Source organism: Colossoma macropomum, unplaced genomic scaffold (assembly GCF_904425465.1).
Source record: "Colossoma macropomum unplaced genomic scaffold, Colossoma_macropomum, whole genome shotgun sequence".
NCBI classification, from domain to species: Eukaryota; Metazoa; Chordata; class Actinopteri; order Characiformes; family Serrasalmidae; genus Colossoma; species Colossoma macropomum.
Genome location: NW_023494804.1, coordinates 9,713,257 through 9,776,263, shown reverse-complemented (window position 1 = coordinate 9,776,263; position 63,007 = coordinate 9,713,257). Strand labels below are relative to the sequence as shown.

At 40.0% G+C, this 63,007-nt stretch overlaps 2 protein-coding genes across 4 annotated transcripts in view; both read left to right on the top strand.

Annotated features, from left to right (window-relative positions):
* The first annotated feature begins 4,345 nt into the window (after nt 1–4,345).
* arvcfa (ARVCF delta catenin family member a) lies at nt 4,346–27,410 on the top strand. 3 transcript variants are annotated; one of them, XM_036595282.1, is made up of 17 exons: nt 4,346–5,147; nt 7,772–7,930; nt 8,989–9,099; nt 9,736–10,687; nt 10,995–11,178; nt 11,361–11,478; nt 11,821–11,989; nt 12,342–12,359; nt 12,597–12,668; nt 17,357–17,484; nt 17,695–17,845; nt 21,282–21,474; nt 24,380–24,491; nt 24,638–24,725; nt 24,926–25,002; nt 26,273–26,376; nt 26,774–27,410. In XM_036595282.1, the coding sequence occupies exons 1-16, from the start codon at nt 5,127–5,129 to the stop codon at nt 26,363–26,365; spliced, it is 2,646 nt and encodes an 881-aa protein (XP_036451175.1). In that variant the 5' UTR covers nt 4,346–5,126; the 3' UTR covers nt 26,366–26,376; nt 26,774–27,410. The 3 variants fall into 3 exon arrangements, with proteins under 3 accessions (XP_036451175.1, XP_036451176.1, XP_036451177.1); XM_036595283.1 differs by lacking the exon at nt 12,342–12,359; XM_036595284.1 differs by lacking the exons at nt 12,342–12,359; nt 12,597–12,668 and having other exon boundaries at nt 4,347–5,147.
* A 31,663-nt stretch (nt 27,411–59,073) lies between these two features.
* Nucleotides 59,074–63,007, top strand: part of npffr1l3 (neuropeptide FF receptor 1 like 3) — a 9,562-nt gene continuing 5,628 nt past the window's right edge. The window contains 2 exon segments of the mRNA XM_036595154.1: nt 59,074–59,082; nt 60,603–60,837. Coding sequence (XP_036451047.1) covers nt 59,074–59,082; nt 60,603–60,837 — 244 coding nt within the window.

Sequence of the window (63,007 nt, the reverse complement as noted above, 5' to 3'; positions counted from 1 at the left end):
CTCACAGTCTTCTTTAGAAGCTGACCAAACAGGCTGTAGGTCAAATATTATTTTATAGAAGTTATCAAACGTACGCATTTTCGTATGTGAAATGCAGAAACGGTTAGCTGCATCGTATTGCTTAGTGACCGATGCTCAGAAGAAAGAGGTAGTTATTGTGAAAAAAACATTACAAAAAACAGCATGGGTGGAACGCTTCTCAGCCAATCTGGTTGTGTCGTCGGAACTAACTATTGAATAATTCAGACTTTAGAATGGCAGAGTGGAGTTTGGTATGATCCAACACGGGTTTATTAATGATGTAACGCGATGTACTGATGTACAATGAGACAACCAGATATGATGCTTTATGTTACAGTATGAATAGTTTTACTATTACAACAAGAAATTACATTCACTTGGTAGCTGCATTCTCAAATACCTTAATTTTGTGTTCCTTGATAAGCAACCCTTGTGTGGATTTAGCCTACCTTATCCACCTTTGTTCAGCTATAGACGCTTAGCTACAGAACCTCAGTCATTGGACACCACAGTATCCCCTGCCACAACACATCTAATAAAGCGTATAAGGGGCTTAGTAACTATCAGATGAGCTGGATAAAGTGTGTTGTGTCAAAGAATACTTAAAATTGTGTAGCGCAGTGGGGCCCTAAGGCCTGGAGCTGTTGAGAACCCCTGGGCTACAGCACTGTTGACATAAGTACTGTGTTTTCTTAATTGCTGGGGTTATCAGGCCACGCTGTGTTATTTCAGTCCACATGTGCCCCACATGGTTATGGAATCATGCTGGAGATTAATGACTCCATGGCATTACTTATTATGTCGGAAGTTTCCAACTAAGTCCACGAGGACGCCATGGAGGTCCACATTTCTGTTGTATTCCCAGCACGACTGAACCGGGTAAAGCTGATGATCTGGCTCTGTGGTGTTGAAAGCTGCAGCAGCACAAAAATATGGATTGGCTAGCAGTCCTTGAGGGCCGTGTTGGGAACCGCTCCGCTGTATCATGAAAACAGCGAGCGGTAGCGTAATTAGCCAGCCATACATTATACCATAAAGCACATGAGGCTCAGACCTGGCTTCTTGTGCTGTAACTATACATGCCTTGATGTCAGTAGAGATTTGCTTTGGGCTCTGAATGTGTTATTCAGTACTTGTATGTTTGTCTCCTCTACATGGATCTGCCGCTCTCCTGGCGGACATGATCCCTGCTTTTGTGATTTATATCACTTTTTTCACTTTGTTATAAACGTACATGTCTCTTCCTCTCTGCCCACCGCCCCCCTCCTCTCTCTTTCTCTTTTGCTCACACTAAACAATCCCCCTTTCCCTCTAATTAAGATGCCGGAGCATCGGGGTCATTGCTGTCCGGCTGATTTTGCGCTTGAAATGCGGTGACATTCTGCAGCATTCGCACGGTCTTCGGTCTCGCATGATGAAATGCCTCCTGCGGTGGCAGCTGACAGCAAAGAAACCGGATAAATCATCCGCCCAGATAGCTGCTCGCCAGGGAAAGTTGTCTTACATTTATTATTAATCACAATTCAGACAGAGTTGTACCACATTTATTATTCATCACAAAAGTTGCGCTGGGCCCTCACCCAACGTTGCGCTGCCCGAGGGGGAAAGTGTGCTCCACAAGTGTCTTTAGCACGTTATCCTCTGTGGCAGCATCCGCGACGCCTCAGCCAGTAATGTCATTAACGCTGCTTCGGTTCAGGAGTTAAACAGGTACCCGCATTCTGAGTCAACCGCGGCGTCTCTTCCGACTTAAGCCCTTGAAAAGGCTTACCGTATTCCCCCTCCCCGCCGCAAATAGGCTGCGTGGCCTTCCCTTCTTCTCCAAAACGAGCGCGCCGTCTCAGTCTCTCTGTCAAACGTCATTTGCAACGAAGTCTCTCAGGGCCTCGACACAGGCCGCTGTTGACTCTGATTATGAAAATGAGCCCACGGCTTCATGCAGAGAGGAACGGTACGAGCAGGGCACAGCGTTTCAAAGGGCGTCATCAAAACCGTCGCGAAGGAGACAAACAACGACGTGGTACATGTGTAAGCATTTGTCTGTGGGTTGAACATTCTCGTTGGTGGGAGTGATGGCATGTGTTGCCTGGGCCACTGTGAACTGTGCTTGTGTGTTACATTCCTCTCTGACTTACAGTAGCTGCAGGGCTGTTTGGCCTTGATGTTTTCTGGTCATCACGACGGAAAACAAGCTCCCAGCAAGAGCAAAACATCGCATTGGACACAGCGCCAGCTCCCTAGCCCTCCGGTTGCGAGGCTAGTAAACAAGGTATTATCATATAAAAGAGAAAAGTGCCAAATGGTAGAACATAACACTCTATGCCGTGGTAATAGATCCATTACTCGACGTGTGGGTGTTTGTTTACGGCCTTCCACGTATCTGCCGATTTTAACATCGGCCTTTTTTCGCGAGTCTCCTGCTCTTTGCTTTCTGCCAGAAGACCATGTAATCCTAACCTATCTCGCCATTATTTTAGGGACACTAATATCAGAAAAGATGTGATTTCGAAACAGACAGACATACAGAGAAAGAGAGAGAGAGAGAGAGAGAGAGAAAGAGACAGCGTGTAATCTTAATTACTATTTTGATAAGTAGCTTACTTTACATATGTGAACGTGCCATTTGAGAGGGATTAATCACTGCTTAAACAGAATTAAATTACATGCTAAATCATTCTGTTGATGGTAATTCCTCACTAGAACGGAGCAAGATGAGGGACGGGTTATGGCTTGCGCCTTGACTGAAGACGAACAGGAGCGCGGAGACTCCACGGAGAGTGCTGTCTTTACTTCCTTTGGGCCGGATGGAAGCACATCCATTCAGCAAGAAAGGGTTCTTCCTCACCCCTGCCTGACCAGGTAATCTGTCATTTGAAGGATTGCATAATAGGGGTGGGCGACATGGCAAAAGTGTAGTATCACTGTACTTGAAGACATTTTTCTAATACACAATACTTTACCATGATGTAAAATTTTTCTGAGACAAAAAATGGTGCCACAGTTAATTCACCAATGGTGCCACATTTAAAAGTACTAATAAAAAGGAAAAGAAAAGTGTAGTGTGATGTAATAATATTAATGGTAAAATATTGTCATATTGCCCACCCCATCACCCACCACTACCATCTTTCTGCAGAGACACCAGTGGTGCTTTCCTATAACAAAAAGTTGACACCTACACTTTAAATTGACACCAACACTGACATTTCCTCTGGTATCAATGACAGACCAAATGAATTAGGATCAGAGATGGCAGGTATTGCTATCAGGCTGATATCAGCACAAAATTGCAGATATCGGATGAAAAAAAGAATGGATCCAATTCATTGTTGTGACAAATCAAGCCTGAAATAGGACACGTTCACAGTGTGTGATGTTATGTTTTTAGCGGTGTAACCATACAGAAAATTCAAAATCCAATTCGATACAATGCAGTGGTGTCTCAATACAATACAGTTTTTTTTTTTAATACAGCAAAAATAAGAAGTGCCTGAAAATGTGCTTTTGTTATTGTGTCAACATGTGGGAGCATAACAGTACACAGTTTTGGGTTTAATTTGATTATTTGCAATTCTGAGGTCACGGTTCAATAAGATTTTAGATGTTTTGTGTGTAAAAAGTGTCTTGACTCTACTGAGACTGCTTTAGTTCAAACTAATTAAAGTTCAAATTACAAAAAATTACAAAAAGCACAATTATGAAAAGCCTAGTCTTTTAAGTATGGGTGCATGCATAACCCCTCCTTGCCCTTTTTACTCTGGGATGCACCCAGATGCATAATTATTATCATTGACATCCACCAAAGATGTTAAATCATTGACTTTTAAATTCAGTTTTTCATTATGCATTGAAATTGTTACAGATCTGTTCTGTTGATAGTTATGGCTTGGTTCTTGTGGAACGTGTTGAGCAGTAGTGTTAGCATGGTGGCCTACTTTTAGATGCTTAAGTACTTCAAAAAAATGGGCTAATTTTAAAATGTAGTAGTTTTTGAAGAATAATTATCTGTTAAAACCAATGTTTCAATGTTGGTATCGGGAAAGAAAAAGTGATATCATTCCACCTCTAATTATGATATATTGTCCTACATCTTCTGAAACAATATGCAGCTTATTAAGGCTGTATTTATTTTCCTATTTACAACAAGAGAGGCTCCACAAATGCTAAAAAGTTCAGTATGTCCAGTAGAGTGCAGCGTCTTGTGTATCTCAGCTGAATAGAGTAATTAATTTTTAGCACCTCATACAGCCAGAGAATGTCTAGCTTTAATTAGTCTACAGTGTTTCTTTGTAATGGATTGAGCGGGGCTTAACTGGAGTGTGACGGTGGATTTGACTGGCTTGCTTTCATCTGCGGAACAGTAGCTGTCCTTCTCTGCTTAACTCGTATGTGCTCGCAAGGGCTAGGCTAGAGCAGTCACATACACATACACATGCACGCTCTCCCTATGTGCCCCCCCCTTCCACTTTGACTCATCGTATGTGTGTGTGTGAGAAAAGGACCTAAGCCTGTCAGCCCCAAAGGGAAGCCTGCCTCTGTGCGTATGTGTGTCTGTGTGTGTGAGTGAGTGGGTTAGGACGTGTGTGCGCATTCTGCTCCACAGCTGAGAGAGGGAAGAGAGAGAGGCAGTGCTGAACGCGCTCTGATTCCGACCTCCGCATTCACTCTACTCGGAAGCGCCTTGTTCAGATCCGAACAATTTCACTGAGCTCTGGACCCCGTCCTTTTTCCAAGGCTTTCAAAAACGTCCTGCGGTGAGGGGGGCTCCGGCCACCGCTGTTGATTCAGCACCTGCGCCGGGCGAGAGACTGGGGGCGTGCGCCTGAGTGCGTGTGTGTGTATGTGTGTGTGCAAGCCTGCATGCGTGCGAGCATGATCGAGTGCATGTGGACGCGTGAGCCGGGAGGAAGGATGGCCGCTCTAATCTGAGCCGCCGCCGCCGCCGCTGCACTCGGAAGGGAGAAAACTCTATTTCGGGGGAACACACATATACAACACTGAGAGGAGGAGAGGGAGAAGGAGCGAGAGTAGGAGAGAAAGAGAGCGAGAGACACTAGCCCTGCTTAGTCGACAACCCCACAGCTCCATCGCAGAGGAGCAGCACCATGCCTGCGGAGGTGAAAGAGGTGAGTGCTGGGATTGATGCTCCTTTTTCTCTGCGCATTTCTCAGCATTCTCAGACTGCATGTGGAGAATGCTGGACTGCTGCTACTGATGGGCTGGGCACTCTGGATCTTTCTCTGACATGCTCAGCATGCTGTGGTTAGATGCATATTTGAGCATGTGAGGAATACTGAGCTGCAGAAATACCTGTAGCAGTGTTTTTTGAATGACGTCGAAGGACTAAACGACTTACATCCTTAACGGTCAGTGTTCTGAATCCCACAGAGGAAGCCGATGTAAATATGCAGCTTTGTTGCATGATTAAGTGGCTTCAGGCTTGGGGTAGGAGGTGGGGGGGGAGTGGGGGGTTCACAGCAGCCAGATGTCTTTGGCTTTATGCTGGAGCAGTGCTTGGCTGAAGCAACGTAGGGAGGTGGGAGGCGGAGGGGGGGGTCCTGTTGTGATGATGTTTCCTGCTAAGACTAGCAGGCATACTGCAGAGGCAAAGACGCGTGATGCCGCTGCGAAAAGAGCACGCTGTTGGCGTGAGTCCGCCCAGGCAATTGACAGCGTGCATAAAAACTTCTGTCGGCGAGCCTTGGATGTCATGAGAGAGAGGCGAGGTGTGGGAGAACATCCGCAGCAGAGACGGCGGAAAAGCGAAATAACTCAGCCGGAATGCCTAAACATGGGGGCTGGCTCATGCATGGTTCAGTGCGACTTATAGTTCGACTGGCCTGGCTGTAACTTGGGGCGGTGTGAACAGTGCATGAACCATTTTTTTCCCCCCTGAACTTTGTCATCGGCGAATGATTCATCTGTCATACTCCGGGTTTGTGACAGATATTGTGGCTGGCATGCATCTGCCGTGCCCTTGAGCGGGTCACGGTGGCTCTGTGCATTCATTAAAAAATGTTAAGCCACGCGTTGTTTCCTCAGCCCATGCGGGCGGACTGATAAGAGTTTCCATAAAGGGGACTGAGCGCACACGTGAGGGAGGGATTGAGAGCAATGGCCAGAGGAGGGAGAAAAGGATGAAGGGGTGATGGATTCATTACGGCATGAGCAGTAAATGCTTCAAATGTCAGAACATTAGTGAGGATGACATGTCGCACCATAAAGGTAGGAGCGTAAGTTAGGAAGCTTATGCAGACCCCCTCTGAGGATTGGAAATTCTGCAAGGGGGGCTGCAGGATCACAAGAGAATCCTCATGACCCATGGGCATGATAGCGCATTAGGCTGGGAAGAGCTCTAATGCAAATCTCATCTGACAGACTCTCACACTTTCGCCTTCTTACCCTTACACGCTCCACTTCAGGCTTATTTCCATAGGGTCGAGTCCATTGATGTCCTACACCAATTTATCAGCCGGATATTAATAATGGGAATTCCTCAACCCCTTGACATTAATGAGACCTCCAAAGTTTGTGTCTAAAGCTGTGTGGTGCTTTTATTGGTTTCCAGGAATGACAGTTTGTCTCTTTTCTCATCACCATAGTCACATCTGTCTGTGAACATTCTCCATTTGCATCGCTTTGCATAAAATAATGGTTGCTGATGTTTGTTTCAGAGCGTTGGACGCATCAAGCGGAACGAGAGGATATTCTCGTTGACGTGCTTACATCTCTCTTTTCATCAGTGCTAGAGAAAAGCTGTATCCTCTGGCATGCAGAGATTTGTTGTTGGAAGACTGATGCTTGTTTGCAGAGTGCTCAGCCATTTTTTTGCAACATAGTCCATCCATCCTCACATCCTTCACTAAATGCACGACTGCCTCCCTTAACCGGCTCATCATGCACTGTCATTTAAAGGAGATTGCTTTATGATTTGACGACAGAGCTACCGCACCAGAGGCCATAAAGAGCTTGATAGTCTAGTAATTACTCCGAGAGATGGGAGAGATATGAGCGCTAACCGAAAGGCAGCGAACACTCGCATTTCCGAAATATTTAATCCAGGGAAATGCAGTCATAATATTGGTTTCTTAATAGGTGAAGAAACTAGAGTAGCTTCTGAATCTGCCTGTGCATTACAAAGTAATTATCTCCATGCAGAGCACTGTGGACACGCAATTAAATGGCTTTACATAAGTCTCTACTTCTAAACTAGGACATTTATTGCTTGTTACTCTTATAGGTCAACTTATAGACTTATCGCTTTTTGGAGGAAGGGCTTATAAGGAAAATGTAATTAGAGTTTGTTGTGTCTAGAAAGTTCTGGTTGAAGAGATCTGTGGGGGATGTTCAGAGGCCTGGCTCATGCATTATTCACAGACCTTATGTGTAATGAGAGGAAGATATACTTCTTTTTTTCCTTAAGAATGTTTGCGAGTTGTCTTGCAGCGAGATGAGAGTAATTTCACTAAATTGCCTTAGGTGCTTCTGAGGCTGTACTTTATCGTGATACAGTCAAAGTGAGTTTAATTATTTGAGGCACCGTTTTATGTGTGAGTGCACGAGGAGAGGTCAATAAAACATCACAATATCCTCCTCAAAGAATTATGTGCCTCTGCAGGCTGAGAAGTACTCACGTTGGCTTGTTAGTGGTTTAAGATTCTGCTCAGGTCGGCCTCTGCCGAGGAGAGAGGTCTATGGCTAAGTCCTTTTTTTCGACTGATCTTTCTTCTGCTCTCCTTTGGTCCAAAAGGAGCAGAGCCCGGAGGATCCTCTGGTGGTGCCCTCAAAGAGGCAGACCAAAGAGCAGGCCGAGGAGGTGCCTCCCACTGAAGATACTCCGGACACCCCCTCCTCTGACCTGTCCACGGTCACCTCCACCAACGGAAGCACACAGAACACAGAGGCTAATGTAGGTTGTGCAGAGTAAGGGTGGGTTAATGGGAGAGCCACAGTGATGGAAGTTGATAGAAGCTATGTGTCTGCTGCCCTGTGGTGACATTCCATTAGCTTAGTCACTGCTGACTGAATAGCAACAGGCGGTAGGCCAGAAAATGGTTTATGTCAGGATTATACCATGTTTTGCTTTGAATGTGCAAACAAGACAATTGTGTACACTGTTTAGTGTTTATTCAGGGTTTGTTGAAAATCCTTCAGTCCAAGGCAGTTTGATTTGGGCAAAAATGAAATTTACACTCTTTTTCCCTTTGCTCCAGGTGTAGCTGTTCAGCCAAGACCTGTTTGGTAACTGATATTTGCTTCGTTAGTTTTGCCCTGGAGCTATGAGGCTAAAGTATCTAATAAGCCATGGAAGCATACAGCCACCTGTTGAATAATCTCAAATAGACTTGCTTATGTGATTTCTAATAATGTATGGCATGTTGTGTTTTCGTAGTTGAAATAGATCTATAAAGATGCCTGATGCTAACCGGTGAGTATAAGCTTCCATTAGTTGTTAGGTACTTTAGCCTTGTAGCTCCAGGGCAAAACTAAAGACATCGAACACCTCACATGTCTTTGCTGATTGCTACATTTGGGATAAAGAAAAAAAGTGTGTAAATTATTATTTTTTTTGGTCGAACCATTGCCTTAAGCTTAAATGTCCCGAATTATATATATATAACACTGTACCAATAATTAGCCATTAATAAAATAAATAAATAAATGAATACAAATAAAGTAAATTACGATATGTGAATCTCCTGGACATGAGGATGAAGCCTAGTCCTGGACTACAATTTCTTTTCAATGGAGAATCTCCAGACACAATGCTGTGTATTCCAGTACTAGTACTTAATCCCTGTTTGGGAAACTGACTCAATTTGTGTTTAAACAGTGTGTGCCTCATTCCTGCATTTCCTGATTTTTTGGAAGCAAATAATTTTATCTGCCAATTTCATGGCAGTCAATATCAAATAATGCTGGCCATCATTTCCAGTAATGGTGTTATTGTGTTGGCTGCTACTACAGAATGATGAGAGTTCGGGCATAGGCACAGAGAAATCCTCCAGCCCTGACACTGAGCTGAACCCCCTCAGTGCGTGCAGCTCTCATGAGGAGGTTATGCCAAAACAGCTGGAGGTGAGCATGCTAACCTACAAAACCTCACAAACATTCATTGAGTTAAACCACAGACCCAAATGCTTCGAAATGTTTTAACACAGGCTTGGATATTTTTGCCAAAATGCAAGTGCTGCTATTAGTTGACGATACATCCTTGTCTATGCAGTCAAGTCAGAATATTTTTCCTTAAAATTGCCAGGCAGCATGGACTAGATGCTTTACAGATATGGGCAAACTTCTCACTTGAAACATAGGGTTAAAGTAAATTGGATCCACTTCATTGCATCAAATGCCCTGCTGCTGGCAATTTACCCAGCTCAATAGGAGCTCCTCTGAGTCGCATTTCATCAAAGTCCACATTAAACTAATTTTCAGCCGAGTGAAAAATTGTTTTCTGTGTAAGCTGTGCACGTCAGGTACTCACATAAATATATATTCAACCCTTATTTGTTGCCAATGCAGCAGAAATCATTATACAATTAGAGGAATAATCAGTTAGAGGTCTTTTTATAACTTTCCCCTTTCAATTGGAACCAGGGCCTAAATTGTTATAATAATATTACGACATTTAAGAATGAAGGGAAAGCTTGAATAAATCAATGATTATACAAGGAAAAACATGTTGAGAAATAAATTTCTTGGCTTCCTTCTCAGGAAAGTACAAGTGATGTAACAGAGACATTTCAGACAGTGTGCAAAGGCTCCCAAGATTCAGAGTGCATTCTCCTGCCAAATGTTTCACTGGAGAAAGAAGATGAATGTGTTTCAACCCAGGCTGCCACTGTAACGCCCCATACTGAGACCAACACCTTGTCTGACACCCCGGGTGACAGTGTCAAAGATCAGCCTGCTCAGCACAGCAGCACCCTTCAAAGCCCTCGAGTAGCCCTCAGTAACCGCAGCACCATGCCTCATGGTTTCCAGTACCCTCCTCCGTACACAACCCTGCCCACCAGGAATTACTTACCAGAGAACTGCTATACCCTACCGCTCCACCGAGACTTTGGTCGAATTGGCCAGAGTGCATCAGTGTGCAATGGAGCGACTAAAGGAGACCAAGACGGTGCTGATCTGAGGTCAGGAATCGCTGCCATCAGTCATCCCATGATGGGAGGCACCCTACACATGAGGCCTACTCTGGACCTTGCGGTTGATGATCATTTGGGCCCACTTCCACACCCTTATCTGCAGGACCTGTACAGGATGCAGACCCTGATTCCGCAGAAACGTGCCAGCATGGTCAGCCTGGACACCATTCGCAAGGACCCGCGCTGGAGGGACCCTAACTTGCGGGAGGTCATAGCCATGCTCAGCCACCCAATGGACCCGGTCAAATCTAATGCCGCAGCCTACCTGCAGCATCTCTGCTATGAGAACGACAAGGTGAAGCAGGATGTGAGGCAGCTCAGAGGTATCCCGGTTCTGGTGGGGTTGCTGGACCACCCCAAAGCCGAGGTCTACCGCAAAGCTTGTGGAGCCCTGCGTAATATCTCCTTCGGCAGGGATCATTTCAACAAGCTTGCCATCAAGAACAGCGATGGCATTCCTGCACTCCTGAGGCTGCTGAGGAAGTCCAGCGATATGGAGGTCCGAGAGTTAGTCACAGGTTTGTGTTCCTGTGTGACGCTAATCGCTTCAATATCACGGATTTGATTCTTAGGGAGCACAGATGTTGATAAAAAGTGTAGCCCATCTTCCTTGTATTGTAAGTCATTTTGAATAAAGGCATCCGCAACATAAATGTAAATGCAAATATTTTGTATAAGTGTCAAACATTTGAGCTCACAACTTGAGCTTGAGCTCATAACTTGAACTTCTGCTCATAGGTTGCTCAAGGTATATTTATCTGTGTAATTTATGTACAATGGGGATCCTCGTGTCATTGCCCTTAAGGCTAAAATCTAACCTCCCAGGAACGCTGTGGAATCTCTCCTCTCATGAACCTCTGAAGATGGTCGTCATCAACCATGGGCTTCAGACGCTGACTGATGAGATCATCATCCCACACTCGGGCCTAAGAGGGGACCCCAATGACCCTTCCAGACCAGGAGATCCAGAATGGACCACAGTTTTCAAGAACACGTCTGGATGTTTAAGGTACTTTGTGGTGTGCCAGATGCCAGATGCTCTTAATATGTCTTATTATCTCCTGGACTAGTAGTGCCAGAAAAGCAGTTGCATACAACCTCATCATTTCAGGCAATTGTGAGAGTGACCTGTATGAATGGTACCATGTTTGTGCAGGTCTGTGTAGCTTACAGGAGCTATATCTCCTGCAGGAACGTGAGTTCAGACGGAGCTGAAGCTCGCCAGAGGCTGCGCGAGTGTGAGGGACTTGTGGATGCTCTACTTCATGCCCTTTACTCTGCCGTGGCTAAGAGGGATATGAATAATAAGGTAGGCATACGCAGCCAGATCATCGCAAGATATGCTTAATGTGAGCAAAGGTCAGCCAAGAGAAGAATAGATTAAAAAACAAAAACAGCCCGCAGAGATTGATGAAAATCCATAATACTCTGACGTTTTTACACCTGGACCTGGATATTGCTTCTAATATTACACTCTTATTGTCCTGCAATATGATACTCCATCTGCACTCCCATGAGGGACTTTTGGCATGTCCTGCAAATACAAAATGAAATCACTACATGGTCGGCTGTGGTCAAAATTATACTTGTTATTTTTATCCTTGGCCCGTTTACTTTCTTCAGTCCTTTTTTTTGATTTTGCTCTTCCCAGTCCGTGGAGAACTGTGTCTGCATTCTACGCAACCTCTCCTACCATGTGCACAAAGAGGTGCCAGGGGCGGAGAGGTTTTACAGCAACCCCGCTACTCAAACCGTAAAGCCAAGGAGCCACCAGAAGAAGAAGGATGAGACGGACTGTTTTGGTGGACGTAGTACCAAAGGTCAGCTACTTAATGGATTTAAATGTCTTTGAATATCAATTTGTTACGGCAATTAGCAATGAAATTCCATCAGTCTTAATGTGGTGTCCATTGTTGCAAAAGTATATCCTATAATCCACAACACAGGATACATCATGGCCTATTTGAATGTATTGATATTCAATAATAATCTTGAAACACTGTAACCAGGATCAATAGTCATTTTGCTAATCTGGAAGATCTGAGCAGCAGGTTATGATACTAGCTGTTGTAATATGCCACATTTAGCTTGTAACATGTATTTTGCCATTGTGCGTGTCTTCTTTTCATGTGGTTGCTTATACACTGTTGGTCCGACTGTCTTCATCTGCAGAGGAGTGGTTCAATCAGTGTGAGTCTGCTTCTGTTCCTGCCTTGCCTTGTGTGTTTTGTAGTCAGTGGTGGAAAACCTTGATGCTTTATTCCAGTCATGTCACATACACTCGATTTATTCAGCACTCCCACTCCAACACCCACAGTGCCTCCCACACATACACTCAAGCTTTGGACAATGCGAGCGCTTGTTGCTTGAGAATTTTTTTTTTAAACATGCCAGCGTTGCGTTGCTGATAGTCCTGTGCCGTTTCAGGCAGGAGGCACGGAGCAAGCGACAAAACATACAGCACTTTGGAAATGCCCAAGCGCACGCTGCCAACAAAAGGTGCAGAGTTTTACCTTGGCTTTCGCCTTCGATTTTTACACCCATCCTTACCACCATCCATATCCATATTTCATGTGGCTCCTTCCACCGCTACAAGGAAAAACACTTATGCTGCGTTCAGGTGCTCATCGGAAGGTTGTATGTACCAGATGGCTAAACAAATAAATACAGCTTCGCTCTGTTCAGGTGCTTGTTGACAGATACACCCACCACACGGGAAAAGATATCAAGGTCTGGAGAAAATGTGTCTTGCTTTTTCTTTACAAAAAAAAGCTCATAAATCATATCAAAACACATGAGGTGTTTATTTCACATTCATCACTGAAAAGGTGAAAGGCTGCAATGCAACAAGTGTGAGATTCCCACTTGTAATTCCCAATTTTTCAACTGTAATGCTGCTTTCAAGTGCGAGTGGGGTGGTGGTTCGCACCAAAGAGGGACTCTTTAACCCAATGTGCATGTTCATGTGGTTTATGTGAAAAAATATTGAGGTTGTGAATTGGGTGTTGTAATTTATTAACTACACTGTAAAAAATAAGAAATCAGCTCAACTCAAAATTACAATGTAACTGATTACACTGCTTTTTTTTAATTAACTAAACCTGAGGACACCAGAGTTTCCCCAACCCAAACTTTTTAGTTTAGTTGAAAGGTCTCCCAACTCCCTTTTCTAGTTCGGCATCTCAGATGGGTAGACAATATATATTTGTTTTTTTATTCGGTTCCCCTACTAACTAGGACTCTTTCCATCATATCAACCCATCAGGCATTTTCTCCTCTTGTGCTTCCAGATGTGGACAGCTGTAGCTTTGCTGGGCAGCAAACTCACAATCTCCTGATATTGGGATGAATTATTAGATAGTTGCGCCACATGTGACCATGCTAGTTTTTAAAGTTGAACCAACAAATACTGTCTGCAGTGTGTTAAACTGTTTTCCTGAACAGGAAATCTGGGTAACTTCAGGTGATCTTGAGTGGTGCAACGGACTAAGCCATAACAGGGCGTTTGAACCCAAGTGATGCCATAGCCATCCTTAAGTGGGTACCCCAGAGGAGAAAATATCTATTGGGATTGTGTGATGGAAAGAGTCCCTGCAAATGAGGAAACTGAGTTTAAACAAAAATATGTTTACCTAACTGAGAAGCAGAATTAAAAAATTAAGAGTAAACCAAAAAGTTTTGGGTGAACTCAAGAAAAGCAGGGTAATCACTTTATAATTTTAAGCTGAGCTGGCTGCAGTGTTGCTGGCATCTATTTATTTTGGCCCATTTTAGTGTTGTTTCTAAGTCATACGAAGCAGAAATAACTGTTAATTGGGGTTAACAGTACATGTTTAAAATGTACTTACTGTTTATTATATTTGCACAGTTTAATTACTTTCCATTGTTTGACTGTTCACTTCTATAATCCGCCATGACGAAAACAGTGTTGCCGTCACAACTTGGCCAATTTCTGCTGCAGCTAACATTTCAGTGCAACTTCATCATCTGACTTTAAGGAGCGTTCATGTGGTGCCTCTTCCTTTATCTGGTAAAACCAGGACCACTTGAATGCAGCATAATTTCCTCCAAGTGGGAAAGCTGGTATTTTCCAGTTTCCAACACCACTTGAATGCAGCATTAATCCATTGTTAATCCAGTTTTTTTTTTTTTTGTTTCGGGCTAAGAATAAGTATTAGAAAAGTAGGAGCTGGCCACACTAAATGCGAGCGCTAGTTTTAATGTAAAGCATGTGGACTGCCAACGGATGGACCCGAAGGTTCAACAGCGTAATAAATAGGGCTGGATTGTGGAGATGTAGGCAGCATATGTAGCCTGCTTTTAGTCTGAAGTCGAGTGCATGTTAAGTTGGCAGATGGAGAGAGAGTGGGAGCATGCTTTTCTGAAGAGAGCAGGCGGGTCACAGGAAGAAGACAAAGCTTCCGGAGGGGGGGAGCTGGGGGGGCTGCAGAAGCTGCAGAAGCACAAATCAGCTGAGGCCAGTGTTTCACACCAAGCGATGGAGGCTTAAGACCAAGCCAAGACAGCTTTTGTGCGTAGGAGGGTAATTAAGTGTTTTTGGCTGGCGTGTCAACCATGCAGGGAAAGGTGCTTTAAGAGGAGAGAAACAGCAGGGCGATGATACAGTGATACACTTGTTACGCTTGTGTTTGGGTGTCAACGCATCAAGTTGGATTAGCAGCATTTTGCCTCTGTGTGGAAACCTATTAGATCAATGAGATAAGCTCTTTGCGCTGAGATGAAGAAAAGGACCGCTTTGTACTTAAGGACAAGTGTCTTGTAATTTTATGCAACTGGGTCACCAAGTCTAAGAATGACTATATCTCCGCTGCACTGACTCGAATATCCGAGCACACAGTTATCTAAATCCTTTCTGATACTACCCCAGCTAAAGTGATATCAGACGATCTGTGAAGGTCTGTGATCAAATTCAAAGCTACGTTATCTATGTTTGTGTATTTGCCGTTTGTCGTGGCACGCATTCTGCCACCACGCTGATTCTGTAGTTTCATATCCTTTTTTCCTGACAGCCTGTGATCTTATGTCTCTTGACTTGAAATATAAAGGTCCTTGTCAGTGTCAGATTTGGTTGCTGTTAAGGTTTTTTTGGAATCCAGGATAACGTCGGGACATGAAACAAACAAACACAAAAAAACAGCATTTCTTCATAGCAAAAAATGATACCTTAGCAAAGTAAAAGGCCTGAAGTCTAGTAAATATCAGAGCTGGGCTGATAATTGATATTATCAAATATCGCAGTACTTTAAAGCTGATGTTATGCAAATGATTGTTCTCTTTCACGTGCCAGTTGATTTTTTTTATCACTTTGCCTTTATTTAACCTTTTCCTTTGTAATCTTTCTAATCTACAGTTTTATGCAAAAGTTTAGGCGCCCCAGTCAAATGACATCTTTTGTTGAATTTGGGGGGAAAAAGCATAAAACATAAAATGTGGCCTGCACAGAAGTTATGGCACAGTTTATATTTTATGTTTTATTTTTTCCCAATACATTAAATGCATTGAATAATAAAAGATCGTGCAGAAAAATGCCATATTTAAGTTCCCTGAAAAGGATTTTGCCTCATTTTCACTACCAAAACAAAACAAGCAGTTTGACTAGGAGTGAACAAACATGTATTAATAACAACATTTATTTGTCTATCTGGCAAAGAATGCTGGGAGACTTGCTAATTAAACAAAGAAACTCAGGGTACATGAGATCTACTGTCCAGTATAGAGTATAGAAGAACACTGCCAGTTTGTGGTTTTTGCCAGTCGGTTGATTTGATTTGCTATGGACCAGGCCCCATTTAGCATAATGAGCTGGATGATGTTTACCAAGATGTGCTTGTGAATTGATTGTATTAGCACCCTCAGTTATAATATATATAGTTATCTTTATAGTTATTATTATATTATAATATAATAGTTTTCTGCACAGACGGCATGTAACACTGTTAACATCCAATGGTTCTCCAGTTTTGCTTGGTTGGAAACTGAAAGAATGCCAAACTGGCACATTGTAAATGATAAAGTAGTATTAGAAGTTACACCAGATAATGGTAATTATGTTAAATGCAAACTATGGGGTAAGGCTCTGTAAAGCTCACGTGATACTTTGTAACTGAATGTAGATCACGATAATATTGTTTATTTCAAAGATTCATTATATATAGATTATTATTGTTGTCGAAGCAACCAAACACTAGATGTTTTTACTTGCTTGCAAGCAAGTTTATCTAGTGAAACCGTCTTGTTCCATTGTTAGATAATCTGCGTTCTTCCAAAAATGATGATTGAATCGAGCAAAATTATCTGCCAGTAGACAATCAGACAAATAACAATAATCTCAAAATAAGAAATGTTAGAAATATTGACTAGATTTAGTTCGATTTCACCTGCCAGGATCATTTTTTGCAGTGTTGCGGAAAATAAACAAAATGATCCATGCGGGAACTCGTCACTATGAGTAAGGTATGAGATGTCATATAACGATATATATACGCATGTAATACGTTTATTGATTCGTTGTAACTGTCAAGAAGTCGAGTGGGTGTTGACAAGGTAAACAGCTTCTGATAGCTTTATTCCCAGCGGAGGCTCCGGTCCCTTGAGTCACCCTTCCGTCTCCTACGGAAAGGTTCAGCGGAGATAAGTAGGTTTGCTCCAGAGGATCCGGAGGATCAGAAACGAGGCTCATTGCTGTGCAGACTGAATTGTTAAAAGACTCTTGAGGGCTTATAAAAGAGTTCTTAAGAATTTCAGGCTCTGTATTCCAGACTAGTTGTGGATACACGCCTTAGGTCACATCTTGCCATTGTGCATTTGGAATCCCGTCTATGCCGTTCGGGGTGCCTGTCGCTCGAAAGAAGCCTCTGTTGGGCGGGAGGCCTTTAAAGGTCTTATTCTAACAGACGCAGCAAAGATGGAGCTTGCATAGCATATTAATGCCATATTACCACCATGCACAGAAAAAAGCATATATCATCCTTTTTTTTTTTTGCTGTAGGCTACAGTGTCATGATAAACTCCAACATACATCACATTATTATGGCTTTACTGCACACACCAAATGTCTGTTATATCCATTTCATACAGAGGTTGACTTGGTGGATTATGAATCACTTGTGCCAGCCTTCTCTTCTTTATGTAGCTCACAGCTTTGATGTGTCTCTGTGTGTGTGCAGGTCTGGAGCTGCTCTACCAGCCCGAGGTTGTGAGGCTGTACTTGTCACTCCTCAAGTTGAGCCACAACCAAAACACTCTGGAGGCAGCTGCAGGGGCTCTTCAGAACCTGTCTGCAGGACAGTGGGCTGTGAGTGGGACCACTGGGCATGGAGAGGAGCAGCAAAAAGAGAACGAGAGATAGAGAGAGCTTTTGTAGAGGAACATAAACCATGGCTGAACAAGGAGCCTTTTCACAACGGAGTGAAATTATCTTTCAAAACCCGCACATGTAAATGAGACTGCCTTGAAATTAATGCATGCTTAAATAGCCTATCATTCTGTCTGTGCTCTTTCTCAGTGGTCCAATTACATCCGAGCGACTGTGCGTAAAGAGAAGGGCCTGCCAATTCTGGTCGAGCTGCTCCATTCAGATGCAGATAAAGTGGTGAGAGCTATCGCCATAGCTCTCCGCAACCTGGCTATTGACCACAAAAACAAAGATCTCATTGGTAAGAGAGCAGTACTTTTGTCTCCTTTACGTTACTTTTGCCCAATTTTTTACCCGAATGTTAATTGGCCAGTTTTCATTCACTGTGTTGGTCTCTCCTTTCACAAGACAGTTGTGAGACTGTAAGGTCTAGTATGCCTGTACAGGCATATGCAAAAGCACCCCCGGTCAAATGACACAATTTGTCTTATTCTCACATTTTTAATGTGAAAATAAGTTAACATCCTCTACAGAGAGCACATTTTATGCACAATTACTGTTTATTTAACATTTTTTTGGGGAAAAAAATAAACTATGAAACATGGCTGGTGAAAGGTTATTTATTTATTTAATTTTTTTAAACATGTAAATCTCAAATAAACAGAAATAAAATCTGCAGGAAAATGCCATATTTAGGTTTGCTCTCTGTAGAGGATGTTTTAAACAAATAAACCGACCAGGGGGGTTAAAACCTTTACATATGCCTATAGCCAGGGCAGCAGGATTATAGCAGGATTTCTTGCTTGCTGATGTACTGTAAAATTAACAGGACAGATTAACTAAAACCATGACTACCACAAGCTCTCTAAATTATGTAAATTTCTAACTGGTTAATTTCTGTATTGCTTATGACTGGAGGCTCATTTGGGGTTCTGTTGAATTACAGTTTAAATTACAGATAACTTCAGCATTCTCAATCCAAGGCTGTCTCATTATGCAGTATTTCCTGCTTACCCAGCTAAATTCAAGATTAGTTGAATGTAACCCTGGTGGCAGTTGTGACAGCATTACTTTTTACCAATTGTAAATGCTTTACTTTCTACATATTTAGGTAGCAATGACTTCTTTTTCTTAACCTGGATTAATCACAGCCTAAGTATTTTAACCTGGATTATTAACAGCCTGAGTATCTTAACCTGGATTAATCACAGCCTAAGTATTTTAACCTGGATTATTAACAGCCTGAGTATCTTAACCTGGATTAATCACAGCCTAAGTATTTTAACCTGGATTATTAACAGCCTGAGTATCTTAACCTGGATTAATCACAGCCTAAGTATTTTAACCTGGATTAATCACAGCCTAAGTATCTTAACCTGGATTAATAATAGCCTAAGTATCTTAACCTGGATTAATCACAGCCTGAGTATTTTAACCTGGATTATTAACAGCCTGAGTATCTTAACCTGGATTAATCACAGCCTAAGTATCTTAACCTGGATTAATAATAGCCTAAGTATCTTAACCTGGATTAATCACAGCCTGAGTATCTTAACCTGGATTAATCACAGCCTGAGTATCTTAACCTGAAATAATAATAGCCTGAGTATTTTAACCTGGATTAATCACAGCCTGAGTATCTTAACCTGGATTAATCACAGCCTAAGTATCTTAACCTGGATTAATCACAGCCTGAGTATCTTAACCTGGATTAATCACAGCCTAAGTATCTTAACCTGGATTAATAATAGCCTAAGTATCTTAACCTGGATTAATCACAGCCTGAGTATCTTAACCTGGATTAATCACAGCCTAAGTATCTTAACCTGAAATAATAATAGCCTAAGTATCTTAACCTGGATTAATCACAGCCTAAGTATCTTAACCTGGATTAATCACAGCCTGAGTATCTTAACCTGGATTAATCACAGCCTAAGTATTTTAACCTGGATTAATCACAGCCTGAGTATCTAAACCTAGATTAACTGAGAAAGTTGTTAACCGCTGTTGTAAAACAAATTGACCATGCCTGTGTTAGGTTAGTTAGGTTTTGTGATGCTGAAACTTATTCAGAAAGCTTGTCTAAGTTGAACCTGCTTCGTTAGACAGACCACAGATCGACTACTTCTTGTCAGACTAGAAACAAAAACAAATGGTAAAACGTTAACACAGCAAAAAAACAAAACATACCTGTATCTTTCAACTTTTTCTCCTCATCTTCTCTTTTTGTTTTGTGCTTTTCGGTTTCGGGTGCATACATTCTTATTTGAAACACAGTTAACAGTTGTTTCTTTTTTTTCACTCAAGCAACTTAGACAGCAATATCCCAGAAGTTGTTAAGGGGCTCTCTGGTGGCCATGGGGCTCTAAGCAGCCGCTTGTGTTGCTGATTAGTTACAGCTGACACTGACTGTAGCTAATCACTACCTCGTTTCAAGCTTCAGTTTACGCAAGGTTACAAGAGAGTGCCCAGGAAAGCCCAGCTCTGTGTCCATGACCCAAAAGATGCCCATGATTGACTAGCACTCCTTGTTGACAGGGAAAGAGGAAGCCATCTAGCCATCTAGCCATGTAGAAAACATGATCAGTTATGTTCTCTTGAACTTAGGGCCAAACAAAATATACAAAGTACAGCTGTGAAATATGGTGGTATTTTATCATTACTGTAATAAATTTCGGTGTCATGATCAGCAATGAGCTTTTCTGAGCATATCACACTTCCCGACTGCATGTTTGATTAAATAGAAAGCAGAAAACCAATCAGATCAAAAGGAAAGTGGGCCTTCATTGAGGTTGTAGTCACTCGGTACTGTATGATTTCATGGATCCAAATTAACATGACAAACTGTTTTTTGCTTTTTTAAAAATGTTTAGCTTGTTTTTACTGGCAGCACTATGCTTACTGGTTAATTGTAGATCACTTACAAAAAGGGCCAGAGCTTTCAGCCTGTACATATCATAAAGATAGCAAGTTAGTGCTGCTGATTGACAGTTAAGACGCTACTGTCGCTTAGCAACAGGGAAATGGGCAGCCAGAAGCGGTGTTCACAAAAACACAGTGCACCCACAATAATAAAATGACACAGCGTGAACCCCTAACAGTGTTATAAGTGGAACAAATGTCTGTCACTTCAGTTTAAGGGCCCGTAAGTCAATACAGTGTCATATACTTCATAAAAAATCTTATATCTTGCGATTGCTGACATAAGCTGTTCAAGTTTTACCATACAAATATGGTTTTCAATGCTTATGTATATGTTATGAAGTCCTTATGCAGGTAGCCTTCAAAAAAAGTGTTACCCATAATACTATATTGTGATGTGCAAATTGCGTTTGATTGCCTTGCAACATATTAAAAATGCACTAATTAACAAGGTTAAGCCTTGAAGCTCAACACACAGTCTCTGAACGTATTGACAATGAGACATTATCTATGTTAGGGTTAAAGATAAAGTATTGCAAAAGCGAATATTCTGAAAACAATTAACATACAAAGTATTGTGCTCCCTTGCTTAGACTCTCAGCCACTGATTGCTGTGCACTGATGTTCCAGTGATGGAACATGACCTTCTTAGTTGAGAGCCCAGCTACCTTTTCAATAATGTGCTGTTGTTCTTTGATGAGTTACATAGCAACCACTCTTTTTTTAATAGATTCAATCCAGTCTGTTCACATATTCAGAAGTTGCAGATTTTTGGCTTAATACCCTCAGTGAGATGGTCCTTTTGGCTCTTGTAGGGAGCTATGCCATGAGGGACCTGGTCAGCAACCTGCCCAGTGGCCAGCAGCGGCCTGCCAAAAACCTGGAAGGGGACACTGTGGTGGCAATCCTCAATACTATACACGAGATCATCACCGACAATCTGGAGAACGCTCGTTTCCTCATTCAGGGACAGGGGATTCAGAAGTTGGTGGCCATAAACAGGACAAGGTAGTAGGACTGTATCCTTACAGTGTGTCTATAAAACTTCACCTCAGACAATCTGAGCATGAAAGCAAAACATGTTTTGAATGTTCTGAAATGCTGCAAAGTTGACAATGTTTTTTTTTGCAGACACATTGTTTACTTTCAGAGAGTGCCATTTAATGCACTCTATAAAACACTCTAAAAACAGAGGGGCAATATAGATTTTGTTGTTTCATTCCATCATAAGAAGAAATCATTTGTGGCACAGACAGAACTTTGAACGATGGCTGCGGCAGCGGGAGATGAACCCAAGAAAGCCCCACAAAAGTCACAGCGTGGTGCAATGCACAATATGCACATCGGGGATAGCATTTCACAGCAACAGGACAATGACACACAAGCATTTAAAGATGCACTATGTGAGATTTTTTGTTAAAGTTGAAAGAAGTAGCATTAATATGGTACGCGTGCACTGCTGTGAGTGGCCCCGTAAAGTCTGAAATAATCATTTAAATGTCAGAGGCATCGGGTCGAATTTCACGGGAGTTTTTCAGACCATGTCACACATCTTTACGCATTAACATCATACACACAGGCTCGAAAAGAATGCAGATGTTAAGGTCTCAAAAGCAAAATCAACATTATACTGATGAAGATACACTACAAGGCCAAAAGTATGTGGACACAATGACCAAGACACCTATATGAGCTTCTTCGATATCCCATTCCAGAACCATAGCCATTAATATGGAGTTAGCACACATTTGTGGCTATAACAGCCTCCACTCTGTAAAGGCTTTCCATAAGATTTTGGAGTACGTTTGTGGGAATTGGTGCCCATTTAGTCAAAAGAACATATATGAGGTCAGGCACTGATGTTGGAGGAGAAGGCCTGGCTTACAGTCAGCGTTCCAGCTCATTCCCAAGGTGTTCAGTTGAAGTCAGGGCTCTGAGCAGGCCACTGGAGTTCCTCCACACCAAACTTCAAACCAGGTCTTTATGAACCTTGCTTAGTGCACAGTGGCGCAGTCATGCTGGAAGAGGAAAGGGTCTTCCCCAAACTGTTGCCACAAAGTTGGAAGCATATAACTCTGTAAAATGTCTTTGTATGCTGTAGCAGCTCTAACAGCTCTAGACCATTATCCCTCCTCCGCCAAACTTTACTTTTGGCACTGTGCATTCCAGTAGCTAGCGTTTTCCTGGCATTTACCAAACCCTACATTTTTGTCTGTGAGACTGCCAGATAGTGAAGCGTGGTTCATCACTGCAGAGAACATGTTCACTGCTCCAGAGTCCAGTGGCGGTGTGATTTACACCACTTGTGTGCAGCTGCTCAGTCATGCAGACCCATTTCATGAAGCTCCAGACGCACAGTTCTTGTGCTGATTTTGCTTCCAGAGGCAATTTGGAACTTGTTAGTGAGTGATGCAACAGAGGATAGGTGATGAGTTTGCCTGGTCTACCGTTTTGTGACTAGGCTGATGTTGGTTCAAGATGCTTCCATTTCACAATAGTAGCATTTACAATTGACCAGATCTAGCAGGGCAGGAATGTCTGACTTGTGGCAAAGGTAGCATCCTATGACAGTGCCACGTTTCAAGTTACTACCCAGTAAATGTAACGTTAAGCTGTATATTAGAAAACACAGCATCTCATGGAAGAGACAGATGTTTAAGTGATGTTAAGTACAGTGTAGTAAAATTGATGCCACACTGAAGGAGCAGAATTTCAAAAATAATTTAGTAAAGCTATAGACTAACACCTATCATTCGTTCCAGTAAGTAAGATAAAGATAATATATTAACATGTAAAACAATTGTGCACTGGGCGATGCTACATCTGTTTTAAGATGTTAGGATGAAGTTGTGGGCATTTAATACTTAAATCTGTAAAATCATAACACCACAAACATTCTAGTTGTACATGCTAGCCATAAACATTTATATTTAATATTTATTTATATTTATTTATATTTAACAGTAATATTTAATGGAGAAACTTTTAAATCAACCAGTGACACAAGTGTATGCAAAAGTTTGAAAATAAGTCAACACATCCTTTACAGAGAACACACTTCTGTACATTTTAATGCACAATTAATGTTTATTTTGCCCGAATTTAACATATTGGGGGGGAAAAAAACATGAAATGTGACTTGTGCAAAAGTTATGGCATGTTTCATAATTAATAACCATATACAAAATCGCCTCAAGGTGTGATTGCGTATGTCTGTCTGTCTGCCCTGCGACCTGTCCAGGGTGTTTCCTGCCTTCTGCCCAATGAGTGTTGGATAGGCTCCAGCACCCCCGGTGACCCAGGAGGATAAGCGGCTCAGATGAGTTGATGTTAAACTCAGCATTCAAATTAAAACTGGGAACTAAAATTTGCAGAAAATTGTCATGTTACAGTTTCCTGTAGAGGATGTGTTACTTATTTTCACTCAACAAAATCCACAAACGTCATTTGTCCAGGGATGTTCAAACTTTAGGTGACTGTGTATGAGACGTTGCCTGCTCAGAATCATATAAACAGTGACAAAAATTTGTAATAGATAGATCATTAATTATGTGCCAAAATTAGTAATCTAAAATGTTTTAACTGTTTAGAGATTTTAGTAAATAATTAAAATCTTATGCTCTGTCGTACTTTTGATTTAGCCTATTGCTTTCTGAAATTTGTCTTTTTTGGGATTCCATAGTATGATAGTACAAGAATTTCAACTGAGAAATGAATGCAACAGCCATGTAAACAAAAGCAACTTTAGGTTTGGGATGATGTCATTATTTAAATGTATTTCTCAGTGACAGAAGAATAGAATCTTTAGTTGATTCATCAAATATATAGAATCTGCTCAGAACAGTTGAAGGTAATCATCACAGAATTTTTATACAACTAATTGTTGCATAAATTTGCATTTTCAACTCCACAGCCAGTCCGTCAGAGAGACCAAAGCGGCATCACATGTACTGCAGACCGTGTGGGCCTACAAAGATTTAAGGCACACACTTTCCAAGGGAGGATGGAATAAAACGCACTTTAAGGTACCCCCTTCTCAATCATACAGCACTTCATAGCACTGAATAGAAAGCAATAAATAACTGGTCAAGGTTCATTTAAAAGTAATGAGTAATTAATGAACTTAATTTGTTTGCTGGATCGTGAGTTTGGATGTGCTTTATATCTCCAGCCGACAGTCTCTGGAGTCCCCAAAAAGCAGAAGAATGCAAAGCTAGGCAATGATGACATCACGCTGCCCTTAATGGAGAAAAACCAAGGTCAGCACTATCCTTAGGCTTTGTCCCCTAGCTTTCAGAATGCACACTCATGATGGCCTACTTAGGAATGAAATGTGTGCACGGGTGTCTGTGCCAGCATGCGTATTTTGATGCATTCATGCGTTTTAGTCGAGACAGGTGGCATTTATGAGGAGAATGCACTTATTTGCGCTTATATAACCACGTCTCTCCCTCCTCAGATGGATACTGCAGTAATGATCAGAGTGACAGGGTTGGAGACGGGCCGTGCCATATGATAGAGAGGGAATCCTTCCAGGTAAATCTTCACAAGTGGTTCTATATAGCACCCACAAGGGTTCTGCTACTCGATGCTGTTGGAGCAAAAACTCTTATCTCCATTTTCGCCATTTTTCAGTTTTTGACATAATTTGAAAATGTCTGTTGCCCTTTACATTATGTGAAAATTTTATGATGAATGGACCAAAAGAAATGGCCCAAAATAACATGGGAAAAAGTCTGGTTACATAGACTTACAATATAAGTAAAGTATGTTTTTCCTTCTCCTGTAAAGTTATCATTTTGGAGATACGAGGTTCTGCTCTGACAACAGTGTACTGTTATGACATCACGCTTGTAACAATAGCAGAACCCTTTTTTGGTGCTATATAGACCATTTTCACAAGTTCTATATAGGACCATATACGACACATTCACACTCTTCTTCAATCTGAAGAACCATTTCACCATACAAAGAACCATTTAAGCATGCAATTCATGGTTCTATACAGAACCATTGTCTTTACTAAAGAACCCTTGAAGAACCATCTCTTTTAAGAATGTGCTAGTGCACAGTAGCCTTTAGACAACTGCAGTCTTTCTATGTTTCCTTAATTGGACTGAACAGAATAGAACCTCTGACCAGCATGTAAGATACAAGCACCTCACTGCCCTGTGGTGGAGCACCTCATGGTTCTTAAATATGAGAATGCATAAGGTTAAAGAGATGCTCATTTGATATAAAAAATTGACCATACATTTTAGTCTTTCACAACTTTTACAAAATTCTACAATTCTGACTCATCCCTACCAGTTATCGGGACAATATTGGCAGAAAATGTTGGACCGCATACTTGAGGGAACAAACAAAACATTCAGTTAGATTCCAAATCTAGCCTGAAATAGTGCAGGATTGCTTGTAGCACCACAAAACATAAAGCAAAGTCGGTTATGTGATAACAGTAACCACATAACATTACATGATAACTGTAGCCACATTAGCACATTAGCTGTAGCTTCATATTAACACAAGAACATTTTAAACACTGTTCAATTCATATTCATGTTTTTGTCACATATTCGTGAATATGCACTAGTTTTAGAAGACTCTTAAACTAAGGTGCTTCAATTAAAATTTAAAACTACTAAAGTATCAGTATCAGATGATACTCAAGGTTTCAGTATTTTTATCGGTATTGGAAAAGGAAGAGTGGTATCGCACCATCTTTGACTTCAGCCTCTTATGGTCATAGGAAATTTATGCTACAGTTTCCAGTATCAAGCATTTAAATTGGTCTTTGTTTTTGCAGGGTGTAAATGATAAAAGGCATTTCATCAGGGCCAGTAGGCCAGCTGTTGGCTTAGTGGAGCGGACTCCTCAGCCCTTGGACTCTTGGGTCTGAAGCCCCATCTGGTGAGCTCTATTGCCAAATTCAAGGATAAAATAGCCCCTTGTGTCCTTTTTAAAGAGATATTATGCCATCATTAGATGGTGCGTGAAGCAAAAGTCTTTCTTTGGGCAAAAAGGCAAACATGCCTTTTTATTCATGTTTTCCCAAATCTTCAGCTAAACCAAAGCTAAACATGCGATTAAACAAGACCTTAAAATTATAATGTTCTCTCTAATAAAAATTCAGAGCTGTTTTCAGGATTTCTCTGGTGTAAAATAGCCTCATGCCTTTGGACTCATTAAGAACATTTCCAAAGGTTTAATAAATAACCTTTGACCAAAATGTCAGTAACAGCTGTATAATTTTAAGATCTCATGATGTATGATTTTTCTGCTGTTTTTTAACTGTCCTTCTTTTTAGAGATGGAAATGAACCATCAGTGAGAAACTGGCATCATCAGATCTGCATCCAAATTGACCTCATCTGAAGTCATGGTGTGTAAAAAGAGAAGGAATTAAAGCGTACCATAGCTTTTAATCCAGCATTCTCAGAAAGCAGATACTGGATTTTTTGTTTATGGAGAACTCGACTGATTGTGGGCTGTCAGTTTTTTTTCCATGCAGTGTTTTTCTCTCCTAACTGCTAAAATGTTCTCTGCTTTTAGCTTCTCTCATAAATTACCAACGCCATTTCTCCAGGATAATTTACAGATATTACAGATATAATCCCAGTATTGTTTGATATTTGATTATAAATCATATCCTTGTATTATTTCAATTTTGTCCAAAAGACATATATTGTATAATAGTGATGAAATTCTTTAACTGTAGGCAACACAGAGCAGTATTCTATCATGTTTTTTTCTATGTACAGCAATGAGATGCAACCAGAGCATACTATGGATATTAAATGTGACTAATAGTATAAGAAAATAACAGACATCATTGTGCCATATTAGTCAAACAAGTAATTCTTACTTGATTGATTTGTTCCTCCACATGAGTGTTTTAATTGCTTGAAAAATAAAAGGCTTTTTATCTTTTCTTGTCCTTTAAAAGCAAATGGTTGTTCTCTTTTTGCCTGTGGTAGGTACTACATAAAATGAATTGTCATTGATTTACTCCAGTATTGTCCATAGTTCTGCAGTGTAAAAGCAAAAACTCTGTGTTAGTTGCTTAGGAAAACATTTTTAACAGTGTTAAGAGTGGCTTGTTATTCTGAGATGTTCCTTCACTTTTAATAGCAACAGTATTTAACAACTATATACATTGATCAGGCATAACATTATGATCACCTCCTTGTTTCTATGCTCATTGTCCATTTTATCACCTCCACTTACTATATAGGTGCACTCTGTAGTTCTACAGTTACAGACTGTAGTCCATCTGTTTCTCTGATACTTTGTTAGCCCCCTTTTACCCTGTTCTTCAGTGGTCAGGACCCCCATGGACCCTCACAGAGCAGGTACTATTTGGGTGGTGGATCATTCTCAGCACTGCAGTAACACTGATGTGGTGGTAGTGTGTTAGTGTGTGTTGCGCTTGTACGAGTGGATCAGACACAGCAGTGCTGCTGGAGCTTTTAAACACCTCAGTGTCACTGCTGAACTGAGAATAGTCCACCAACCAAAACTAACCAGCCAACAGCGTCCTGTGGGCAGCGTCCTGTGACCACTGATGAAGGACCAGAGGATGACCAACACAAACTTTGCAGCAGCAGATGAGCAATCGCCTCTGACTTTACATCTACATGGTGGACTGACAAGGTAGGAATGTCTAATAGAGTGGACAGTGAGTGGACACAGTGTTTAAAAACTCCAGCAGCACTGCTGTGTCTGATCCACTTGTACCAGCACAACACACACTAACACACCACCACCACCATGTCAGTGTTACTGCAGTGCTGAGAATGACCCACCACCCAAATAGTACGTGCTCTGCAAAGGTCCATGGGGGGCCTTGATCACTGAAGAACAGGGTAAAAGGGGGCTAACAAAGTATCAGAGAAACAGATGGACTACAGTCTGTAACTGTAGAACTACAAAGTGAACCTATATAGTAAGCGGAGCTGATAAAATGGACAATGAGCATAGAAACAAGGATGTGGTCATAATGTTATGCCTGATCGGTGTACAAACTAGTAAAAACAGAACTGAACAATATAGAGATAAACCAGTGTACACAATGTATGCATAAGCCCATACAATCTATGACTCTGCTGGAATTTAGTAGGATGTCATCAGTAGCAGATGGGACCTGGCACTGAGACCGCAGCGCTGTCTGATGCAGCTGAATGAGTCAAACGGAAGTAAAAAGGAAACAGAAGCGCGGCCAGTGGGCTGGTGTAAACTCTTGGCTAACTACTAAAGGCAAAACCCCAAGAGACTGGCTGTTCCTTCTATAGTTCACTCCTTAGATAACAATGCTGCCTTAAGCCTTGGATACACGACTGACTTTTAAAGTCTTAACAGATTATTGAAAGGCTGGGTATCTTCTTTGTTTACTTGGTGTATTTTTTTGCCTTCGCATGCTCAGTTTTCAGTTATTCACATTGAGTTGCTGATCAGTATACACTACTAGATTTTGCTCATCATGGTCTAAAATGCAGTCGGGAGGCCAAAAAAATCCAAGTCTGTACCCTTCGCACTACTCGATTTTCTCTCCCAGCTGTCCACTCGGCTGCAGACCAGAGCCAACCAGTACAGACTCCGCCAGACTGAGAATCGGGGCTAAAATCGGGGTAAAAGCTGTAGTGTAAACCCAGCTTTAGACTGCAACTGACAATACAGTGGGATATGAAGGATTGCTGAAACATCCCTGACTCAGACATTCAGCTAAATGGGTTAATGTTAGTCTATATTTGCGGCATACAGGTACAAAGGTTATGACTAATGTCTTAAGAAGAATTACAAACAGTTTACCAATTTAACCCGTATTTTACACATTACTACTGCCAGCATAGCACTTATTCATAATGTGAATGTGTGCACTAGGGGGCAGTGTCCAAACATGAATGTATAGACAACAAAGAGTAAAGTCTCTCTCTCCAAGTATAAATACTAATTCTTATAAATGTTTGTAGTGTCGTGTATCTTCTGCTAGTTGATGCTTGAACTGCTCCATTTTTATTTTGCGCTAGTCGAGTATGTTCTGGTCACGCCCCCAGTGCTACACATCAACGTTTGCTTGGCGCACAGCCCCACAGATTCACACAACGTGTAGTTTGGAGGTGTGTGTGTGTTGTCCAGCTACGCGTACCCATTAACCTCTTATCAGCATCTTGACACAGATACGTTTACACACATCTTTGCAGAAGTCTAAATCAGTCTTAAGAGGGTTGCTTCATGTCAAAGGCACTGTGTGTCCTTATTTTTACTGTGGAAGAAAATATATCATTGCTATTTTATGATACTAATGCTAATTTATGTTATTCAGCTTCACACAGCCATTGGTTAATGGCTTAGAACTACAGGCTATATTGCAGAAAATGTCCGATCAGACATAAAGGCATAAGGCATGGCAGGTGTTAGCCAATCATCTGTCAATGCTGGTATTTCATGTGCAGCAACAGGTTGATATTAACAGTTTAAACTGCTTATAATTGAGATTCTGCCACATTCAGGCTTGTTAAAAACCAAATGACTGCGGCCCAGAGAGAAGCTGTCAAAATTCAACACCAGCACAATAACTACATTTATATCAATAATAAAAGAGGTTAATACTTCAACTGGATGCTTGAGCTTATTTCCCTTGAAAGCTGAGGGAGAATGTTCATATGGAAAAGAAAGGTACGCTTTCCTTCCTTACTAAACTTAGAAAATCCCCCCAAAAAAATAAAAAAAATGCAAGAGCATCGTGGGAATTGCCAAAGTTTCAACTTTACATGGCTTGAAGGGGAATTCCACCAACTTTTCAAAATTTCTGCACAATTCAGTCGTAAGATGAATTCAAGACCTATTCAGTCAAAAGATGTAAACAAAATAATTCAGAGTGGTCTGATATGAAATGCTCCACTCTAGACAAATGAGTTAGAGAAGAACATCAGCAGGTAGGTGAACACAAGACCAAAATTACCAACTGAGTAAGTAACTTTAGGTTGTTTGCTTTTTAACTGTAAGATTAGTCAGATTTCAACCCACACAACTTTTCAAAACATTTGAAATCACATCATTTTTGTCTTTAATATTTTATTTCATAATATTCCACTGTGTGGGGTAGAATTTGATAGAATATAAGTTACACCAGAAGATTTTTTAATTTATTTTTAAGTTTATTTAGTGTCTCAAGTTTCCTGGCAACAAGAATATACTACCAAATATATTGTGATGACCTTTTATAGTTTTTCTCTTTTTAGATCTGCAAGGCAATTTTCTTGCTAACTTCATTCTAAAAGTTACACAGCTTTGTTACAGCTAATTTAAGTTTACTAAAAGTTTACTACTCATTTTTTACAGCTTTTGAAATCTGTACAGTTGTAGAGCACTAGCATCATATTAGAATCATTTTATTTTAGGTCTACCTGCAACCAAATAGACCTCTGAGGTCGTGTCATCGTTCTGTAGTCGACGCCATGACCATATTAGGAAGCCTAGGTTTAAGCAGTTTTTCTTTATGGGGAAAAACTAAATATGTTAATCACAGCCATGGTGATACCAGACATCTGAGTCTAAAAGATACTACAGAGAGTTGTAACACAATCTTAAAAATCTGATAACTGCAGAAAATCAGATTTTGCCAGTAATTCATGCATGAACCTGGGTAATCAGATAACAGGAAAACTGCTGTGGCCAGTTGCACCAGCTGTGTATGTGGCTAGTTATAACACAGGTGTTTACCAAGTTCAGGTTAATGCATTACTAAACCAGAACAAGTTTCACTGCACAAACTATTTTTAACGTTGAGCTTAGCAGTTACTAAATATTTACACCTCCCCCTCAGCAGGTGTAAGTGTTAGGGAAACCATCAGAAACCACATAGAAAGCAGAAAAAAGACCAAAATATGACTTTTTTGGTTAACTAAGCTAAAAATTCCAAACACTATACGCTGTGATTTTACTCACAGCTCTAATGATCGGCCTGGTTTTAACTCTTAGCACGAAGCACTCACAGCTCCAACTCAGCGAGACTCAGCAGCTGCCCAAACATCTAAAATGAGGCTGCTGTTGTGTCGGTCAGCCAGAAACCATTAATTAAAAAGCTGCATATGTGGTTGTCTTAGGGAAATATTAAAGAATAAACAGACAGTGACTATAAGTAATAGTTTTATTCAGGTTAACTTGTACACATCGTTCTGTTCTATACTGGATATTTTGTTCCATGGAAAAAGTCAGAGCTGGCTGCCGTCATGTTTCCATGGCAGCAAGTTTACTGACTGGTTCTGAACATGTTATGGTCATGTTAAAGCAAAGAACACATTAGTTGTTACTAATTAAGACATGACTTACAGATTTGTGGTGTAACCAAATGTAGTAAAAGGATAGTTTGAAACTAATTAGTGTTAAGGACTTAGTAAACACTTTATGCCCAAACTTAAGTATAAACTTAGGAAAAACCAGTGCAACCCAGTCTAGATCTACTTGAGTCAGGCAATAATTGGATTGTGGCTTTGCAATCCACCAACAAACTCACAGAATAAGACATGACGCAAACATGACATACAACTCAAATGCCCTGCCATGACTTTTTTTTTTTTAACATCAGGTTACTTTAATGGATAATATTATACAATATGATACATACATCATCTAGAGGATAAAGAATCTTCAAATTCTTCATTTTGTCAAGCATGTAGTTGGTTTCAGCATTGCTCCAAAAAGTTCTTTGTTGCCATCTCACGGGTGCTGTTTTAACCACTATGGGACAGCAGCCTGTTTTTGCACGTGCAGACAGAAAAAAAATGAAAGAAATCAGAGTAAGGGTATACATGCACTGAAAAACTCAATTACTGAGCTAAAATCCAGCTCTTTTTATTAGATTTCTTAATCTATAGTAGGCCTTTCTAGGCCTTTAATGCAATGTAAGAAATCGGACTACGCTGTTTCCATGACCACTTCAATGATCAGGTAATGATCGGCTTACCCTGCATAGACCACCATACGGTTTTGCATGCTGGTATGCTGGTCAGCAACAATAGAAGTTACCCCCTTACATGGCTGTAGTTACAATAAGCCTTAGTATGTAATAAGCCTGGGATTTCAACTGGTTAGTATGTTGATCACCAGCAAAACCAGCATATGATGTGTTTAACATGCTGGTATGCTGGTCATGCTGGGTGACGAACTAAACTAGTACCAGACCGGCACTAGACCAGCATTTATTCCATGCTCATCTAAACTGGTCTGTTTTACCATAGTTTAGAGACAATAGGTTTTAGCCTAAATCATATTTTTTAGAATATATTCATGTCAGTGAGGTACATGGAGGGCATTGCAAGACAACATAGTACCCAAAGAAAAGATACTTTTTCAGGTTTACCCACTATTTCATCATCATTTATTACGTGGACAATAAAAACATGTAGGTTCATTGTTTGTTTGGGTAGTAAATAAAATGGTTCCTGTCACCATCACTGTAAAGAAATCTCAGTTTGTACGTTTCTCTACAGAGAACCACTACAAAACACAACAAAACGCCTCGAATGACCTTGTTTACATCCCAACCGTTGAATGTACACGGTTTGAAATACTGGTGGAATTCCCCTTTAATGAACAGCGCTCAGTAGGGGGAAAAATCGTTTTATAAACGGTTGAGAATGTTATTCATTAGAAATGGCAGCATATATACCGCATATTTAGGCTCATGAGTGGCTGAAACCCTTGCTGTCGAGCGTTTAACTGAAAATGTTGAGATAAAGTTGTCAGCAGTAGCCGCTGAGCTGTTAGCCTCGGGCTAATTTACTGATGGAACTCTCTCCGTCGGAGAGCTGCAGTTTAAAAGAGGCTGCTGAACGCCGGACTGAACGGAAACAAAACGCGTTCAAGGCATTTTTTAAAAATCCACTCGGTCAGTTGAGGCTGTTTCTGAAACATTCCCGACACAGACAGGCTAGTTCGGCTCAAAAACCTGTTTTAAAGCGACCAGCAAAATGAGGACGAAGCAACGACTTCCTCAGACGATAAAACTTACAGACAAAGCTGAGAGAAGAGCACCAGCAGGTAGGTTTGGTGGCCAAAATAACCGAGTAAGTAACGTTAACTTTACTGTTTATGCTGTTTGTTAGCTAGTTTAGCCGTCAAGTTAGTCATTTTCTACCTACACAACTGTTCAACGTATTTTAAATCAATTCATTTTAATTATTAATGTTTTATTTCACAATATTTCACTGTATATAAGAACATTATACAATATAATTTACACCAGAAGGTATTTTTAGATGTTTATTCAGTGTCTTAAGCTTCCTGCCAACATAAAGAATATAGTTCCAATAATACTGTATTGACCATTTATAGTTTTTTTTTTTTCTTTATTAGATCTGCAAGGCAATTTTCTTGTAAATATTAACTTCAGTCTAAGACTGCTTTGATGCAGCTCTGTTCATCCGTTTACAAAATTTACTAAAATATCTTATTTTTTACAGCTCACACTGCTACACTGTTTGCCAACATGGCGGGTCACCAGCAAAACCAGCTTGTTGTTTGCTGGTCAACAGCAATGGAAGTTAAACTGAGCAAAGAAAAACATGTATCTCCATTTTTGTTGATTTTTAATTTTTTACATTATTGGAACAGGGCAGCTGTCCTTTACGTTGTGGGGAAATTTCATGATGAATGGACCAATAGAAATTCTCCCAAATCACTTGTAATAAAACATTCACTTACATTAAAATTTAAGAATGTTTTTGCCCTCACTTGTGAAGTTACCATTTTGGAGAAACGTTTTTCTTTGGCGATATGTTGTGCTTTGGATGCTGGTATGCTGGTCAACCAGTATGACCATGCTCGGTGTAAAGCTAAACCAGCACCAGACCAGTATAAACCAGCAAAGATCAGTTTAAACCAGCATTGAATGCATGAATAATTATTTGAAACCAATAAAGCTGTAGAGCTCTAGCATCATATTTGAAACCAGATAAATCCCTGTTGTGCCCTGTTTAGTAGTTGACGTCATGACCATATTAGGAAGTCCGGGTTTTAGCAGTTTTTCTTGATTGGAAAAATGAATCACTTTTGGAAAATAGCTTTTAATCACTGTGCTAATTATGTTCCAAACCCAATATGCTTATGCTGTATGGATGTTCCCCCCCGAACATGACTGGATCTTCTGAATTACGAGATCATTTGGCAGTCACACTATGATGTGCACTGAAATGGCATTGCGTGCAAGTAACACTACTATTACGTTTTAACTCTATTATATAACAACACCAGCAACTCAAACTGTAGACTAAAACTGCAACTTAACTACCATATTTGACAGTTCTTGCTGGCTTGCAATCTTCTTCATTTATTATGTCTCAATATCTTCCACTCTGTGGATTAGAATATTACAGAATGTACAGCAGAAGGTTTTTTTTGGAAATTTATTCAGTGTCTCAAGTTTCCTGGCAACAAGAATATACTACCAAATGTACTGTGATGACCTATTTATATATAGATTTTTTCTTTTTAGATCTGCAAGGCTTAAGTCTAGGTGCTATACAGCTTTGTGACAGCTCTGTTCATCAGTTTACTTCAGTTACTAAAATCTCTAAAGTTGTAGAGCTCTAGCATCATATTAGAGTAGTTTTATTTTTAGGTCTGCCTGCAACCAAATAGACCTCAGAGGTCATGTCACCGTTCTGTGGTTGACATCATGACCATATTAGGAATTTAAGAAATTTTTCTTAATGGGAAAAATGAATTACATTTGGAAAATCGATGCTAATCACCCTATAGTTAACTAACATGTTCCAAACCCGATATGTTTTGCAGTATGAATTTTTTGACGCCCCCTAATTTTACACAGAGCTCAGATTGGTTTGGAATTTAAAGGATGAAAATGATTACATAAGGGGAGACTGAGATGTGCTTAAAAGCTGAACATGCACTAAACAACACAAATATGTAATAAAGATAAATCAAAAGATAAATATATTAAAGATAGATATAGAAAAAAGAATGGCAGTGACAGCTGGGAAAATATGAAAATGCTGCATATATGTTCGTTACACCTCGCAGATGACTTTATAAAGCGAGAATGAAAAACAGTATCAAAATGCAAGCTGCTGTTTTGGCTAACGTGGAGAAATCAAATATATTGCATGCAACTTTGTTTGCGAATTGCCTTGTGTAACTGTCAAATTGCATGGAAATTATGTTGCAGGCAACTTCAGCTAGTTGCATGAAGGTTTCAATGTGCAAAGCCAGCCTGACTTACTTTAAAAAAGGTGGCACTTTGTGTGTTAGCTAATGCTCTTCAGCACTGGTATTAGGTTGTGGACTTTCTAGCCTCTGTAATTTGCAAGAAATACTGACCTGTTAAGTTTTTAATTTGGTTAGGGTAACATTATTCATTTTTAATACGGAAAATGAATCATTCCACTACACTACACTGAAGGTCGCTTATCTCTCTGCTCAGCTCTCTTATCAGGGGCTGCAAATGGAAACGCGCATTCACCAGTGAGGAAAGCACAAAAAAATTATGACCTGTCTGCTAAGACGACAATTACATCTAATACGCCAGGGAAAAGCAAGGAGACAAATCATAACCACCAAGGCAGACTTTCTCAAACCCTTCCCACCAGAGAGAGACCTCCACAACCCAAACGCAAAGGGGCTCAAGCGAGAAAGAGAAGCTTCACCTGTTTAGAAACAGAGCGTCACAAGTGGAAGATAAAACCAAAATGGTTGTGGAAACTACCTCAGTGGAGGCGTTTGAACAGAGCCTTAAGGGTTCCCAGCCCTAGACCCCTAAAACCAAGGCCCCAAGACACTAAAGCACAGTTAAAACAACAGGAGGAGGCATATGTAGGGGGCAGCACATGCTCCTTAGCTCGCTCAGTCAGGTCCCTGCAGCTGTGCACCTCCAGCTCAGAGTCCTCCCCTTCTCCTCCACCTGTCACTCCCGGCCGTACCCGGCGGGCCACCCATGTGTACCGGACCCCCCGTTACCTGAAGCAATTAGAGTGGAACCAGGCCCTTCACAATGAGAGGAAGCAAGCCCAGAGATTAGACCAGCAAGGCTCCAAGGTTGGTAGGCAAAGTTTAAATGAATTAAAACAGCCTTTGAGTACCCCTTCACCGCACAGCACGGTCCAAACTCCAGTGCACTCATTTTAAGCTTGTTAATTAGCCCCAGGAGTGAAGTCAGATATGTTTGGCGCTGGGAAAACACCAAAAGTGCAGTGCAAGGGGCACTCCAGGCTCGGCACATATGGAAAAGTATGATGTTAAGCAGAAAGTAGAAAGAGGTGCTTAGTAGAAAGAGGCATATACACTCACTGGCCACTTTATTAGGTACACTTACCTTGTATGTCCACTCTTTGTCCATTTTACCAGCTCCACTTACCATATAGGTGCACGTTGTTTCTTCAGTAACAGACTGTAGTCCATCTGTTTCCTTGCACAATTGAAACTGATGTTGATTATGTCAAATTATATTCATTATGTCAAATTACTGTAATATTGTCTAAATAAATTACTTGGTAGGTGTGCCAGTACACTGCTGTTTATAATGTGATTCTAACTCAGAAGGTCTGCACTAGGACAAATAAATTAATTACGTTTCACTTTTATTAGAAGGAAAAAACTCTTCAGACAGGTTTCAAATTACACATACTCTTCTAAAGAGTTAAATACATCAGTATCAGGTCAAGGATAAATATGGCTTTCAAAATTAGAATTTGAAAAAATCCATAAAGGATATGACATGTATTATTGTACAAGAATGTATTCAGTGTATTCATGTTTGTTTCATAGCTTTTTTTATGGTTTGAATTCATTTTCACCCACACTGTCAAATATAGTTTTTAACTCTTTAACCCCTTAAAATCCCAGGCTTATTACACACTAAGGCTTATTATTCAGTAACTACAGGGACTTCAGTGCAAACTGGTTGAGCTATTCTTTAGTTTATAGAAATGTGTAATAAAACTTTGTACTGGCCATTTAAGGGGTTAATTGAACTGTAATAGTAGGTTGCAGAACAAGAATCTGTGTCTTATTATTTAAAGTTTAGTTAACTCATACTTTTAAGGCAGCCTTTTAAAGTTAAAACACTAAATTTTTTTAATTGTTGAAAATACCAGTTGGTGCAAGCACACATTAATATATTAATATATAATAAAAGAAACATTAAATTTTAAAGTTATTTCCCACTACTTAAAAATGTGTTTAAACTAGCCTTTGTAGTTGGACTCCCATATAAACCTTTGTTCCCGTATAAACCTTTGTTCTTTAACCCAAGTTTATATGCACATTTGTTTTCAGATGAATAAACATTAATTCCTGCAGTCACACCACCTGACTTGGTGAACTGAATCGACCTAACCATGATATTTTTTTGACATTTGTGAAAGGGCTTGGCACGGCTCCATGAAGTTCACTTGGGGTCTTTATGATGTAATACCCTGCCCATTCTTTCTTCAAAGCATCTAAAACATCCTTTGTTGTGCTGCCAGACGTTTGAGCAGACAATTATGGACAAAAGTTTTGCAATTCAAACATGTTATGATGTAAAGCAGGTGTCACAAATCTTAAATCTCCACAAACTGACGTTGTGGCCGCAGGTATTCATTCCAACAAGGCATGAGCTGACCTCATAAATAACTAATCAGTTGTTTGAACTAACCAACCGATTAAACAAGTGGAATCAGGTTTCAAACATATAGATATGACAAACTATTGAATTTAGGACTTTATATAAATACATGACCTTTTTTTAATTGGTTACTTAATCCACAAAATAGGGTACCTGGCATTCTTAGACTTTGGGAGGCATAAATGGCTAAAATGAATTTTACTTTAGATGCATTGAAAATGCATTGTAGAATAATATGATCCATGTCATGTATGTATTAAATTATTTAATATTAAAATAAATTAATATCATGTCATTTGGGGCCGTATGTGGGGACCAAACATATTGTCAGATATCTGTATTTTTCATATAAAACGATTGAAAATATTGAATTAAAGCGACACTGAATCTTAATTTCCAGTCCTTGGGTTCAGCACAACAATGTGTGAATGCGCATGTCTTCTTTGCCAGTGAACAAAACTGAATAAGGTGCTGTTTGTTATAGATATTTTAATTACATTTAGTTAAGTCGTGTCTGTGAATCCAGACTGAATATTTGTCCATCTTTTATTTTAAATCAGATGACTCAGTCTTCTGCAGATTCCTCTGCTGTTAAAGGTTAGTCAATTCAAACATTCACTTTCAAACCACGCAAGGGCTTTCATATTCAGAAACTTCAGTGTATTTATTCAATTGGATTGGTTGATTTTGTTGGTTTGTTTTCAGCTAACTGTCCTTGTTGGTACACTGTCTCTCTTTTAGTGTTCAGGGTTGTCTCAACAAGTGATGTACTCTATTTGATGCAGGCACATCAGAATGCTTTGATCACCTGGGTTTAACCTATCGGAGAGAGAAAAGAAAGAAGAGCTTGTTGACAGCCCGGGGTCTTCCCGCGACAAAGAAGTCGTCGCGAAAGACCAGTCGCAAGTTGTGGCGTCGCCAGCTGGACAGCAGCAGCTCAGACTCCCCTGTTTCTGAGTGCAGTGCCAATGCCACGCCATTGTGTGCCCGCTGTATGTCCTCCAGTAGCCCTGGCACTCTGAGCTGCCCAGCCTCAGACACTTTAACCTCCCCTCAGGGTGCGCCCTCAACCAACATAAAATCTGCTCGAGCAAGAATTCCTTTTTTAAAGAAATATGCAAATGACAACAGTGTTTCAGGCTTGAAAGAACAGAAGAAGTCAGAAGCAGCAAGTTGTACATTGGCAGATTTCAGTTTCCTTGATATTAATACCAGTTTAGGTACATTTTCTCCTACACACAAGACTTCAAAATCTCCAAGAACTCTGAAAAGAGTGCATTTCAAAGACTCACCCAACCCTGGTGATTCACCATGTGCATCAACCACTCAAATCTCTGATAAAACTAGCAGGTCAGAGTCTACTGTATCCCCCCCAAGCCAATCGAGACTGCCAAGCACTCCTGACACCTGTAAATGCAAGAAGAGATCGGTAAGACATCCAAAAAGTTCTGCTTTGACCAAGTACAAGGTGCAGGTTAAGACCTCTGGGGACCTTGAATTGAGGAGGAAACGCCAATCCGATAAGTCCGATTTGTCCCCAAAAGTATCACGTCCTCTTCAGTCAGCTTCCGAGATGATTCCTTCACCGAAGCCTGTCCAGAGAAAAACCGGGAGACCTAAAGACCCTCATCTGAGAAAAAAGGGCATCAAACGTGTCTGCCAGACAGCTTCAAACAGTCCTTCACAGACGGAAACAAGATTGCAGGCTCACCCTCAAGCCCAGTTTAAGACGGCATCACCGACAAGATCAGAGAAGCTCCCTGCTTCCAAAGCAACGCTGAGCACTTTCAAATGGCCAAGTTCTGCAAGCCAGGAAAATTTGAAGACCATTAACCTCACTCCAGGGGATAATTGCGCTCGGAGGATGCGGACACCATTCCGAAAACCAGATACGCCAAGACCAAAAAGCTGCCCTGAATTTCTAAAATGGAAAAAAGTACTTGAGCGACGTGCAAGACATGCTGCTATGAGTGTGTCCAGGTGCCAAGGACAGTCTTTACAAAAGGATGCAGAATTACCTTCTGTAGTATTTGGAAATCTGACTGAACATTCTCCTGAGCAGAGCTTTAACTCCTGTGATTCATCCATCAGCAAGTTCACAAAGAAGTACTCACATACCTTCCGGCCTGCACTCGGTGATGAGAATTCTTATAATATGGAACAAAGCCACAGTGGCAAAGGTGAAATCACAGAAAGACAGTATTCAGCCTCAGAATCAGCGACCCGAAGCTTGCCAAGTTCAAACAGTGTTCAAGGTAAAAGTATCTTTATAATATTGAGATATTCTCACTAGAGCTCATATTGAATTCATTACCATTTACATCTTTTGTTTTTTCTCCAAGCAGCTGCACAGAAAAAGGTGGTAGAGTGGCAACAGTTCAGAACACCTCATCCTTCCTCAGCCCCCCAAACTGCACCAGAGCAGTCTTCCAGTTCCTTCAGCCCAGAGCTCACCCAGGCCATACTCGGATCCATGACGTTCTTTGGGGGTGTACAGCTAGAAGAGGCGGAGAACGCTTCCATCAACACTGCCTGCCATCCGATTCCTAGCCTTGACTCTTCAGCCTTTGGCATGGATGCCAGACAGCAGTCTGTCAGCCAGAGGACAAGTCTTTCAGGGTGCCTGTACTATATTATCGAACCACTGGAGCTCTCTCAGCCAGCCCTCGACCGGAACGCTTCTCTTTAACTCCAGCTTGGGCCCTGCAGGACATCACAGGTGTGTGTGAAGCTTTTAAAGTTGTCTTCAGCAGTAAGGATAGTCTAGAAAATCAAGTATATACAGAATACAGCATATACAATATATACAAATATATGTTTTCAATCAGCCAAGACATGTTTGGTGTCTGAAGTTTGCCTCTTTAGTTTTGAGCTGGAGCTAATGGAGCTAAGAAGTACTGGAAACCTATATAATATTGCACTTATGCCAAATATTAAGGGCTCATATCATGGAAAAGCACATTTTTCTCCCTTGTTTTGAAAGCTGTGCATTGAAAATGTACAGTTAGATGTATGTTAAATTTGTTTCAGAACGTACAGTTCAATTCCCCCATCCATACAGCTAATACATGAAAAGTAAGCTTCAAAACACACAAACACATATACAAATGCCTGTGTAGTTTACAGCAGTTAAGCCCCACCCTTTCATGCTGAAGTTATGGGGAGTGTTTCAGCACAGACTGCTTTTTGAATGAGGCACAATACAGCGCAGTCACTTAGAACAGAGATCATTTATGTATATCAGTCCTAAAGGTGTCATTTGGTTGCTTCTAAGGAATTAAGAGAGGCTGGAAAAGTGGTCATATAATAATGCGTCACGAATTTGGTTCTTAAACCCATAAAAGTGTCACAAGTGGAAAAGTAAAATGTAGGGAATCGGCTCTTCAATAGTTCTCGTTTAGCGATTGTTGTATGAATATTATGATTGTTTTATTTTTGTAGACATTTTTACCTGTTTCAGGTCATTTTATCTAGTAAGATTGTCTTATTCTACTGGCAGATCATTTTGCTTGTTACAAGCATTATGTCATGAAACAAGCAAAATTATCTGCATTATGTCTTATTATCTTCATAATTTGTCATAAGAAAAAGACAATGTATCAAGTTGTTCACTGATGTCAGATAGACTTGCTCATATGGGTTCAGACACTACATGACATACTGTTATCTATACAAATGGCAAAAGGAAATCGCATAGCTAAAACAGTAATAGAAGTTATTTTGATGTCCATAATTCTGTCCATTTTTATTAAGGCTGTCAAACGGTTAAAATCATTAACTGTGATTAACCACATTATTGGGTAGTTAATCATGAATAATCAAACAAATCGAACACATTTTTTTAGCCCAGATTTTTTTTCCATTTCAAAAGCAGTGCATTTTGTCATAGCTGTGTGATTAGACAAAATAACCTTCATCAGAATGTATTTCTTACTTTCAGTAATTCAGTAACATTATTTTGACCATGTGAATGCAGGACATGAACCTGAACATGAAAATAAGCTGAGCACTGTTACCAATTTTTACGCACCAGCGCCCAGTAAAGGAGCAACGGTAGCATGTTTCAACTCTTCTCTCATGCTTCGAAGGGACCTGCATCTTTTCTCCTTCTTGTTCATTTTGTAAGTTTGCGGGTTGTTGGTTTATCTATAGTTCTCTGCCAAAAGCAGTCCCAGTGCTAACATTACTGGTATCGCTGGGATCAGCACGACCTTTTGCTTACTTAGGACTCTGCGTCCCTCAGTAATAAACAAATTTATGGCGTTGCAAATAAGTGTTTTTATCAATCGAGCCATCAATGGAACTTCATGCTATTTAAAAGCTGTATTTGAATGAGATGACTGCAGTCACAGAGTCAGGCACTGCAACATACAGCGCGTGAGCAGCTGGGCTTCAGGCTGGAACTACAGATGTTTCGAAGGGGTCAAACTAGGAAATGTTAACGATGTTAAAAAAATGGCACCAGGGATTTTTATAGATTTTTTATATTTATGTCACAGTGTCAGAAAACACACCAGGAAGTTATCAGACTTTAGACAGCAAGCATGTCTTGGCTGAACAACTACATTAAGGCTAAGGGGAGAATTGTGAAAACTAAAATACTAACCACAGTTACAGTAACTGGACAGTAATTTTCCCCGTTCAGAAGCTTTGGCAATGCAAAGTTTGCAGAAATTTTGGCTATTTGTTTAAAATGTGCTTGTGTCTAGGGAGAAGATGACCACATACAGCCTTTGAGTCAGCAGCCTTTGAGTGAGCAAGAGAAGAGTGGCCGAGCTGCAGAGTCACACTTAGAAAAGAAATCTGCTTTAGACACATAATTCAACACCGTAAACCTCCCAGCATTGGTGTGTAACACTTTAGATTTAACACTTGTAGAATGGTTAACACAGATTATACACATGGACATTGAAATGAATGTTGTATTTGCCATGAATGAACATAGGATGGCAATGTTGTGCAAAAGGTGGAAACACAGGGCACTCCTGACTCTTCATGTGTAAGAATAAGAATGTTAAACAACAAATAAACAGAGCATTTTACAGTTTTACCTGGATTTTTGGTGGGAGGAGCTCTCTGTGAAAGAATTTTATAGAACATTCTTGTCAGCAGGCTGTTTGATAACACTGCACTGTAGAGAAGTATTCATAAAACTGCTTGACACCTGCATAAGTCCTTCATGACAACTGATATAAATACTTACATACTTATAAACACTTATTCCAGTAGGCATAATTTGTCATCCATGTTACATACTGACATGCCAAGTGAACATTTTCTGTGGCCATTAGGTATAGGAAGTTTTATTTGACCATTTATAAGCTTTGTCACTGTGTTCTACACTAACCTACAAAGTAAATTATAACATGCTCTGTCATGTCCCCCCAAAAAAGCGTCGTAATATGGGTCATACTGAAGAGCTCAGTGACTTTAGACTTGGCACGTCATGCACATAGGATAGGACAGTGTGACTTTGCCACAAGTCAGTTTGTGAAGATTCTGCCCTGCTAGATCTGCCCAAGTCAACTGTTAGTGCTATTATTGTGATAGGAACAAAGCGGTACACTACATAAACTCACAGAGCAGGAGGATGTCAAATGCTGAAGCACGTAGTGCATAAAAATCACCTATCCTCTGTTGAATCACTCACTACAGAGTTCCAGACTGCCTCTGGAAGCAACATCAACACAAGAACTGTGCGTGTGTGTGTGGACCTTTATGAAATGGGTTTCCATGGCTGAGCAGCTGCACACAAGCCTAAGATCACTATGCGCAGTGCCAAGCGTCGGCTGGAATGGTGTAAAGCACACCACGGTGGAGGCAGTGGAAACGTTTTCTGGAGTGATGACTCACGCTTCAATATCTAGCAGTCCGATGGACGAATTTGGGTTTGGCAGATGCAAACGCTTCCTACATGAATGCATTCGTTACTGTACTTAAGTAGTTTTTTCGGTATCTGTACTTTTTTCCTGTATCTGTACTTTACTGAAGTATTTCCATTTTGGGAGACTTTTTACTTTCACTCCACTACATTTCAAAGTCAAATATCTCACTTTTTACTCCACTACATTATGAGAAATCTGTCATTCCTTTTGGTTTATGTGTGTATAAAAACGTAACGTCAAAACCAAAGAAGTGTGAAGCAAGAACACCAATCAGGGCACAGCGCGCACTTTGTTTTGAGCTTGTTTTGACCTGTTGGACATACCTACTCAGTGCAAGCACACGGTTCAACGTGCAACAGCGTAAAATTTTGCGAGTGTCTATTCCAACATAAATGATGGAAGAAACTCCTGACTCTAACCAAACTGTGTAAACAGACCATAATATAGAAATATGTACACATATGCAGTGACTGGCATGTCTTTTTTCTTAATTTATACACTATTTCATTTTATAGTAAATTCCTACAGATGCAATATAGTAAAGGAAAACTCATTTGTGAACCTGTGTTTAAAACATGTTTATATTAAATTTAAACTTGTTTAAATTTAAACTAAATTTTATTTAAACTAAGTTGCAATTAAATCTTAAACCGAAACTTTGCTTGTTCGCAAAAGATTATTTCATAGCCACTCAGTTCTACCTAATGGAAATTGTTTGCCTTCAGTGTTTTGTGCTTTTGATAATTTTAATAGACATCAGCGTCACTAATTAATGACTCTATTAAAAGGCTGGTTCACCAAGAGAGACACTGGAGTATTTTCACCTAAAATGAGTTAATGAAGCAGGAGTCTTGTTACAAAAATGATAATAGGACATTAGAGCCATAATTAATCTTTCAGTACTTTCACTTTTGATACTTAAGTACATTTGAAGGCAAATACTTTTGTACTTTTACTCAAGTGGAGGTCTAAAGGGAGGAACTTCTACTTTTACTGGAGCAATATTTTACCTTGGGTATCTCTACTTTAACTCAAGTATATGGTTTGTGTACTTCGTCCACCACTGATAGAGCCAACTGTAAAGTTTGGTTGAGGAGGGATAATGGTCTGGGACTGTTTTTCAGGGTTTGGGCCCCTTAATTTTAGTGAAGGATAATGTTAAAGCTACAGTAAACAAAGACATTTTAGAGAGTTATATGCTTCCAACTTTGTGGCCACAGTTTGGGGAAGGCCCCTTTCTGTTCCAGCATGACTGTGTTGCACAAAGCAAGGTCCATAAAGACATGGTTTGACAAGTGTGGTGTGGAGGAACTCCAGTGGCCTGTGCACAGTCCTGACCTCAACCCCACTGAACACTTGATTGCGAGCCAGGCTTTCTTGTCCAACATCAGTTCCTGATCACAGTGCTCTTTTGACTGAATGCCCATGCTTTTGTAATGTCCAACAAGCTCATATAGGTGTGATAGTCGGAGGTTACAGGCTATTTTATGACTATAATAATTTCCAAACTAATGATTTAACTGACCTGAAAAGTCACATATGTAAGTTTTTTGAAGGTTGCAGTCTCTTCAGGCTCCTCTTGTCATGCAAGCTTTTAGTTGAATACCTAACGTGGGCCATTTTACTTCCATGTCAGTCAGTGCTCGGTTGTCATAACAACAGAATTGTAGAGCCCTGCATCTGAATAATGTCTAATCTTCATGCTGTCACCTTTTCGTCTCGACTCGCGGCACACTTTCAAAGATCATCAAATGCAGTGATATTGAACGGTATTAAACCACACTTTAGACTGTTCTTGCAATGTGAGTTAAAAAAAAATCAAATACTGCAGTGGAGGAGCAGTCCTGACCTTGTATTCTGTCCCTCCAAGCAGATGAACACTGACACTCCTAGATTCATTTTCTCATGATCATATGAAAGTGTTCTTAAAATCACCTCCTCTCGAGTTGAACAATAACAGCTTATTCTAACCCTACTAAAATAGGAGTTACCCGAGTTGGCAGTTCTAAATAGCATTTTGAGCGATAGCAGGTAAAATATTTTTCATTCAGACTGTGCTCTGGGCTTTTCTACAATACTGTGATGTCATTCAAAGACTAAATTATCCAAAGACATTTTATGAAAGCGCCTCTTTTTGTGCATTCATGCATGTTAAATGTAAAATTTGACCATCGCTCCACTCATCTTTAATGCAAGGAAGTAGATAAAAGTTTCTCCAAGGACATGTGTAGGCCCAAGAGACCTGACATTGCTTTTTTTATTCGAGAGAGGCAGATCTTATTTATTAAAGAGTCGTGGTTTTAATGAGTGTCACTCATAAAGCCTTTTCACTGAAAGGCTTTTCAATGAAATTTCTTTGATTTTGGATGATGTAACATGTAGGCTGTGGGTAAAATGTATATATACTGTGGAGATATATATATATATATATATATATATATATATATATATATGCAGGTTCTACAATTACAGACTATAGTCCATCTGTTTCTCTGCATTCTTTGTTAGTTAACTCCAGTATTACTGGCACTTCTTAAGAAACCAGGCAAAAGAATCATATCAAATAAAAACACAAACAGTAATTCAAACATTCCTCAAAAATGTTTGGAGAAATTGTTTGCTGTTTATTTAATAGAATGATCGTAGTTTTATTTGTTTTATTTCAGGAGTAGTGTATTTTTTCAAAAACAAATTGGGCAAAATTTGGTCCAGGGGCTCTTGTAAAAATCAACGAATTCCCAAGTTCTGCCTCTGTGAGAAGGCTGAAACTGGGCCATGGGTGGACATTTCTGCAAAACAATGACCCCAAACACACCTTAAAATCCACACAGAAATGGTTGTGGGAACATATCAAAGTTTTGCGATGGCCTGCTCAGTCTCCAGATTTGAACCGAAAGGAAAACCTGTAGTGTGTATTGAAGTGGGCAGTCCCCAAGTGAAGGCCCAGGAATATCAAAGAACTGGAAATGTCCTGCACGAAGGACTGGTCCAAGTCAACCTTGTTATTCCAGAAAGCGGCTCAGTGCTGTTATTCTTGTCAGGGGAGGCTTCACCAAATACTAATAATGGGAGTGGCAATATTTTCAAAACCTAAGAAAACCTTTTAAGTGAAAGTGGAAAGTTACATCATTAATAATTTCTGATACTGATGATGTTGGTAAAATATTTGCTGCTCCCCAAAACATTTGGTGCCTATATTAGTAGTTATATCAACATCTTATGTAGTAAGCAACTGAATGTCAAATCAAATAAGGTTCAATTCAGTAATATTTCAACAACACTTATTGTCAGTTTTCTCTTTTTAGAGCACAACGTGTGAAATAACCTCCCTCTGACTCACTTTCTTCTCCAACTGCTGTGTTTTGCCTCGTCCCTCCCCTGTGTGAGCGTCACTCACTTGAGTGCCAGTGCTCATCGTAATGCACAGATCTGATTGGCTGAGTAGTGCCACGTGTGATATGTACAACGCATGCAATTATTCTGTGAAAGCCGTACCGTAAAGGCTAGTTACCCCATCGAAATTAAATTATTCTCCATAGTTTATCGGTTATAGGTCCAGGTCCGCATAGGACAGCGTCGGACCGCGGTCCGCCTATTAGTGACCTCTGCCTTAGGACATTCTAGGCCTTCAGAAAACTTTTAAAAACAATTGAACTCTGCAAGTATAATTATCATACTCTTATATTGTTTATGGTTCTAAACAAAAGGGTTAAAGTCTTGTGGGAAAATTGTTGAATTTGTTGAGTTGAATTTGTTAGGACTTCAGGAGCTGTACTGGGATCAAGAAATCACACTGGATGAAACGGTTTTGAGGCCTTCTGTCCTAGATACGTCACTGAATACAAGCCTAGTCTTTAAAAACTGCTATATGTGTGTTACAAGCTTCAAAGGTCCATGTTTAATTTTGGAATGGCCAAAAAATATTAATGCGCACCATCATTTGCTGTGAATAATTTTTTCAAATATATCACCAAAGAAACTCTACTCATATATGCTTGCATTTAGTATCATAAGTAAACTACTGGTGATTTATATGTAAAGCAAAACAAGATGTTAAAGAAACGTTGTCTACGTTAAATCGCATTTTAAATGTAAATGGCCAAAGTTCATGTGTTCAAGTGTAAAAATCAAGGTTACAGTTTAGAATGATTGTATAGTTTATCGCAATATGTATAAGTAAAAACGAGGTTTGAGAATCCTTTTTATTTCTTTAAAGCCTGTATTTTGCCAGTTGGAAGCATTATGTTATGAAAGCTTGCCTACACCATGGCCGCCTTGAAAATGCGTGTAAAGGATCTTCTTTGACATAGCACTGATTGGTACGCTCTTGGCACACATAAAGGGTAATGAGAACAGCTGAGGTATTTCGCCTGTTGAGCAGTAAAGGCATCTGTTAGTGTCAGAAAGATGGCTTTCTTTGTCATCTCATCTGTAGAAATGCTTGGATCTTCACTGACAGTTTTGGCTTTCACCGACTCCTACATCCTCTGTGATTTTAATGAATGTTGGATATTTAAGTGGTTGAGAGCTCAAAGGTTCATTTTATCTGCTCTCAGACATCGAGGCCTTGCTTTCTGACCTCAACTTCACAGTTGAATAGACAACAGGAGATGACAACTTGGTCAACTGGAATAAAATGTTTTCTCTTAAGCCATTTGACCCTTATATCTCATATATTAATGTATGTATATATGTAGAAATGCATCAGGAATGTATCATGGATTCATGCTGATATAATAAATGTCCAAAGCATGCAAAAGCATAAGTTGATAGAGGCCTCGATTTCATTTTAAACATTTTTAGCACTCCAATTTGATTAATAACACTAGAAATGATCTGATTTATTAATTAGACATTCTGTAAAACAGATGACAGATTTATGCAAGGGTCTTCTTACCCCTGGTAGGCAGGCATCTTGCCCGATCTGTGTCTACATTATATGGCCAACCACCACACCTACATGAGTTTGTTGGACATCCCATTCCAAAACCTTGGAACTGTATATGGAGTTAGCCCCCTTTTGTGGCTATAACAGCCTCCACTCTTCTGGGAAAGCTTTCTACAAGATTTTGGAGTGTCTGTGGGAAGTTGTGCCCATTCAAAGGGTTTTTGTGAGGTCAGTCACCGGTGTTGGACAAGAATTCCTGGCTCATAGTCGACCTTCCAATTCATGCCAAAGGTGTCCAGTGAGGTTGAGGTCAGGACTCTGTGCAGACCACTGGACCACACCAAACTTGTCAAATGGACCTCACTTTGTGCACAGTGGGGGCAGTCATGCTGGAACAGAATAGGGGCCTGTTGACACACAGTGGCACAAAGCATTAACATTACCCTTCACTGGAACTAAGGGTCCGAGCCCAAACACTGAGCCCTAATTATCCCTCCTCTTCCAAACTTTACTCTTGGCATTGTGCATTCCGGAAGGTAGCGTTCTCCTGGCATCCGCCAAACCCAGATTCATCCATCAGAGTGCTAAATAGGGACGCCTGGTTCAAAAAATATACAACATGATTTCCAAGCTTACCATTCAGGATAAACCTTTTTTTTGAACCAGTTGTTATAGTGAAACTGCAGTAGACAGTAAGGATTTTAAGTTGCAGGGTTGGTAAAGAAACCAGAAAACCTGCTGTTTTCTACATGCAAATGTTTCACTTGCAGGTTCTTTCTCTATTACACAGGGTTGTCATATCTGCGGTTTCCAAAACAAATCCAACTGATTTAAAAGTTCAGTGTGGGTGGGAATTATACAGTCACAGGGTGCGTTTTTGTTTGGACCACTTTCTAAATGTACTCCAGCTGTGAAAAAGGGTTTGAAAATGGAAACGAATCATCTTACGAATGTGTATTGATCTTAGTGCTGAATAGCTGGCAACCTGAGGACACACAGACACCTACAGTAAGAAAACTGGCTAAAGAACGCGGCTCGTTTGGTGATGATGCTGACCATTCAAACCTGAAGGACAAACGTGCATGTAAAATCACGAAGAGAGATTTCTGTAAGGTGACAATGACCCTCATTCACCAATGCTTTCCTTAGTTTTTTCTTAAATTAGTTCTTGAGAAACGTCCTAAGAAAAAGTCTATGTCAGATTCTTAACGTGTTCTCAAACTGCAGAATTGTTCGCACCTTTGTGCTCTTGAGAATCTTCGTAAAAACTGCGTAAGCGAGTTTTAAGAAGAAATTTCTTCTTAAGAACGGCTGGTGAATGAGGCCCATCGATGACTCATTTTTCTAGAACAGTACACACAAGTGATGGGGTTGATGAACGATCTAGAGGGATTATTTTGATAAATATGTTGTGCTTTTTTACACTCTGTTTCAGATGTTTATGTGTGGACATAGATTGGGTCAGTTTTAGCATCTGGTGTTGTAGGCAGACTTCCAGCTGTTCTGTTTCACACTGTGGGGCGTGAGAGACGTGGCTGTGTGACTGCTACACCTGGTCCGCATTGCCCATTTACACATACAGCGGTAGAAATCCTGAGCTGAGCAGCAACAAAGTTCTACAAATATCCTTTTAGCAAATGGACAAACAGTCAAATCAACCACTCTAATCAATAAAACATAATTCGTAAAAGAGCAGGCACATTGGTTTACCCTCAACATCATTCTGACTTGTGATTGGGCAATAGTTTCACAGCAGCACAGAAATGTTCAACTAGCATGCCGTTTGATAGCGGTCGTTAATGGGAGAGCTTGTATTTTTAAAAGTTCAATTTGTTTTTGGTTTTATTTTTAATTATTCTAAAGGCTTATTTTACTGTATTTTGTTATGTGGTACTGGTGGCATGCTGAGAATTTCGGCTCCTTGTCAGGCCTGGATCATCAATCATTATTATTGGCCCCTGGGCACAAACGTTTGGTGGGCCCCTACCTGACTACCTTTCTAGGCCGCCAACGATTTCATACAATATTAATGCAGGTTACACAGGGCTATGCAGCACCATGATGGCAGCACACTAACCACAGTGTTGAGCATGTACTTTTTTTCCAATCAATTTTTTTCCAATTTCTCATAAAGCACACGCCTTTCTTCAACATATTCACCCCAATGAAGATGATGTAGACTAAAACCAGACAGCTGAAATGTACATAAAGGCAATAAAAAAACAGCAAACTTAAAAATCCAAACCATCGAGCAATCTAGCTACAGCATACTGCAGCGGTGGGTTTTTATATCTGATGACAGTGTACTGATCACTGCCAACAAATACACAGCAACATTTTTTCTTTAACAGGTGGCTGACATTATATATTTGGCTTGGAAATGGGCATCCTCTACTCTGACGAAGTATGAGGTCTCACTTTTACAGATCCTCCAGGCACATCTACTGAATATCTGTAACTTCAAATTCAAAGTACATTAAAAAAGCACTAGCTCACTGCTACAAATCTCTGAAAGCTTGACTGAGGTAATGACGGACAGTGTAATGGTTGCTCAGCAGTGATTGGTGGAGAAAATGAAGTAGATGTTTAGGAAAGACATGGAGAGAGTCAGGATTATGATCAGCTACAACACAATGGCAAATTAGTCAATTTTTCCCACTGTGCAGCTAGTAAAATTTCCACCTCGAGTCAAAACAACTGTTTAGATTTTCTCATAATTGCTCGCATGGGCCCCCTAGTGGCTTGGGTCCCTGGGCATTGCCTGTAAAACCCATTGGATGATCCTAGCCTGCCTCCCGTCTATTATGTAGATGTTCCACACTTCAGTGAGTGTCTAGAACTCAACTGTCGCTCTACACGAACTGTCTGTGTGAAAGGTCTGGCGTGTAAACACGAGCGCTGAAATGTAAAGCCAGCCCCTCCACATTGCTTGTGCCGCACAGAGGTAGTGTTTTATATTAAAAATATTTTCGCTTAATAATGATACAACATTATAAGCAGATCACATTCTCCTGCTATGTGATCTGCTCATAATATTACGAGATGACAGCAGTGCAAATAAAAACAAATTATTAAAACGTCTGTCATCAAATAAACATCTGTCATCAGATTAGGACATACATTCAAGTCTCTTTTTTTGCCCCCCCAGTGTTTAACTCAAGTTGGCGCCTGTGTGTGTTGTTGGTTAAACTAGACGTCTTTAAGGTGTCACTAGGTTTCAGCTTTTTGGTCATTCATTCATTCTTCCAGTATGTTTCGGAGGACACTTCCTGTCTCTATTAAGTGTAGAGTGAATGCAAAATCTGCTAGATTTTTTTGAAATATGATGCGCCATGGAAGGAAATGACTTCTGATTCTTGTTGACTTTAAGCCACTCTATTGCAAAATCATGTTGGAAACGGCAGAGGCAGTGATGACATTATGAAGGCTGGGTTTGTGGGTGTGGTTATTCTAGAGGAGGATGTGGCACTAATTTGCTGTGACATAGACACAGCCTACAGAATCTCCTGCCTTTTTTTAAAGGAAGAAACACCAAAACAGCAAATGACTTTACAGTTTATGATTTCTCAAATGGAATAAACAACAACAAGTAATGTATATGGCAACTAGCAAGACAAATGCAGCTTTGATACCATGTTAGTCATTCTGTTAATTTACTCCTGCTTTGGATCGTTTTCCTGTTTCCTGATACAACCTCATTGGTCCCTTAGTGATTGCAAGCCACCAACACCCTGAAACAGCAAAGCAGTACCACTCTGTTGCACTACCTCCACCATGCTTCACAGATCTTATCTTTTGTGCATGAGTGTATGCAAACGTGAATGTCTCTGTGTGGAATCGAGGCCAAAGAGTCGACTTGGAGACTCCCAGCCCTACTTAATTATCATTAGCTTCAGTTTCAATTGATAACAAATACAATGAGGTAACAAAGAAGCAATAACAAAGAGGAGAACACCTTTGAGTGGCATTAGGTTCTGTTGGTACTAATTTTGAGCAGGTGCCAAAAACATAAAACTGGAACCTTCCAGTACTTTGTGCAGTGGAAAGTAGCAGTGATTTATTCTGTATAAATTTTTATGTCCAAAAACAGATTTTAAAAAGGAAAAAGAGAGAGAAAAAAGCATTCACTTCAATCAGATGCCTTTTTGGCATCTAGTTACTGTTGTGTCGCTAACAACAGCTGTAAACCCACTCCAGCGTTAAAGCATTTACCCAGACTGACATTACTTTTTTCTCCTAAGAAAGTGGAGATATCAACATCAACATATGACACTAAAAATGTGTTTCTAGTTGAGCATATGTTACTTGACATGACAAACTGAGCATTTAGACATATTGAAGCTTTAAGTGTACTTACAAGCTGTCAGCACTAAATTTCCTGGGGCCAAAGTTAGTGAACTGAACAGAGCTGATGGGAAATCAAACGCAATTTATGCCAAGGACACACAATATTCAAGTATTTCTTGAGTCTCACTCTCAAGCTCAATCATGGAGACGGTAACTACTTTTGTATTAACAGTGAGTATAAGCCCCTTAAAAAGGTGACCTTCATGTTCTGGCGTGCTCCCAGTGGTACATTAATTAATGTTTGATAGAAGCTACAAAGGTTGAGATAATAACTTGGGGAAAATTCCTGAATGATATAGGACCCCCCTTGGAAATCTTGTTGTCATGGGGATAAGAAAGGCCATGCATTTCAGCCATTTTGCCGCAGTCTCTTCGGACATGACAACACGAAGGCATGCAGAGCATGTTTTACTGCACAATAATAAAGTTCAGTGTGTGACAGTGTCTGAGAAGTTTTCTGAGAGGTGCAGCTGTCAAATTAGCCTATGGAACATGCTTGCAACATGTTCATTTGAGGCCAAGTTACACAGATTTTCATAACATAGCAAAGACATGTTTAGTGTCCAGAGTTACCTTTTTCTTAGTTTTGCACTGGTGCTACGAGGCTAATGTAGGTGATGAGGAGAAAACTATGTATATTTTATTTTTCGGTTAAGTATTCTAGGCTAACACCTACTCTGTCCATTTAAATATAGTTACTATAGATAATATATGACTCAGTTCAACATTTGTCTAACATTACACACAAAGCAGCGACTCACACAAGGTATCTTTTTAGCTTTTTGTGCGCTGTTAGCTAGGAGTTGTAGGCTAATTTGGAAACTATAATAATAGCTATCTTAATTAAAGCTTAACCCAAATGGTAACAAAACGACTACAATTTAAGGTTTTTTTTTCCTTCTCCTTTGGGAAACTGAAAGGTTTTTGCATAACAAGGTGCACTTTTATCTCATCTCATGCCTTCTTCTTGCAGCTCGTACTTCTTTTTTCATGCACACATCACATGGTAAGGCCAGGTTTCTGAAGCCCTCTCGAAGTGTATACCTAATTCAATATCCAACAAGTTATAAACAAACAAAGAAACAAACAAACAAATAAATAAAAACCTGTGTGAGGTTACAGTCATTTACATAAAGAAAATCTGTTTAGATTTGATGGACTTTAAACAAAATGATAAAATATAATTGTTGCCCTGTGGCAACAGCATGTAACAGTGCGCCTGCAATCTGAAATCAATGGGAGTAAATGAGTACACTGTCAATGGACATTTTCATGTCCACTTTCATTATCTTTTTTTTTACATTCCAATTTAATCATGTGTGGATGATGAATATGTCCTGTACCAGTGTAATAGTTTCCATTGTGTGAATTGTGGATTGCAGTTCCATTGTTGCATGTGGATCACTCTCCACATATATGTGAGAGGCCAGCTGCTGAGAACTTTCTATGAGTTTGTGAAGTCAAGTGCCATTTTTATGCTGTTGTGTACTGGGGCAGCAGTATTACAGTGAAGGGCACTGACAGACTGAACGAGATCATTAGAAAGGCCAGCTAAGTCCTGGGGGCTAAATGGGGCACAGTGGAGATGGTGGCGGAGAGGAGGATGCTGCACCTCAGGAAGATGCTGCTGAGGATGCTGATCATGTAGAACCCCTCCCACCCACTCCACAAAACACTACGGGGAAGAGGAGCACGATGAGCAGCAGACTGCTCCAGCCTCGCTGCAGGGAGGAGCACTTCTGCAGGTCATTCCTCCCTGCAGCCATCAAGCTATACGACTGTGCACTGTAATTCATCTTTTCCTCATGCATCATTGTACATCTGTGTATCATCTGCACTGCACTTTATTACTGCTTACTCTGCACTGGCCATGCTCTTGTGCACAATGCTGTATTTTACAGCAGTACTGCACTGGGTACTTTATTTATTACTGTGGAAATATTACTGCAGTTGTAAACTACCCCATCAGTGGATTACTGTTATAACACTGTAACACTAACTGTAACAGTAACTGAAACTCCAATACTTGATATATCGGAGTGTAACACACAAAAAATACCGTATTTTTTTGCGCCTTAGCAGAGGCCTTAACAGACCACTACATGTATATATCGCTGCTGTCAGAACAAATCTTGTATTGTCATTTTTGTTGTTTTTCAGTTTTTGACATAATTTGAAAGTACCTGTTGTCCTTTACATTGTGTATAAATTTAATGATAAATGGACCAACAAAAATGACCTAGAATTAGCAGAAAAAAAGTCTGGTTCCATTGACTTACATTATATATATACATATATATACACACTAGACTATGACCAATATAAAGCAGTAGCAGATGAGCTATCATCTCTGACTTTACATCTACAAGGTGGACTGATAAGGTAGCAGTGACTAATAGAGTGGACAGTGAGTGGACACAGTGGTTAAAAACTCCAGCAGCACTGCTGTGTCTGATCCACTCAGACCAGCACGACACACACCACCACTACGTCAGTGTTATTGCAGTGCTGAGAATGATACACCACCCAAATAGTACCTGCTCTGTGAGGGACCATGGGGGTCCTGACCACTGAAGAACAGGGTAAAAGGGGGCTAACAAAGTATGCAGAGAAACAGATGGACTACAGTCTGTAACTGTAGAACTACAAAGTGCACCTATATAGTAAGTGGAGCTGATAAAATGGACGAGTGTAGAAACAAGGAGGTGGTCATAATGTTATGCCTGATCGGTGTGTGTATATATATTTATATATATACACGTATATATATGTTTTGGCAACATATGCTGCCATCCAGATGACGTCTTTTTCAGGGAAGGCCTTGCTTATGTCAGCAAGACAATGTCAAACCACATTCTGCATCTATTACAACAGCATGGCTCCGTATTAAAAGAGTCTGGGTGCTAAACTGGCCTGTCTACAGTCCAGACTTGTCACCACTGAGAACATTTGGCACATTATGAAATTAAAAATATGACAAAGGAGACCCTGTTGAGCAGCTGAAATCCTATATCAACAAGAAAGGGAAAACATATCACTTTCAAAACTACAGCAGTTGGTCTCCTCACTTCCTAAACGCTTACAGAGTGTTGTTAAAAGTAGAGGTGATGAAACACAGTGGTCATGAATTTCTCAGTTTCAACATTTGATATGTTGTCTTTGTAGTATTTTCCTTTAAAATATGGTTTATTTGCATATCATTGCTTTCTATTTTTATTTACATTTTGCACAGTGTCACAACTTTTTTGGAAATGGGGTTTTGGATATATATATAATATTAACATAATTGATGCCTTTTTCAATAATAAAATTAACATTTATTATATATATTATTTATCATAAGAACATTATTTTCGTGTGTATTTCATAATCTATGCAGTAGATGGTTAAATCAGTCGAACTGATTATCAAATTAATATTTCTATCACTTTGACGCTGAACTGTAGAAACTCAGTAAAAAATAGTTTTTCTCTGTTAGCCATGACGTCGAGCAGCACACTAACAGAGGAAAAACTAACAACAGCTCCTTTTTTCATAAACGAATCGACTCTACGGTCAGTTTGTTGGTTACTACGTGTCTCAGTGTGGTGATGAACTACAGTGTGGTCCATACAGGTGGTCGTGTTGAGCGCTGAGCTGGTCTGGACTGACGGAGAGACTTTAGGCACTGTGTTTGGCTCCATCTGCTGAGCTGTTGTTAGCATGCTCGGCTCTGAGTGGAGGAGCAGCACGGAGTCGCCGCCAACAACCTGAAGAGAAGAGGACAAAAACTGAGTTTAGAGCAGCAAACTAACCAAGCATATTAAAACGGGCAAAACACTGGAAACAGACGAATATTAAGCGGTAATATTCGCTCATGTACTCTCATTTTCTCCTGATAGCTTTACTGAGGGACTGACTGCTATTTTTACACTCCAAGGTAAGAGCCGGCGTTTATCATTCTCCTTCGTACACGAGCCTAAAGTCAGCTTTATTCGCCTCAGGCGCCACAGTGTAGCACCATTTAAGGTGGAACGGGACAGTTCGAACAGGAATAGGAAGCTGACTTCAGCTTCGTTTTATCTTTTTTTTTAACACGAGTTTTTTGGTTGTTTATCATTTTTAGAGCATTTTTAGGCTGTATTTCACACAGGCTGTGTTGAGTTCTGTCTTTGTAGTAATGTGTAACGTTAGTTGTCTAAAGGTGGTGTATTAAAGTTGAAAATAATGAAACAAGTACATAGAAATAACATTATTAATAGAAATTTGCACTTTGCATTTTTTTGCTTGGGATAAAGACATTATTCAAACTAAAAATTCAAATGTATACAGTTTTTGGCCACTTCTTTGGGTGAAAAACCAGCCACAACAGACATTTAGTACATTATTTTTAATGCTCATATCATGGACAGTGAAGTTTCCCAGAGGACAAAAAATCTTTGCTAAGATTTTGTAATAAATCAGATCTCAGTGTTGTATTAATGAAGGATCACTGATTTCTGAATTATTTATCCTAAAACCCCGTTAAGGAGAAAAGAGGAGATTAACATCAGCATTTCATTATCAGAAGTTCTGGAGATGAATGAGAGAAGTATGAGTTCTACACTGATGTGTGAGTCCAGTGATACAGAGCTATATAAGAAAATAACGAGGTCTTACACCTTTCTTATGGAAGTATTATTAAGCTAAGACTGGGCTGAGATGAGTCAGACACAGAACAGTTAATCCGTATGTGTAATATTCTGATCAAAGTGAGAAAATCTGAGGGTTTTTTCTCAGCAGACAAATTTCTGAAAGAGGAGAAAATGGTCTCACTCTGATTTCACACTGGACTTAACCATGTCTAGGAGAGGTACATGAGATTAAGAGGAGATCTCATTTAGAATATTTCTGTTCTCTGGGTTTATAATATAACTCACTCCATCTGTTGAGCACTTCAGGGAGAACTTGCCTGGACAAATTTACAAAGGTTTGTACTGATTTACATTGCACAGTGTGTGATTTTACAACAATGTGCTGTAACCCTCCAGCATGATTTGTTATGAAGCTTAATGATGGTGGGCATATGTAACCTCCTTTAAATTCATAGACTGAGCTCTTGATGCAGAGGTGAACAATAACCTGAATTAATATAGTCATATTTTGATGCCCATAAATTTGATTACACTGTAATTATATGTAAATGTAGGTACAGTGGTCATATACAACGATCAGCCATAACATTAAAACCACCTCCTTGTTTGTACAATCACTGTCCATTTTATCAGCTCCGCTTGCCAAATAGGTGCACTTTGTAGTTCTACAGTTACAGACTGTAGTCCATCTGTTTCTCTAGATACTTTGTTAACCCCATTTTACCCTGTTCTTCAATGGTCAGGACCCCCATGGACCCTCACAGAGCAGGTACTATTTGGGTAGTTGGAGTTTTTAAACACTCACTGTCCACTCCATTAGACGTTCCTACCTTGTTGGTCCACCTTGTAGATGTAAAGTCAGAGACAGTAGCTCATCTGTTGCTACACAGTTTGTGTTGGTCATCCTCTAGTCCTTCATTAGTGGTCATGGTATGCTATTGGCTGGATGTTTGTGGTTGGTGGACTGCTGTAGTTTTTACAGCAGCGTCGACGTGACTGACCATCTCCTACCAGCGCAACGCACGCTAACACACCACAGAAGTATCACTGCAGTGCTGAGAATGAGTCACCATCCAAATAATACCTGCTCTGAGGTGGTCCTTTGGGGGTCCTGACCATTGAAGAACAGGGTAAAAGCGGGTGAAGAGAAACAGATGGACTACAGTCTGTAATTGTAGAACTACAAAGTGCACCTATGTGGTAAGTGGAGCTGATAAAATGGACTGTAGTGTAGAAACAAGGTTTTAATGTTATGGCTGGTGTAGATATGAACAGAGTAAAAAAACATGTAATTTCTGCCACTGTCACTGTTAAGACATCTTAGACAATATCAGAATTGTTGTAATTGTACACTCAGCACTGAAGCATTTGCAAAAGTGGAATAGAAATTCACAGCAGTGGTAGCTTTTATCCGTATTCTAGTCCTGCTTCAGCTGCTTAACTTTCTATTGACTGTTGCCTTGTTTGCATCCTGACTTCATGATTCATCAAGTTGATAGAGCTTTTCCTCCAATTATAAGGAATGTGGCATAGCATTGTAATTATGCCTCTGATTACATGCAGCCTGGTATTCTCATGCTCAGGGGACCATTATGAACAGTGTGATCTACAAAATATTCATAATAGCATCAAAACCATTAGTCTATCAGCCACATTTAAAGGGGAACTTCAACATTTCTGCATAATTAAATCATTAAGATGTAAACACAGTCTTTTAGAGTGGTTTGATGTGAAATCCTCTGTTGTAGAGAAGTTGAATTGTTCACAGTGGTTGTGATAGGAACCAGACATCTGAAGAGTTTAATGCCTCTAAAAGCTCCCTCACACAAAGTTTTTACCTGAAATGGTTATATATCGCTGCTGTTGGAACAAAACCTCTCCATCTCCAAAATGATAACTTTACAGGAGAAGGAAACATACTTTACTTTTAAAGTGAATGGAACCAGACTTTTTTCCAGGTCATTTTGGGCCATTTCATTTTGTGCATTTGTCATGAAAGTTCCACACAATGCAAAAAAGGGCAACAGGCATTTTCAAAACCTTCCAAAGGCATGTCAAAAACTGAAAAATGAGAAATGACAAATGACAAAAAATGGAGATACAAGGTTTTATTCCCACAGCAGCGATATGTTGCCTGATGCCTGAAACATTGTTTTACGGTAGTTTTGCAATAATGCAGATCATTATAAGGCAAAATAGGACCCGGAAACTTCTTTTTTCAGATTTACCACTTTATTACAATTACCAAAACTCATAAGTTCACTGTTTTTTAGGCTAGTAAATAGAATGGCTATATTTGCGTTGTAGACGCTCTGGTTCCTATCAAGAGTCAGTATGTTTCTCTACAATTAACTATTTCTCATCAAAACATTTTGAATTACATTTGAGCCATGGAATTATGCAGAAATAAAAAAATAAAAATCGCACAGTTCCCCTTCAAGATGATGCATAATGAGTTACATTAGTATTTGGATGGGCTAAACTAATTTTGCATGCCAGAGAGAAATTATAACGCACTGTAGGAGTGTCGCTGAGTGCCTTAGAGCTCGCTCTTTGTCCCTCGCTCTCTTTCTCTGTTTCTGTCCTCTGTTTCTTTCTGTCACTCTCTCTTTTTTTTGTGCCCGCTTGCCCTCAGGTTTGCCGGACGTGCCCATGGAGGGTCAATTTGAGAGAGTCAAAGTTGGTACGGACAGAGAATCCTGGGAACTGTCCACGTTGTACATAATGTCAGCCTATGACGTCAACATCACCAACTGCACCAACTCGACTCCAGTGGAGGAGATCTTATACTCTCCGTATTACCAGCACTCGCTGGGCATGGCGGCAGTGTTCATCCTGGCCTACCTCTTCATCTTCCTGCTCTGCATGATAGGAAACGGCGTGGTGTGTCTGATAGTCCTGAAGAACCGGCGCATGTGGACGGTCACTAACGTCTTCATCCTCAACCTTTCCATTAGCGATCTGCTCGTGGGCATCTTCTGCATTCCCACAACCTTAGTGGACAACCTTATCACAGGCAAGTGGCACTGTCTGAACACAAAATCAGGCCTGAAGGTTTGAAGCAAAAGAATAAAGGGTCTTAAAAATAAAGTGTTCTTTGGAGTGATGCCACTTTGGTGATTTCCTTGCTCAAACAGACGTGATTCGACTCTTCTGTTAATTGATACTTTTAGTGGGTGTTTTTTTGAGTAGGCCAGTTACTAAACTGTACTAGACACCAGACAATCAGTAGTATTACGATACTTCAGTAAGTTGTTTTTGTCGTGATTTTTTTTTCACAATACACGATATGTCACAACATTTATTTTTTATGAAATCAGGTGTCTAAGGCTGTAACAGACAAAGTAGTGCCACAAAACTATGAATACAATGATTTGTATACAACACACAATGTGCTGCACGAAATGCAGTTAAACAGGACCAATTATGCTCTCACTGTAATCTAACTTCTCATATTGCCCGGTACTAGTATGGGGTGCAAACTTGGTGGTTAATATCTTACTCGAGTAATGCTGCTGCTATACCAATAGGTATATATATATATATATATATAGGTATAATAGTCTTTGGGCTAAGATTTTTTTGTAAGGGTTTTTTCATAAAGGCAGTGGTTCTGCCATGAGTTCAATATAGAATCATTTCATGCTTAAATAGTTCTTTGCATGGTGGAATAGTTCTTTAGATTGATTGAGAATGTGTTGTATATGTTCTATTGTCTATGTAGAACCTTTTTAGAAAATCGTTCTGTGTAGCACAAAAGAGTTTTTCTATTGTTACAAGCTTGACATTGTAACAATAGAACACTTTAGCACTATATAGAACCATTTCCAAAAAGGCTCTATATAGAACTATATACAACACATTTTCTATTAATCTGCTGAACCATTTCACCATGCAGAGAACAGTGTAAGCATGAAATGGTTCTATATAGAACTTGGTTCTATATAGTTCTATATAGGTTCTATATAATATATTGGTTCTATATAGTATCTATATAATATAATGGTTCTATATAGGTTCTATATAGAATCATTGCCTTTACTAAAGAACCCTTGAAGAACCATCTTTTTTAAGAGTGTATATATGAAAATTTTGTGACTGACATGATATTGATTTAAATTTACATTTTATAATTTCATACGCCAATACTGGCTGACATTATTGTCATTTGTCAATTTTGTATTGAGAAATATGTCTATTAATTGGTCACATTTCTTAAACACCAATACACAGCAATATTGCTGGTTTTCTGTGTGAGATAAACAAATGGCATTTTCAAAAATGAATATTTCCTTCAAATGTCTCTGGATCCTCTGAATTATGAGGTTGTAAAATCTGCAGCATGTAAGATTTGGGGATCTGGAGACCTCTCTGGTGAAAATGTGTAACACAACATGCGTAAGAACATTTTGTAATGTCAATTGTGCTTCGGAGCCCCTCAGTAATGCTACTTCTTTCCATTTAATTTTTTTTTAAAGTGAAAATGAGCATAAATAACCTTTTTAAAGATTAAAGATCATCCTCAAAATGTGGACCACCACAAGGGGTTAATTATCGGTTGTAGTTATCAGCCCAGAAATTCCATCCGTAAAAGTTAGTAATATTTGCTATATTTTTCTACTTTTTTTACACCATTGGGGTTGTTTTAGATCAGGGGACCTCAGTCCTGCTCCTGAAGATCTACAGCCCTACAGAGGTTCTATCCAAAACTAATGCAACCTGGTCTAACTCATCAAGATCTTCTGAGGAATCTGAATATTAGAGCTGGTTGTGTGAAGACTGGAGTTGGAATGGGACTCTGCAGGATAGCAGTTTTCTGCAAGTGGGTTTTAGAAGCTGAAGAAAATAACCGAGCAGATTATTACATTTCATAAAAATCCTTATTTTAACTCAACTAGATGTATATTGTCAAAGTGCGAGTCTTCCTCCATGATATTACCCCACAGAAATATTCTCTCTCTCTTGACAAAATCATTTTTCACTTTCTGTGTGAGTGTGGGAGGCAGTGATATTTGCAATGAATATCCAAGCACTAGACACATTTAACACAATAATCAATGATCTACATAGTGCCATTATTCATAGTGATAAATCCTGTATTATGTTGGAAGTCTACATCTGTTACATGAGGCAGACATTTCAGTCGCAGTATTTTAGCCTCTCTGTAATAATGCTCTATATTACTG

Excerpts from the sequence above, each read along its gene's own strand:
- arvcfa (XM_036595282.1), top strand. The coding sequence starts at position 5,127 with ATGCCTGCGGAGGTGAAAGAG. Across the intron at positions 11,479-11,820 it reads AGAGGGATATGAATAATAAG|TCCGTGGAGAACTGTGTCTG; the intron begins GTAGGCATACGC and ends TGCTCTTCCCAG. Across the intron at positions 24,492-24,637 it reads GGAATAAAACGCACTTTAAG|CCGACAGTCTCTGGAGTCCC; the intron begins GTACCCCCTTCT and ends TTATATCTCCAG.